The sequence below is a fragment of the Zingiber officinale genome, chromosome 1A (genome assembly GCF_018446385.1).
Source record: "Zingiber officinale cultivar Zhangliang chromosome 1A, Zo_v1.1, whole genome shotgun sequence".
NCBI lineage: Eukaryota > Viridiplantae > Streptophyta > Magnoliopsida > Zingiberales > Zingiberaceae > Zingiber > Zingiber officinale.
The window spans coordinates 60,416,381-60,488,469 of record NC_055987.1 but is presented as its reverse complement, the minus strand read 5'-3'; the positions used below and the strand labels follow the sequence as shown (position 1 = coordinate 60,488,469).

The window sequence follows — 72,089 nt, the reverse complement described above, 5'->3', positions numbered from 1 at the left end:
TGAGGTACTTGTTATTGAACTAATAAAGAGGTTTTTTCTCCCCAGAAAATAGATCAAACTGCAGTGCAACCCTAAGGAATCAAGAAGGGACCTTGATGGTGGGGGTAGGAGGAAAGTTGAAGCGGGTCGACGATGAGGAGGAACACCCGCATGACGTCCTTATCGCACTGGAAGAAGGAGGTTGGCCGGAGACGGATCTTGGGTTGGATCTTGAAAGAGGAGACGGAGGCAGGGAAGTTGAGTTCGATGAGGGCGAGCGGGAGCGACGCGAGGGAGAAAATGACGAAGAGGAAGATGATGTTGTGGTAAAATAGGAGGTAGTCGGGCATCCGTGCGGTGTAGCGGAACCAGATGTCCTCGCCGAAGGTTAGACTCCGCCCCAGCGCCACCTCCACCTCCCCAAGGTCGCGTACGGCAACATCGCCGACAGCGCAATAAGCGATCAGAACGAGAGCGATGATACCGTCGGCAATGGGGATGTGGATCCAAATCGCCGGAAAAGGCTGACGCGTCTAGTGCTCCGTTGCTGGTGGCACCGTGATGGCCGTAGTGGAGGAGCAGAGAAAGGCGGAGAGAGTGGGAGGGGACAAATGCGATCGCTCTTCCCGGTTGTTGCTGCTCCTACGCGGCTCTAGTGAGTGAGAGATTGTAAGAAAAGAGGAACGAAAATGCTTAGGGATAGAGAAGGTAAGGGGGGAATGCGGCGGTAAAAAAATTTTAGGGAGAGGGAAAGAAAAAAAACGGCGGTAAAAAATGGCGAAGGGGAAAAACGGCGAAGAAAAGAAAACACCGGTATTCAACATCACTTAATAAACAACGATTTTCAAAAACCGTTATCATAACTCCAAAAAAGAGCACATAGACAACAGTTTTCAAAAACGGTTGTCGTAGCCTTTAAAAATCATTGTCGTAGCCCCAAAAAAACATAAATAGACAACAATTTTTAAAAAACGTTGTCGTAGGCCAAAAAAACTGCTAAAAGACAACAGTTTTTGTTAAAACCGTTGTTAAAAGGCAAAACAACAACGATTTGGCATAAAACTGTTGTCGTTTCAGTGTTGTTGAATGAGGATTTTGTTATAGTGACCATGTTATCTACAATATAAATTAATTGAACAACTACACTTAGTATATAAATATAGACATTTGACCAATGTGATTCTTTATTTCAAAATAAATGTTTACAAAAAGCTAGGCTTTTAGTATACACTCTAACAATAAGTGAGCTTGCTCTCACAACCAACGACCTCTTGGTCGGGATTCTAGCTAGACTCTTGCCCAAGCGCAAGTTATAAGTGAGCATGCTCTCACGCTTCCAAACTCTCACCCCAACGCGAGTTATAAGTGAGCATGCTCTCACAATTCCAGACTCTCGCCCTAGTGCGAGTTATAAGTGAGCTTGCTCTCACGACCAATGACCTCTTGGTCGGGATTCCAGACTCTCGCCCTAGCGTGAGTTATAAGTGAGCTTGCTCTCACGACCAACAATCCCTCGGGCAGGATTTCAAACTCTCGTCCTCGCATCTTAGCACACTACCACGCTTAGTAACTCGCGGGCCAGCCTTTTACACTCTTATTCTCGAGCAGGTTATCAACAAACAAAGAAGTACTAGGAAAAAGGAAAAAGGAAAAAGAAACAAAGACTGAGGTCCGACCAGATTTGCGTTTATTTAATGAAGTACAGGGGATACTATGGTGAAAGGAACACCATTTAAGGACGCTATGGTGGAATAAGTAAATCAGAGTCTGAGTCTTGTCAGTCAGACCTGAGCCTCCTTCGATTAGACTTAGGGGAGGCCTATGATACAGTGCATAATGGTGGGATCCGATAAGGTTGGTCAGTCAGAAGTCAAGGGGACGTGGCAGTCAGAAGTCAAGAGGATGTACTAGTCAGAAGCCAAGGGGACGTGACGGTCAGAAGTTAAGGGGATGGGGCAGTCAACAGGTATGGAAAGAGGAGATAGGATTGTGTGACGACGTCAGCAACATGATTCCCAGTTGGGTTCTCACAGACCGGAACTCCAGATCTAAGACACCTTGGTCTAAGACCTGGTAGGCAGTCAGGGTGATACCTGACCTGAATCTGACTAGTCGGTCTCTCATGGCTTGGTTATACCTAGGCCTAGTGCTCTCAGCAAGCTAAAAGCCCAGTCAACCAACTCCCGGTCGGCGCTTGGATGATCTCTCCACAGCTCCCAGCTTCCCACGGTTTAGGCCAGGTAGTATACTCGGTTGATCATCCCAAGTTTCCCTATTCATACCAAATCGGGATAGAAGGTGCTATGCAACAACAAAGTCAAGGAATCATAACTACCTGTCAGGGAATAACTGCGAAATATCAGGGAATATTCCAGTGGTCTGCAGTCACCTACGAATGGAACCTTCCTTCAATATACAAGAGGATGTCACTTGTCCTCCATCACCTAACAAGTCCTAACACCCGACATTCTCTAACATCAGTCAGACTCCAGAAGGTACACACTATCATATAAAAAGGAAGGTCCTCTTCCTTACGCAAGTACGCTCTCTCGCACATTCGCACTTGTCTTCAATTTTTCTTTCATACACTGTTCTTCTAGGAAAAAAGTACCTGACTTGAGCATCGGAGGGCCTGCTCCGGGGACTTTTTCCTTGGTTTCTGACCTCTAACGTCCGTGTGCTTGTTTGAGTGTGCGCAGAGCTCAGGTACCGCCAGCTCAGTCATCATTGTCCATCAGCACTACATGGGAGTCCCTTTTTGGAAGTGCATACGAGAAAGGTGTCTCAGTCACCCCTCCATCAACGCCAGCAACAGCTCACCCGATCGACCTTCATTTGACTCAGATTTCAGACAGGATCAGACATCAACAACTATGTCAAACTTTATGGATTAAGAATACTGCTGTAAAATAATCTGGTTTATTGATTACTTCATTAGTATAAGATTAAAGAGATCATAATTATTATAATATAATAGTAAGAAGCCCCAATAATAATCACAATACTAATGTTATTAATGATATAGATTAAGATATGGATGTGTACTGTGAAAATTATATAAAATGTGATATATACATGTTAATTTTCAATTGGTCCTCCTTATATCTCAAAAGAGTTATAATTATATTTGTAAACACTTTATGTTAAAATATAATAGCAAATCATGATCTAAACCTCATAATTTCAAAAGGAATACATCTCACATTTACAAGCATCATATGCTAAAAAAAATAGTAGAATAAAATACATATGAATATTTTACACTTAAATACATACAATAAAAAAAAATGTATGTGTTTATTAATATAGAGCATTAAAGACCAAATACAGACTCCCCACTAAATGGGCATTTCATCTGTCAGAAGGACCCCATATGGACCACATGTGATGAACCATTTTAGGTACTAAGCTTTTGATGAGTGGATTTATTAATATGAAATCTGTTCAGATATGCTCTATCATCACCTGAGGACTTTGAACTTTTTTTAACCGCCAGAAACTTGATGTTAATATACTTTGACTTTGATGAACTACTGTTATTCTTGAGATAAAATTCTGCTACTTTATTATCATAGTTGATTCTCAATGACCTACCAATTTCATTAACAATTTACAATGTTATCATGAAGTTTTGCAGCTAAATCTCGTGATTAGATGCTTCATAACAAACTATCAACTCTACCTTCATAGTAGAAGTGACTACTAGTATTTGTTTGATATTTTTCCCTGATATAGCTCATCTAGAAAACATGAAAATATAGCCTGAAATGGATTTTCTACTATCCAAACATCCAGCAAAGTCAGAATCTAAATATCCAATCACCTTTAGGTGTTAAACCATAGATACGTAAGCATGTGTTTCTTAGTTTTCTACAAATGTCTTATCATTCTCTTCACTACTTTCCAATGCACTAGTCTTGGATTACTTAAACACTACAACAAATTTGACTTCCGCAACGCTTCATCAATGACGCACAATTAGGTCACATCATTAATAATAGTTTTTATTGCGCGCCCAATCAAGTGCGCAATGGATTGTATTATATTTATACAAATGACAACGTATAAAAAAAATACACTGTTAATAAAAATTTTTACAATATGCAAAGTGCGCTATTAAAACTTAATATTAATGCCTTGCAGAGCACATTGTATATGTTATTGTACTTATATAAATAAGGACGTGCAAAAAATAAATGCTATTAATAAATATTATTTAAGGAGTGTAAAAATATGCACTATTATTGTCTTTAAAATTTTAAAATATTTTCAATCCCTAAACACTCTACAAATATTTTGCCGTATACTTTCCACCAAAACTATGTAAAATATCGAAAAATGGCGAATAATGATAAGGAAATTTTCCGGAATTTTTAGAAATTTTTCTGGAATTTTTCGGAGACCGTATGGACGAGTTTACGGGGATAAAAATGGGGCCCGGGGAAAGCATGTTTAGGCTACCCCATTTAAGTGAGGAAAAGTTGAATTTATTTATTCATTTTTCTATTTTCTTTTTCTTTCTCCCTACACGCTGTTTCCCTTTCCCCCCACAAACCTGCGCGTGCCCAGCTTCTTCTCTTTCCCTCACGCGAGCCCTAACCGGCGCCGCAAACCGCCGGTTCCTCCCTCTCCTCTGCCGACGCCGACGACGCCAGGGACCAGAGAGCCGCCTCTCCTCTTCGCTGGCCGACGCAGACCCGGACTCCTATCTTCTGCCTTAGCGACGGTCGCCGCCTTGAGACCTAGATCTGTCTCGGCCGTTGAGATTGTTAGTTAGAGCCCTAGAGACAATCATTTGATGATTGTATGGACTCATGTATATCATATTCTTGTATATATATTAAGGCATTTGGTTTTTGGTTATTATGCTTATTTGTATTAGTGCCAGATAAAATAAGTATAGTAACGTCCTTGAGTAGAAGGTTCTTACCTATATCAATCGATTGGTTGAATCGATAGTGAGATGATATAGGGAACACTACTCTAAATCATTCCTAGTCGAGTATTAACATTCAGGGACAATGTTAATACAATAAGACTAGCATGTAGGTCAGCTCGATGACTTGATCTCACAAGTCATGGATATAGAGATATCAAGCTGACACATGGGTATGCATTAGAGAATGTATACTGAATGACCCGCCATGAGAAAGTATCATCGATCGTTATATGAGTGTCATATACTTTCTCATGTGGCTATTAGTATGACTATTAGTCCTTTGACCTGAAGTCACCATGGATCCCTACATAAGGAGTTATGTACTTTGGTTTCGTCAAACGTCACCCGTAACAGGGTGGACTATAAAGGCGATTACTGGGTATGTAACAAATTATGCAAAGGAATGTGAGTGATGTAGATGGGATCTATCCCTCCCATATGACGGGAGCGACATCAATATTCTTGATAGAGTTAGACCACGAAGTGCATGGCCATGCCCAAGTGAGTCAACATGAGATGTTGAGCTCATTTGATTGAGTGAGTCTACTTGGTGTTCAAGATTTAGATTGATTAGAGGATGACACGGTCTATGCCTCACATTGATCAATCTAGATGTCTAGGATAGAAGGACAATGTCACATATTGTGAGGAGTCACAATTAGTAGTCACAAGGTGATGTTGGATCTCAACATTCTTGTAACTTGGGTAGTAATGATGTGTTGCTAGATACCGCTCATTACTTATGCTCCTAAATGAGTTTAGGGGCATTGCCAACATTACAAGAACCTATAGGGTCACACACTAAGGACAATTAGATGGAGATTTGGTTCATACGATGAACCAAGAGGATTAGATTCATTTGATGAATCAAATTGGATTAAGAGTAATCCAAATTGGGCTAATTGAGTTAGACTCAAGTTGATTCATGTATTTAATGAGTCTAATTTAGATTATGACTCATTAGATCAATTTAATTTAATGAATAAGAGCAACGTGCAAGGCTTATATGAGTTTAATTTTTGGTTTTATGAAAACTAAAGTTTCTGTAATTTTCTGTAAAATTATGATTTTTATAGTTTTTATGGGTAATTTCATAGGAGTTACACAACACCTCTTAATGGCTTCACATTAATTGTGATTAATGTGGAATGAGAGTTACACTCCATGGAGTGGCCGGCCACACAAAAGTGGCGAATGAAATTTGATTTTCATTCAAGGTCTTACTTCTTCTTCTTCTTCTTCCTTAAGAGAGCTCTCTCCCTCTCCTCCTCTTGTCGTGACCACACAAGGTGCTAGCACACCTTTGTGTGAGGTCTTCTCCACCTACGTGTCCGTGTGGATACTTCTAGAGGACCGACGCTTGACGGTCTAGAGATCCGACAACTCCTTGGACGAGCGGGAACGCGAAAGGGCACGCAACAAGGGTAAAGCTCTCAACACATAGATCTAGGAGTAGATCTGAAAGTTTTTTTTTGAAACTTGTACTTGTATTTCGTTCGGTTTTCCTTGCACGGATCTACGGCTTTGGGTGATTCGGGGTTTTCGCGACGCGAAAAGCGGTTTTCGCGGCCCGAAAAACCCAACAGTGGTATCAGACTCACGTGCAAGGCTTGTACGAGTTTAATTTTTGGTTTTATGAAAACTAAAGTTTCTGTAATTTTCTGTAAAATTATGATTTTTATAGTTTTTATGGGTAATTTTTCCGTAGAAGCGAAGCACAAGTGTCTCGGCACTTGTAGGCTTCGGCTACCGGAAAGATTTTTCCAAAACGGCTTCGTTTTGCCCCAAATACGTTTGGGACAGCGGGCTTGGGTGCCATTAGATCGCAAAGGAGCAACTCACGATGGTTAGATCGTGGGTAGGGGTACTGACCCTAACCCCGCAAGGGGATTTGCTCCGCGATTGCACCCGAAATCGCTAAAAACGAACCTGCCGGGAAGATTTTTCCAAAACGGCAATGTCTCGACCCAAATCGTTTTGGGACAGAGAGTTTGGGCACTGTTGGATCGCAAAGGAACCCTCGCGATGGTTAGATCGCGGGTAGGGGCGCTGCCCCTGACCCCGCAAGGGGATCAGTTCCGCGATTGCGCCCGAAACCGCTAAACGGGACCGCCGGGAAATTTTACTCGTAAAAATTGTAAAAATTATTTTTAAAATTACAGAAAATTATGAAAATATATAATTTTGAATTATATATTAATTTTGTGATAGTCATGGCCCAAAAACCCAATATGATTGGATTGTGTTGTAATTCATAATACGGCCTGCGTGCCGTTATGTGTTTGCGCGTGTTGTATATTTTTATTTTTCCGCGACCTGCATGTCGTGCCTTTCTCTTATATTCTTGTTCTAAATTAGATTTAGACTCGAATGTAACTCGAGTTTCAAATTGTAATGTACAAATTGGTGCGGTGGAGGGTCCACACGAGACGGAGTTCCGAGACGGGCACGAGCAACACAAGGTGGTCAAAGGGAGGAGCTTGGAGAAGCTGTTGACCCTAGGTTGACCATTCGATCTTCTCATTGGCTTGAGAAGATCGTAGTAGGGCCATGACTAAATTACAAATAGATTAATTAGTTAATTGCTTATGTATATGATGCATGTTTAATAAGTAATTAATTAATTAGTGCCTTACGATTAGATTAGATCTAAGTTGTGCACATGATGCACCCTTGCGATTAGATTAGATCTAAGTCGTGCACAAGATGCATCCTTTTCGATTAGATTAGATCTTGATCGAACCAACTCTAAATGCCTAACCGTGCCGTGATACCTATCACTACCTCGATCACATGTATTGTTGAATCTGCCAAAGCAGAGCAATACATATTATCTTGGTAGGGTACGGAGGGACAATCTTGGTCCCGCCTATCAACGTATGGGTGAATACAAACTCAATTAGATTGAGTATTCCTAGTTACTCGGTTGGATCGAGTCAACTATAGACATTCTTCCAATAGTTGGAAAGGTAGGACAAAATCACGTTTATATTAACTCTCGGGCGTATTAGCCAAAGCTAACTAGAGTTTTAATATAAATATGGATCTTGATCCTATAAACAAGAGTTGCATAGAGATGTAATTGGTAATCGTTACCTACCGATCATACTAAGCCTTGGGCGTATTAGCCAAAGCTAACTCAAGGGTTAGTATGATGTGGATCTTGTCCCACATGAATTATAGTATTCAGTGGGAGCATCATTTAATTAAAGGCCTAATTCAATGATTTTAAAAGAATATGATACTTATTTCTTCTTTTATTTCTGTTGTAGAATAACCATGACGTCGAACACGAATTCCTTCTCCCTGCGATCTGTCCTTGAGAAGGACAAGCTCAACGGAGCGAATTTCCTGGACTGGTACAGGAACTTGAGAATAGTTCTCACCCAGGAACATAAACTGTACGTTCTGGAGCAGCCCATTCCGGAGGCTCCTCCTGCCAATGCCCCGCGAGTAGACAAAGATGCTTACAAGAAGCATCAAGATGACGCATTAGATGTGTCCTGTCTAATGCTCGCGACCATGAACTCTGAGCTTCAGAAGACACGAGTTGATGGGCGCTTACGATATGGTTGAGCATCTTCGCCAACTATATCAGGGACAAGCGAGGCATGAGAGATTTGAGATCTCTAAGGCACTGTTTCAGTGCAAGATGTTAGACGGGGCTCCTGTAGGTCCTTATGTACTCAAGATGATTGGGTACATAGAGAACCTACAAAGACTGGGGTTCCCACTTGGCCAAGAGCTGGCCACTGACTTGATCTTGCAGTCCTTGCCAGATAGCTATAGTCAATTCGTTCTCAACTATAACATGAACGAGATTGACAAGCTTGCCGCGACGCGAAAAAGCGGTTTTCGCGGCTCGAAGAACCCAACAGCAGAAGCACAAGGGCAAGGGCAAGCCCAAAGGTAAGGGAAAGTCCCAAACCAAGGGCAAAGGCAAGGCACTGAAGCCTAAAGGAGGGGTCACCAAGGATGCTACCTGCTTCCACTGCGGTCAGACCGGGCACTGGAAGAGGAACTGCAAGGTATACTTGGAGGATCTTAAGAAGAAGCGAAGTGAGACTTCCACTTCAGGTATATATGTTATAGAAGTCAATCTATCTATTTCTACATCATGGGTATTAGATACTGGATGTGCTTCTCACATTTGTACTGATGTGCAGGCGCTGAGAAATAGCAGAGCATTGGCAAAGGGCGAGGTGGACCTACGAGTAGGCAATGGAGCACGGGTTGCTACTGTTGCTGTAGGAACTTATCAGCTATCTCTGCCCTCTGGGCTTGTACTAGATTTAGATGATTGTTGTTATGTGCCTGCTCTTACTAAGAACATAGGTTCAGTTTCTTGTTTAGACAAGAAAGGATACTCTTTTATAATAAAAGACAAATGTTGTTCTATTTATTTAAAAGATATGTTCTATTGTAGTGCACCACTAATAAACGGACTCTATATTCTAGACCTTGAGAGCCCTATCTATAACATTAGTACCAAAAGATTCAAGTCAAATGACTTGAACCAAACCTATCTCTGGCACTGTCGCTTAAGTCATATAAATGACAAGCGCTTATCCCAGCTCCATAAGGATGGTTTGCTGGACTCATTTGATTTTGAATCATATGAGATATGCGAGTCATGCCTACGAGGCAAGATGACCAAGACTCCCTTTAGTGGGCACAGCGAGAGAGCGACTGATTTGTTAGGACTCATACATAGTGATGTATGTGGCCCTTTCAATGTCGCTGCTAGAGGCGGTTATAGATACTTCATCACATTTACTGATGACTTCAGTAGATATGGTTATGTGTACTTGATGACACATAAGTCTGAATCCTTTGAAAAGTTCAAAGAATTCAAGAATGAAGTACAGAACCAGCTTGGCAAGAGTATTAAGATACTTCGATCAGATCGAGGTGGTAAATACTTAAGCCATGAGTTTCGTGACTATTTAGCTGAGTGTGGGATTCTATCCCAACTCACTCCTCCTGGAACACCACAGTGGAATGGTGTATCCGAAAGGAGGAATCGTACCTTATTAGATATGGTACGATCTATGATGAGTCACACAGATCTTCCGACATACCTTTGGGGCTATGCTCTAGACACGGCAGCTTTCATTCTCAACCGAGTTCCATCCAAGGCCGTGATAAAGACACCATATAGGATATGGACTGGGAGAGATGCCCAGGTGTCTTTCATGAGGATTTGGGGCTGTGAGGCTTACGTACGACGTCAAGTCTCAGACAAATTAGGACCCAAATCCGACAAGTGCTATTTCATCGGATATCCCAAGGAAACTAAGGGATATTACTTCTACATTCTCAGTCACCACAAGGTAGTTGTGGCAAAGACTGGGTCTTTCTAGAAAGGGACTTTGTTTCTAGAAAGACTAGTGGGAGCACGTTCGATCTTGGAGAAGTTCAAGATGCGAATACTAGCACTGAAGCCTCGATGGAAATTGAACTGGAACCACAAAGTGTTGCGGATGATGTTGTTCTACAAGGAGTTGAGGAATAACAACCAGTTCAAGTAGACATACCTCTTCGCAAGTCGTCAGCCTGAGAGATACTCATTTCTCTTGTCTGACCATGATGACATTGTGCTCATAGAGGATGAGCCTACCACCTATCAGGAAGCTGTGATGAGACCAGATTCCGAGAAATGGCTAGAGGCCATAAGATCCGAGATGGAATCCATGTACACCAACCAAGTATGGACTTTGGTTGATCCACCTGAAGGGGTAAAACCCATTGGTGTAAGTGGGTATTTAAGAGAAAGACTGACATGGATGGACTTATCTATGAGGGTTTTGTAGATCCACAGCATACTAGCAGAGTATGCAAGTTGCATAGGTCCATTTATGGACTAAAGCAAGCTTCTCGGAGCTGGAATCTTCGATTCGATGATGCAATCAAACAGTTTGGTTTCATCAAAAACAAAGATGAGCCTTGTGTCTACAAGAAGGTTGTAGGGGATATAGTTGTCTTCCTCATATTGTATGTGGATGACATACTACTCATTGGGAAGGACATCCCTATGCTTCAATCTGTCAAGACCTGGCTAGGGAGTTGCTTCTCAATGAAGGACTTAGGTGAGGCATCCCGCATTCTTGGGATACAGATCTATAGAGATAGATCTAAGAGATTGCTTGGCCTAAGTCAGAGTACATACATTGACAAGGTACTCCTACGGTTTGCCATGCAAAACTCCAAGAAGGGATTTTTGCTGATGTCACATGGCGTGAGTCTTTCGAAGACTCAAGGTCCCTCTTCTAGAGAGGAGAGAGACCGCATGGATCAGATCCCTTATGCCTCATCCATAGGTTCGATCATGTACGCCATGATATGTACTCGACCTGATGTCTCGTATGCTTTGAGCATGACGAGCAGATACCAGTCAGATCCAGGTGAAAGTCACTAGATAGCGGTCCAAAATATTCTTAAGTACTTATGAAGGACTAAAGAATATTTCTTGATATATGGAGGCAATGATGAGCTAACTGTAAAGGGTTACAGTGATGCCAGCTTCCAGACCGATCAGGATGATTAAAGATCACAGTCGAGGTTCGTGTTTTGCTTGAATGGTAGTGCTATGAGCTAGCAGAGTTCACAGCAATTCTACAACGTTTCCATCTCATTCGAGAGATTATCGATAGAGGAGATGTGGAGATTTGCATAGTACCTACAGAGGCTAACATCGCAGATCCCTTGACCAAGGCTTTAGCACAGAGAAAGCATGATGGTCACACTAGGTCATTAGGCCTTAGAGCCTATACTGATTGGCACTAGTGCTAGTGGGAGATTGTTAGTTAAAGCCCTAGAGCCAATCATTTGATGATTGTATGGACTCATGTATATCATATTCTTGTACATATATTAAGGCATTTGGTTTTTGGTTATTATGCTTATTTGTATTAGTGCCAGATAAAATAAGTATAGTAACGTCCTTGAGTAGAAGGTTCTTACCTATATCAATCGATTGGTTGAATCGATAGTGAGATGATATAGGGAACACTACTCTAAATCATTCCTAGTCGAGTATTAACATTCAGGGACAATGTTAATACAATAAGACTAACATGTAGGTCAGCTCGATGACTTGATCTCACAAGTCATGGATATAGAGATATCAAGCTGACATATGGGTATGCATTAGAGAATGTATACTGAATGACCCGCCATGAGAAAGTATCATGGATCGTTATATGAGTGTCATATACTTTCTCATGTGGCTATTAGTATGACTATTATTCCTTTGACCTGAAGTCACCATGGATCCCTACATAAGGAGTTATGTACTTTGGTTTCGTCAAACGTCACCCGTAACAGGGTGGACTATAAAGGCGATTACTGGGTATGTAACAAATTATGCAGAGGGATGTGAGTGATGTAGATGGGATCTATCCCTCCCATATGACAGGAGCGACATCAATATTCTTGATAGAGTTAGACCACGAAGTGCATGACCATGCCCAAGTGAGTCAACATGAGATGTTGAGCTCATTTAATTGAGTGAGTCTACTTGGTGTTCAAGATTTAGATTGATTAGAGGATGACACGGTCTATGCCTCACATTGATCAATCTAGATGTCTAGGATAGAAGGACAATGTCACATATTGTGAGGAGTCACAAGGTGATGTTGGATCTCAACATTCTTGTAACTTGGGTAGTAATGATGTGTTGCTAGATACCGCTCATTACTTATACTCCTAAATGAGTTTAGGGGAATTGCCAACGTTACAAGAACCTATAGGGTCACACACTAAGGACAATTAGATGGAGATTTGGTTCATACGATGAACCAAGAGGATTAGATTCATTTGATGAATCAAATTGGATTAAGAGTAATCCAAATTGGGCTAATTGAGTTAGACTCAAGTTGATTCATGTATTTAATGAGTCTAATTTAGATTATGACTCATTAGATCAATTTAATTTAATGAATTAGTTTCATTATATTAAGTTGGCTTGAATCAAATGGTTAGATTAGATCAACCATGAGAGAGATTGAGTCAAGTTTGACTTGACTAGAGAGGAAGAGGAAGAGTCAAGTTTGACTTGACTCTTTACCACATCATGAGTGAGGTGGCAAGATGTGGACCAATAGTGTTGTTCCACATCATCTTGCTTTGCCACCTTATGGAGGTTACAAGCCTCCATTGCATTTAATGTGGGTTGACCACATTAAATAAGTGGAGGTTACTCATTTGCCACATCATTGTGAGGTAGCAAGATGTGGACCAATGGTAATGGTCCACATCATAGGAGTTACACAACACCTCTTAATGGCTTCACATTAATTGTGATTAATGTGGAATGGGAGTTACACTCCATGGAGTGGCCGGCCACACAAAAGTGGTGAATGAAATTTGATTTTCATTCAAGGCATTACTTCTTCTTCTTCTTCCTCAAGAGAGCTCTCTCCCTCTCCTCCTCTTGTCGTGACCACACAAGGTGCTAGCACACCTTTGTGTGAGGTCTTCTCCACCTACGTGCCCGTGTGGATACTTCTAGAGGACTGACACTTGACGGTCTAGAGATCCGACAACTCCTTCGACGAGCGGGAACGCGAAAGGGCACGCAACAAGGGTAAAGCTCTCAACACATAGATCTAGGAGTAGATCTAAAAGTTTTTTTTTGAAACTCGTACTTGTATTTCGTTCAATTTTCCTTGCACATATCTACGGCTTTGGATGATTCGGGGTTTCCGCGACGCGAAAAGCGGTTTTCGCGGCCCGAAAAATCCAACAGAGATCAGGACGCGCCGTCGCCTTCTCGCGTCGCCCCGGTCGCTATAGTCGACGCCGACTCCTGCCGCCCTCCCGAGCCTTTCCTTCGATCGCCAAGCAGAGTCCTTTACCTTTGCCTTAGCATCGTCTGGCATTCTCCCATCTCTGCCGACGACGCCACTCCCGCTGAGCAGCGCCGATTGCCGCTGTCTGTGAGCCCTAGCCTGTGTCCAGGCACGACCATCTCGCGGCCACTACAGCCTGTCCTCGTGCGCTGCCCTGTTGATCACCGCCGACTCCTTGTTCTTGAGCCGTGCCCTAGACCCGAGCCAACAAGGTGAGATTGTGCTCGAAGGATTTGGATTGGTGGAGCACCCGATTGTTTGATCTCAGGCTATGGTGTTGTTTCTTGTTTCCAGCAGGACCTCTAGCTTGTTCCGGCAGCCAACATCTTCGACTTTGGATCAACAGTGATACATTCAAATTGAGATAAGGTTCGGGTATCAGAAGTTTTCTTGTTGTAATTCAGTTGTTTGGACTGATTCTAAGAGGAATGGATGTTTTATTGTTCCTTAGGTGGTTGTCGATAGAAGCTTTAGGGCAGTGAGGTGGATTTCCAGCGGCCCACCTTGTTTATGGCTGTGAGTTTGAGGTATGTTGTAGGAATTTGGCTACGTGTTGTAGTGGATAATGGATTGATTTAGGTATGATCTAATTACATGATTATGTGTAGGTTTGAATTGGAGGTTGTAATTAGTTGTCGAGTGTGAATTAGGTTTATATTTATGTGTTAACTAGGGTTTTTGCCATAATTCAGTGTTAGAGATTTTATTTAGCTACTTATTTGAATTTAGCTAAATAAAATATACACATTGATTGATACAGGACTTTGATTCGAGACGAGACGTTGGATTTGACTGGATTGGACCTGCTATTTGAGGCGAGTACCTTGACTTATATTTTTGATATGTCTAGTAGGTTATAGCCTTTAGTAATAATTATGTTTATCCTTATTTCGGTACGTCACTACCGGATACTCGTTACATGCTTGTTTGCTCACCTGTTATGCATTTTATGCTAGTATCCATATGATTATATATATGCTCAGTGAGGTAGTGACATACCATGCTTGTTTTGTTCAGAACTTAGGTTTTTGATATCCTATCTGACCTGTATACTTTAGTTCTTCGTATTTGACCATCGATACTACGATACTCATGTTATATATATGGATATGGTTATGCTGATCAGTTTATTGCTATGCTAAGTGTCATGCATCATGATTGCATGCTGCGCGTTTGTCGGCTCCACTATGGTTGAGCACATCGCTAGTTACATGTACTGCACACACTACCACTCATGGGTTAGTGGTATATCAGACAGGTGTGTGGCGGTTCTGCTGTTTGGCTCTGTTGGTTTGAGGACTCAACGTGGTAGCCGGCAGATAGTTCCGCTCTGTTTGGCTCCGCTGGCATTTAGTGTAGCAGCGTGGTAGCCGGCAGACGGTGGACTCTGTTTGGCTCCGTTGGTCAGGTGACTCAGCGTGGTAGCCGGCAAAGATACCTCCCCGTCATCGTGTACCGGGAGATGAGAGCATTGAGCTCCCCCATTTATGATTTGGGGTCAGAGGACAGGAGTACTCCGACAGCATCCCGTCCACTTAGTCACTCATCAGGTATGGTGATGGTAGAGTGCACGGTTGTCATAGCCCTACCCACTCGGTCTCACCATTGTGTGTGTGATGACTAACTGGCGTCAGGGGTGACCAGGACGCATCATTGGCATCATACACATTTATGCATTTACTGCTTGTGTTTGCTGCACTTATATGCTGCATTTGGATGGATGCATATGTTTGACATGCATACAGGATTTATGACACTTCCGGTCTGACGATCTGATTATTCTGATAGGTGGCCCTGGTGAGTACAGTACTCTTCAGCCTTTTCTATTATGCATTTACCTTCTTTTGTTCAGGAGACTGTACTCCATAGTTATTACTATTTGTTATAGTTTACTATACATGTCAACTAGGTATCTGCTGAGTTGTTGAACTCACCCCGTGGACACTATCTTTTTCAGGTACTAGGTTATTTATGGAGACGCTTGGAGTATTCTGGCTGCCGATCCCCACGTCACATCAGAAGACCTGTCTCTGCCTTTGTTTATTATTATTTTTGGTATATGTATTTGTGTACTTAGCTTTGTGTTCCGGTTTTGTGTTCGGAGTGTTGTTTTGGTTGTGTGGTATAAGCCTAGCCGGCTAGCAGTGTTTTATTTGGTTTTGTATGGGCTTGTATTTTATGTTTATCCGCTGTATTGGTTTTGTTTCCGCCGTATAGGCTGATGATATATATATAACTGCGTGGTTGTGTGTATATTCCAACCGTCTGTGGCTGATGTATATTATGCCTGTAGAAATGCTTCAGATTGTCACCCGTACAGGGGAGGTGTTGTCGAAATTTCTTCGGACAGGGACTACTCTGGGGCGTGACAATTTAGTGGTATCAGAGCAGGTATACGATACTTGCTATGTGTTTTAGATTTTTCTAGATTTATCTGATACCAATTTATTTGGTATCAGAGCTCGGTTTACGAGTCTTATTTCTCGTGTTTCGGATTTCGTGTTTTGGTCTTCTCGATGTGACTTTTCGAGTTTTGGGATCTGGCAGAATCAGGGCATCTCCAAGCTATAGGAGGTATGTTGGTATATGTTATTCTACCTTTTTGGTTAGTATATGCACTGTTGACTATTATAGTCATGACATGTATTATCGTCTTTTATTTAGTACCTGTCTGGTTGTTGTAGCACCTATTGCATGTGTTAGGTAAACCCTGATTGTGGTAGACCTTAATAGAGATCAAGGATTATAGTCTTCGATGATTTTTCATACCATACACCAGTAGTTTTTAGCTTCTAGTACTACTTGTAGGAGATGGAGGCACATACCTGCCTCTGCTATTATTAGCTGTGTAGTGGATAGTATCTACCTATCTATGTTGACCTAGCCAGTAGTATACCATGTTATCTTAGTTAATTTCATCAGTAAATATTGATTTACGTTTGTTGACTTGGGTAGTCATAGATTGATATACCTTAGTTGCATGTGAAGGATTAAGGTATTCTTGATTAGTTAGTAGATGACTGATTTAGTTATATTGGTCCGAATCAGTAGAGGGTTGTCATATTCTATTCTTAGAGGTTCGAATCTTTAGATTGTTTGTGCTTAGATAGGTATCTAGAGCACATCTGAGTACATGACTCGTACTGACGTGGAAAAGGCTGAATTAGTCATATACCGTTATCGGTTTGGTCGGTCTATAGAGGATCGATGTATCCTACTCCATGTGGACTTTTATTTTAGACTGGATGTACCTAGTTGGATAACATAGAAAGTAACATATGGAATATCGGGTTGATTGGATTAAATATGCTAATTCTGCATATCTATGTGGTGCATATATAATTATTATGTGTTGTAGGAGTGTTATGATGGACGGTCTAATTGTATGTAGTGGGTGTATACTTTTCCAGCTATGATTGTTGTGGGTTTCTAGTAAATTATACCCTAGTGGTCTGATTGTTTTATTGGAGGTATTTTGTCGATTTAGTCTGAGTTGTGATGTGAACATATGTGTTCGGTGTAAGATTCGAGGTATCTTGTGGATTATATTTGATTTATAGGTACACTTGTGTCTATTAGAGTTTATTGGAAGTATTAAGTGAGTATACTAATTAGGTATGTGTTGTGAGTATTATTGGAGGTGTATTGTTGATTATATCCATGTTGATATATGCACACGAGTTCGGTATACATTGTAGGAGGTATCACGGTGATTTATACTTATGATGTGAGTATATTTGGTGTGTACTAATTGGAGGATTATGTCGATCATACATATGTTGTGTGTGCACGTGTGTCAGATGTATGGTTGGTAGAATCATGATGATTCTACCTATGTTGAATGTAGAATGTTGAATGTCTACATTATGACATTTGTGGTATTACCCTGTTAACTAATTTTCCTATTAGTGGGTGATCGACTCACTAGGATGATGATAGAGTTGACTATGGATTTGATTTACGTACTGGGTTGTTATACCCTAGGCTACCCACAGTGATCTGTGGTAGAGAGATCTCGTGCAATCTCTAGCTGGATAGTTAGGTGTCTTGGGCAATTATGTATTGGTTGTGGTGGAGCGTTGCTCCCACACATGTTATGGATCGTTTGTGGTGGAGCGTAGCTCCCACATATTATTGTTTGTTGTGGTGGAGCGTTGCTCCCACGTATTTCGGATTTCTTGTAGAGGAGCATTGCTCCCATATTTATTGTAGATTCATATTTCGGATTATTTGTGGTGGAGCGTTGCTCCCACATATGGAGGATTTCTTGTGGTGGAGCGTTGCTCCCACATATGTGGTATTTTGTGTGATGGAGCGTTGCTCTCACACTAGAGGATCTATTCTTTGGTGATTTATATCGTTGGTGATCAGATCTATTTATTGTTGAGGATCTTATGGTTAGGAATGTTTGTGATACGGACATTACGTGTCTTGATTTTACCGTTAGGGCTTGGGAAGCCTTAGATGTTTTTAGGGACGCGATGATTTTGGTATATCTAGGATGTTTGGATCGGTTTCCATTGTCTTTGTTGACGATGTTGTGATTTATTACGGATCCGAGGTGAGTCACGCACACCACTTTGCATAGTTCTAGAGATGTTTCGACGAGAACATCTATATATGAAGATCAGTAGTGCGTATTTTGGTTGTCTTCTGTGAGATGTATGAGACACACGGTCACCAGTAGGAGTATACCGTGGTTTCACAGGAGATAGAGGTTGTTACCGTTGGAAGTAGACGAAGTCTATAGAGGAGGCTTGCAACTTCCTTTGTTTGGCTCGATATTTCCGGAGATACGTTGAGGGTTTCTCTCGGATAGCTATGTCACTGACACGCCTGACCAGCTATGTCACTGACATGCCTGACCAGGAAAGGCATGAAGTTCATGTGGTCCGAGGACTACGAGACCAGCTTCCAGGAGCTGAAGCGGAGATTAGTGTTAGCTTCAGTTTTGGTTTTACCTTCTGGAGAGGACAGATATGTCCTCTACACCGACGCATCTATTCAGGATTTGAGCGCTGTTCTGATGCAGCACGATAGAGTAGTCTCCTATGCTTCTCGTCGGTTGAAGGAGCACGAGAAGAACTACCCTGTACATGATTTGAAGCTAGTCGCCATTATTTTTGCCATAAAGATTTGGCGACATTATTTTTATGACGTTACATTTGAGATTCTCACTAACCAAAAGAGTCTTAAATTTCTGTTTTACTTAGAAGGAACCTAATCTCCGACAGAAGAGATGGATGGAATTTCTGAAGGATTTTAATTGTACCATTAGCTATCACCCAGGGAGAGCTAATGTGGTTGCCGATGCACTTAGCAGGAAGTCCAGAGGGACTTTAGCTTGCCACCGAGTTGTGGTCACAGACTTGATTCAAGGTTTCTCCGAGTTGGGCCTTGAGGGATAAGGACAGACAGAGCAGGGTATTCTTGTTACCATGGTTGCTCAGTCGTCGATCAGGAAGAGGATCCGAGAGCCCTAGGTTGCTGATCAGTATTTGCAATTTATTTGCAGCCAGATAGCTTCCGGGCAGCAGACCGAGTTCACACGAGACGAGGAGGGTGTTATACACTTCCAAGGCAGATTATGCGTACTTCAGTTTCATCCGGTCTTATAGGAGTTACTTCCGGAGGCTCATCGCTCATGAATTGCTGTCCACCCAGGCGGTACCCGTATGTACCAAGATTTGAGGTGTTTCTTATTGGTGGAGCGACATGAAGAAAGACATCATGGATTTCGTAGCTAGATGTCTTGTCTGTCAACAGGTGAATGCTAAGCACCAGAGACCTGCCAGATTACTTCAGCAGATTCCTATTCCTGAGTGGAAATGAGAACACATTACTATGGACTTTGTGGTGAGTTTGCCGAGGACACGACGAGGCCATGACGCGATTTGGGTAATCGTTGATCGATTAACCCGATCCGCGCACTCGTTAGCGATTCGGAAGACTGATTTCCTGGATCGATTGGTAGATCTATTTTGCCGGGAGATCATCAGATCACGTGATGTCCCATTGACTATTATTTCGGATAGAGACCCCCGATTCACGTCTCGTTTTTGACAGAGTCTGCAGCAGGCTTTGGGCACGTAGCTCTGTTTCAGTACAGCTTTCCATCCTCAGACAGATGGACAGTCAAAGCGGATCATACAGACTCTAGAGGACTTGCTGAGGTCTTGGGTATTGAATTTTGGAGGCAGTTGGGAGGACCATTTGCCATTGGTAGAGAGTTCGCCAACAACAATGGTTTGCATTTGGCTATCAAGATGGCATCGTTTGAAGCGTTGTATGGTAGGCCTTGTCAGACACCCACCCTCTGGGATGAGGTTGGGGAGGCCCAGTTATTGGGACTTCATAGAGCTCAGCGTGAGGCAGAGTTGGTCCGTGCTATTAAACGGAGAGTGTTAGAGGCACAGGACTGCCAGAAGAGTTATGCTAACCGGAGTCGGAGACTCTTAGAGTTCTCTATTTGCGACCATGTATTTCTGCGAGTTTCACCCACGAAAGGGGTGAAGAGATTTGGCTTCAGAGGTAAGCTAGCTCCACGATACATTGGACCTCTAGATCTCGGAAAGGATTGGAGCGGTAGCTTACCAGTTGGCACTACCACCGTCCTTGGCAGGAGTGCACGATGTATTCCACGTATCTATGCTGAGGAGATATGTACCCGACCCGACACATGTGCTGACAGATATCTCAGTTTCAGTACAGCCTGACGTCATTTATGAGGAGATTCCCGTACGGATTTTAGACTGAAAGGAGAGTCAGTTGTGGAACAAGACTATCCGGCTTGTTAAAGTCGGATGGTAGTACCATACGGACGAGGAGGCTTCTTGGGAGTTCGAGGATACGATCTGAGCTCGATATCCCCATCTTTTCATTTGAGGTATATGGATTAATTTACCGTTCAGCATTTAATACTTTCTATCTGTTGTTAGTACTTGCTGATGGTAGATAACGAAATTTGGGGACCAAATTTTTATTAGTGGGGGAGAATGTAAAATATCGAAAAATGACGAATAATGATAAGGGAATTTTCCGGAATTTTTCTGAAATTTTTCGGAGTCCGTATGGACGAGTTTACGGGGATAAAAATGGGGCCCGGGGAAAACCTGTTTAGGCTACCCCATTTGAGGAAAAGTTGAATTTATTTATTTATTTTTCTATTTTCTTTTACTTTCTCCCTACACGCCGTTTCCCTTTCCCCCCACAATCCTGCGCGTGCCCAGCTTCTTCTCTTTCCCTCACGCGAGCCCTAACCGGCGCCGCAAACCGCCGGTTCCTCCCTCTCCTCTGCCAACGTAGACCCGGACTCCTATCTTCTGCCTTAGCGACGGTCGCCGCCTTGAGACCTAGATCTGTCTCGGCTGTTGAGATCAGGACGCGCCGCCGCCTTCTCGCGTCGCCCCGATCGCTATAGTCGACGCCAACTCCTGCCGCCCTCCCGAGCCTTTCCTTCGATCGCCGAGCAGAGTCCTTTACCTCTGCCTTAGCATCGTCTGGCATTCTCCCATCTCTGCCCCTAGCCTGTGTCCAGGCACGACCATCCCGCGGCCACTACAGCCCGTCCTCGTGCGCTGCCCTGTTGATCACCGCCGACTCCTTGTTCTTGAGCCGTGCCCTAGACCCGAGCCAACAAGGTGAGATTGTGCCCGAAGGATTTGGATTGGTGGAGCACCCGATTGTTTGATTTCAGGCTGTGGTGTTGTTTCTTGTTTCCAGCAGGACCTCTAGCTTGTTCCGGCAGCCAACATCTTCGACTTTGGATCAACAGTGATACATTCAAATTGAGGTAAGGTTCGGGTATCAGAAGTTTTCTTGTTGTAATTCAGTTGTTTGGACTGATTCTAAGAGGAATGGATGTTTTATTGTTCCTTAGGTGGTTGTCGATAGAAGCTTTAGGGCAGTGAGGTGGATTTCCAGCGTTCCACCTTGTTTATGGCTGTGAGTTTGAGGTATGTTGTAGGAATTTGGCTACGTGTTGTAGTGGATAATGGATTGATTTAGGTATGATCTAATTACATAATTATGTGTAGGTTTGAATTGGAGGTTGTAATTAGTTATCGAGTGTGAATTAGGTTTATATTTATGTGTTGACTAGGGTTTTTGCCCTAATTCAGTGTTAGAGATTTTATTTAGCTACTTATTTGAATTTAGGTAAATAAAATATACACATTAATTGATACAGGACTTTGATTCGAGACGAGACGTTGGATTTGACTGGATTGGACCTGCTATTTGAGGCGGGTACCTTGACTTATTTTTTTGATATGTCTAGTAGGTTATAGCCTTTAGTAATAATTATGTTTATCCTTATTTCGGTACGTCACTACCGGATACTTGTTACATGCTTGTTTGCTCACCTGTTATGCATTTTATGCTAGTATCCATATGATTATATATATGCTCAGTGAGGTAGTGACATACCATGCTTGTTTTGTTCAGGACTTAGGTTTTTGATATCCTATCTGACCTGTGTACTTTAGTTCTTCGTATTTGACCATCGATACTACGATACTCATGTTATATATATGGATATGGTTATGCTGATCAGTTTATTGCTATGCTTAGTGTCATGCATCATGATTGCATGCTGCGCGTTTGTCGGCTCCACTATGGTTGAGCACATCGCCAGTTACATGTACTGCACACACCACCACTCATGGGTTAGTGGTATATCAGACAGGTGTGTGGCGGTTCTGCTGTTTGGCTTTGTTGGTCTGAGGACTCAGCGTGGTAGCCGGCAGACAGTTCCGCTCTATTTGGCTCCATTGGTTTAGCGTGGTAGCCGGCAGACGGTGGACTCTGTTTGGCTCCGTTGGTCGGGTGACTCCGTGGTAGCCGGCAGAGATACCTCCCGTCATCGTCTCGGGAGATGAGAGCATTGAGCTCCCCATTTATGATTTGGGGTCGAGGACAGGAGTACTCCGATCAGTCACTCATCAGGTATGGTGATGGTAGAGTGCACTTGTCATAGCCCTACCCACTCGGTCTCACCATTGTGTGAGATGACTGCCGGGGTGACCAGGGCGCATCATTGGCATCATACACATTTATGCATTTATTGCTTGTGCTTATATGCTGCATTTGGATTGATGCATATGTTTGACATGCATACAGGATTTATGACACTTCCGGTCTGACGATCTGATTATTCTGATAGGTGGCCCTGGTGAGTACAGTACTCTTCAGCCTTTTCTATTATGCATTTACCTTCTTTTGTTCAGGAGACTGTACTCCATAGTTATTATTATTTGTTATAGTTTACTATACATGTCAACTAGGTATCTGCTGAGTTGTTGAACTCACCTCGTGGACACTATCTTTTTCAGGTACTAGGTTATTTATGGAGACGCTTGGAGTATTCTGGCTGTCGGTCCCCATGTCACATCAGAAGACCTGTCTCTGCCTTTGTTTATTATTATTTTTGGTATATGTATTTGTGTACTTAGCTTTGTGTTCCGGTTTTGTGTTCGGAGTGTTGTTTTGGTTGTGTGGTGTAAGCCTAGCCGGCTAGCAGTGTTTTATTTGGTTTTGTATGGGCTTGTATTTTATGTTTATCCGCTGTATTGGTTTTGTTTCAGCCGTGTAGGCTGATGATATATATATAACTGCGTAGTTGTGTGTATATTCCAGCCGCTTGTGGCTGATGTATATTATGCCTGTAGAAATGCTTCAGATTGTCACCCGTACAAGGGAGGTGTTGCCGAAATTTCTTCGGACAGGGACTCCTCTGGGGCGTGACAAACTATCTCCCCGAATGCCATGACCCTCGGTGAACCTCTCACAAACCCTAAGCTCTCTCTACGTTAATGCCCAAGCCCTTTCTGACAAACCCCTCTCCATGAACTTCTCCACTGGGGATGACATTGACGTTATGGGTCGGATCTAAATCCGTTGACCGGATTTAGAAGTGAATTCGGGGTCAGTTATGAGTTTCAATACATTCGTCCCGAATATACCCCATGTATATATATATATATAATAATAATAATAATTATTATTTATTGTTGAATTGTATTTTTCTTTTTTTAAAGTTGAGAAGGTTCGTGGAGCGGAGTCGGACAAGTTGAAAAAAACTAGGCGGATTCTTTTTTGCTCTGGCGGGACGGATCTCAGGATTAGCCAAACCCCAAACTGGGTCCTATTTCCACCGAATCCATGTTCGCCGAAGCCCTCTCTCGAATCCATCTTTGCCGAATCCATCTCTGCCGAAGCTACCACGCACGGGACCAACATGTGGCAACGGCCACGACTAGGCAAACTGACGGCTACTACGCGCGATGACTCCGGAGAAACAGTAAAGACACAGCCGGACACAAGTAATAGAGGAAGCTTTATCACAACTCGCAATTGATGGCGGCGATGCCTGCTTTGTGCGTTTTCGAGCAAAAATGAAAAATGCCGCGTGCAGCGGGGAGGGGGGCTACCACTGGTCGTTGTCGGAGCCTCCTTGTTGTCTTGAGAGAAAGAAACACTTTTTTTCTGAAAATAGAAATTTTGATCTTTTGGCATGGGAATTTTACTTGTTAACCATTTTTTTGTTCAATTTTCTCCTCTTCTTGTCATGCTGGTTATCACAAAAGAGTCCCTCCTAGTAGATCAGGTAAACTTATTTTGCTCACAGCCACCTAGATCAGTGTGGAGTATATTTGATTTTTTTTTTTTTTTCCATGACTATTGTTTAGGGATCGCGCTGTTGGTGCTTAAAGAACAACATACAAGGACCCTTCTTATTCATTACATCTGGGAAGTTGAGAGGATCTTTGAACTGCTCGATCAAAAGGGGAAGAACCGATTGTTTTTGAAAGTGGGAGTCAATGTTGTGGAGAACAATGGCTTTTCCACTATAGCAAATCCAATCACCTATAATGTTTGTTTTGATACCATTCCTACATATGCAATCACTAAGATGGACTGTGGGCATATTTTCTACAATGATTGTAAGTTTGCTAGCCTCCAGATTTCTTGCAAAATTTTTTGATGAACATCACACTGCCTACTTCCGAAATGATTTTGATGAACATCACACAACCAGTAACATTTTCCAATGTGGCCATGTGAAACTTGTTCTTTATAATTACACTGTCATCCTCATCCACATAATTCTGTCACTCTTTACTATGACTCATTGTGCTTCATGAATAGTTTGAACAATCTAGAGCTAACCACTATTGCTAACTTGTGATCATGATGTTATTATCAATCATGTTGTGTATTTAATTGTAGTTTTCTAGGTTTTTCTCACAATCCTTCAGCAAACAACAATTTCAAGTCAGTAATTGAGGGTGCTGATAAAGATGATCGTCTAGAAAAATTAAGCAAACAAGTTGAACAAGTGCTCAAACTTTCAGAGTCTCCTGAGAAAACCAAACAAAATCTGGCCAATATAATTTACACAAAAGTTTATCTTGGGATAGTGCCTTTTTACAAGTGAAGGTATGGCCATCTTATTCCAAATGTTATTGATATTTGAATGAATTCAGTAAGCAAATCTGATTTTATTTCTTGTTTTCAGGGGTTCTGGATCATGAAGAGCTGGCCATTGTGAATAGCACATTCAATAAAACATTGAGGCAGATTTGTTTAATAATGTAAAAGTCTCCATCCAAAAATCTCTTGGTAGTGGTTATAAAGTTTCAAGATCAATAAAACCCAACAAGAAAATTACTTCAAGTAATTGTAACTCAGGTGCTTGGTTCCTTTTTAGTGTTATAGTTGGTATTTCCTATAAGCATGTTACCCTTAGCAACTATGCTCAACTTTGATTATAGCATAGTCTCATTGTTTGTGTTGTTGTGGTATTTGTTAGTATCACGGGATAGTTTTGATGTGGTCAACTAAGTTCAGTTAGGTCCTGTTATATTTGATCCTTGTGTTTAAGTGTGCAGGAGATTAGGAACACAAGAAGTTGAGCGGAAGATGCAGTTAGCGAGAAGGATGTCACGGGAAGGAAATCAACAGGCTCGGTGCATCCGAAAGACGAGATGCTGTGGAAGAGTACACAGGTAGACAAGAAGGACGTGCGCGGCGTTTGAGGGACGAAAAGTCAAGAAGGAAGTCTGCTCGAGGAGAAGGTCGGAGTTGGGTTTAGGTAAGCTCAACTCCGGTTGACCGGAGAATTACCTACGCGAAGAACTACGCGAAGAGATCAGCTTTGAGCTGAGTTGCCCTATGGAAGGCACCTTCCATGGTTGGAAGGCGCCTTCGATGAATAGTACAAAGGTGCCTTCCAGCCTTTGAAGGTGCCTTCCGATAGTCGTTAGTCACGGATAGAGTTTTATCCGTAACGAATAAAACTTATATGATGGAAGGCTCCTTGGATCACCTTTGAGGCACCTTTAAGCTGCGGATAAAATTTTTCAGGGGTTATAAAAGATCCCTGGACCTAGAAAATAATTATCAACTATTGTATTCATTTCCTAGTAATTTTATGAGCATTTAACGAATGTAAAAAGCTTCTCTGCCTTCAACGAAGAAGACTTTTTAGTGTTTTTATTTGTCTTGGATTAACAATTACCTACGTTGTAACCAAGTAATTAATTTGCCTCTTCGTTTTAGTTGTTAATTTAATTTAGTATAGTTACTCTACTAATTAGAGTTGAAAAATTAAGAAAGATCTATTTTATTTGTGTAGGTAATTTACCTATCCGGCTGCACCAACAGTATTAAGTATTGCTCCAACCATATTCTTTTGTAGCATCGGTGAAAATTGAAACCTCATCTAATATCAAGGTATATTTCTACCATTTTTCCACGTATATGGTTTTATGCTGAACTTCTTAGGTTGGACTAAGCATTTTATAGTGAAGATAAATGATGGTCAAAGCCGATGCATTTGATGCATGCCCCCAAATGCAATGTTGTATGTGATAAGGCAGTAGGAATTTAGTCAACGCAAGGTGTCCAGATAGTGTATCAACTTGGGGGTCGAATTGCGCAGATACTTATCATGTATCAATAAGTTTTTAAAGAGTAGATTTCTTTTCTATTATTTCTAATATTGCAATAGCTTTGGATGTAAAAAATTTATTATTAGTGTTTCATTTGTAAAATTGACTCAAATTTATATTAGATAAATAAAAATTATGTATTGTCATTTTAATTGTATTTTAAATTATTTTTATTTCTATTTTAAGTGATGAATAAATTGTTATGATGTCTAAATTTTAAATTTGAATCATATATTTTAAATAAAAATTAATGATAATTATATGATGTTGATAATTATATGAAATTACGGGGCATGGTGTGGATTGCAAATGCTTTTACCGCAGCATGCACCATGAGTTGTGAATGCCCTTATCCACAACGTGAATCGTGCGCTGTGAATGCTCTTAACCACAGTGCGCACTACGCGTTGCGAATGCTCTTAACTACAGTGCGTGATGCACACTGTCGATGTCTTATGACTTTTAATAGCTTGCAGTTGTGCAGTGTGTAGATGCACGTTGCGAATAGGATAATTGACACTACGAAAAGTCATATTTATTATAGCATTACATAAATATTTGTCTAATATCCCTATTATATATGATATATCCGAATGCATACAAATTTGTGAAGAGCTAGCGACTTGCACAAGTTAGTTTCAAGCACTTTAGTATCACTGTCAAAATTGTCAACTGTACCTTTCAGTTGCTTAAAGTCCTCACTCATCTGGGATTACATGGCCATGAAACTTTCATCTTCTCCATTCTAGTTAGCTGGGATGTTATTTGAGCATCCGTTGCTTGCCTGAAATTTCTCTACCTTCCTTGATCTGCATTATTTCGGTATAAGAAGTTGGGATGGTTCCTCCAATTAGGATTGTATGCCCCTAACTAAAGCTTGTTTTTCCTCAGGTTGAAGTTATTGACAGCGTCCGCTTGTTCGGTTTGAGCTAGTTGTGTTGTGATAGCACCAAGTTGACATTTATTTGTCACATGCCTTGCATCGCCACATATTTCACAAGATGCATTAGTAAGGTTCACATAATTTAGGTTAAATGTATCAAACCTTTTTGTTAGTGCATCCATCTTTGCGGAAATCAAGTCAAGTATGTTCACATCATACTTATCGGCGATTTTTACAAGGTTACCTTGTTTAATTATTACAAAAGGTGAATACGTTCGCCCCCAGTGCCCCCGCCAACCTGTCCCAAAGCCAACACGGAGGAGGTAAATCACGGGCGAGGATTACCTTGTTCAAACGCCTATTGATGGTTGTTAATGTTAGTACAGTTGACACTAATAGTTGAACTTAAGTTTTAATGAATGACAAATAGTTAAAGTTTGATTCTGTGTGATCTGATACTTTTACCGAGTATATAAGGAATTAATGGGTTTAGAGAACCTGGCACAAAGCTGAAGCCCAGTTAGATTTGAGGACCTGATAACTGGACTTCAGCCAACTGTCAAGTCATCCCTTGATCTATCTGGACTTCGTGTCAGTTATCAGGTTCTCAAACCTAATTGAGCTTCAGCCTGATATCAGGTCATCTAGATCCGTCAATTCCTATACATTCGGTAAAAATATCAGATCACACAAAATCTTACTTTAACCATTTATCATTCAACAAAACTAAAGTTCAACTATTAGTGCCAACTGTACTAACAATCTCCCCCTTTTTGATGTAATGACAACTTGGGTTAAAGTTAGAAAAAATATGTAAAACAATAATAGCATAATTAAGAGAAAAATTAATAGTAATGATGTTCATTCTCTTAATCTTTGGATTCTTAACATTTTCTAAGTTTTACCCCTACTATCCTCCCTCTTTGTCATTCATTAAAAGCATAACAGATAATAATCACAAACTTATAGATAAGTTACAAGTTAGGTGTGAGGGAGAATTTTCCAAGGTATTTTTTCAAATGGTTTTCAATAAGTTTAAGAGAATACTCTTAAAGTTTTCAAGTAATTTTTAAAGTATTTTTTAAAATAATTTTTAAAGTATTTTTTAAAAATAATTTTTAAAGTATTTTTTAAAAATAACTTTTAAAGTAATGTTCAAAGTATTTTTCAGAATATTTTTAAAGTATTTTTTCAAAACATTTTTTTTTTAAAAGAAAGTTTCAAAGTAATGTTCAAAGTATCTTTCAAAACATTTTTTTAAAGTAATTTTTAAAGTATTTTTCAGAATATTTTTAAAGTAATTTTTCAAAATAGTTTTAAAGCAATTCCTCCCCTTTAACCTGATGAAGCATGCAAGGTATTTTTGAAAACTTAATTTTTAAACTAATCATCTAAAAATTAGTCCTTAAATGTCTAACCTTTAGTTACTAACTAACTACTAAAAGATAATAGTTTTCACTTGATTAGTCAAGTTAAGTACATTTATCAAGCTAGTTATTCACTAAGAAGGATTACTTAACTTGATAATATATTATGGTATTTTCACCTAGATTTATGGTGATGCACAATTATAAGCATCTAAAATATTAGGCAAAACTCTATGCATCTCACACCATTCTAAGTTTTTGAATACACAAGCAAAGTAATTATAGTGTGCTTGTGAGATGTTAGTTACTAAAACTATAGGTGCATGCTTTCTAGGGGAAGCCTAGGCTAAGTTCATAAAAGTTTAGGTTTAAAAGCATAGCTTTAATCAAAAATAGGTTTTATAAAATGTATGCATTGAAACATAAAAAATTATATTGAAAATAGAACAAGTTCAACTCTATCATGCACATTACTAATTTTCTTCATAAATTACTAAACTCATATTCTGCCATAATGGTTTAGTGAAAATATAAGTCAGATTTGACTTAAAGTTAACATAGTTGAGTTCAATGTTTCCTTTAGCGACGTTGTAGTGATGCTTAATTTTAATATATTTTGTTTTTGAATGATGCACTAGATTTTTGGTCAAGTTAATTAAATTTATATTATCAATAAAGATTTTTTACATTTTTATGTTCTAAGTTAAATTCTTTTAATGTGTGCATCATCCACAACAATTTTGCTATACACTCATTCATTGTTATATATTCTACTTTAGTAGTAGATAAAGTAATACAATATTATTTTCTATTAAACCAGCTGACAAGTGATGGTCAAAGGAGTAGGCATTGACCAATTATACTTTTTTGATCTAATTTATAGCTGGCATAATTTGAGTCAGAATAACCTTTAAGTTCAAAACTAGGTGTTCTAGGGTACTAAATTCCTACATTGGGTGTGCTTTTTAAATATCTAAAGATTTTTTTTATATTAGTTAGATGAAATTCCTTAGCACAGGTTTGGTATCTAGCACACATACTAACTATAAATAAAATATCAGGTCAACTTAAAATTAAGTATAATAGACTACCTATGACACTTTTATAATATTTTAGATCTACTGATTTTCTATTTGGAACACTATCTAAAGTTATATTAGTTATCATTGGTATTTTTATTTCTTTAGTATTTTCTATTCCAAATTTTTTAAGTAATTCTTTTGTGTATTTTTGTTGTCATTTATTTGTTTAATTTGTAAACCTAAGAAATAGGTTAATTTACCTAATAAGCTCATTTCAAATTCTTATTTCATTAAGTTGATAAATTCTTATATAAATTCTGAATTTGTTGATCCAAAAATTATATTATCTACATATACTTGGGCTATAAAAATATCTTGCTTAAGGGGATTTCACAAAAAAAAGTTGGATCAACTGGACCTTAATTGAATCCTTTAGACATTAGATAATAGGTTAACCTTTTATACCAATTTCTAGGTACTTGTTTAAAATCATATAATGTTTTCTTGAGTTTACATAGTCAGGATGCTCTTCAAATCCAAGTGATTGACCTATATAGAGTTCTTCCTTGATTAACTCATTTAAGAAAACAAATTTAACATGGATGCTCGACGCATTAGGATATTTACTACGATATGATTCTCTTACTAGGATATAATTGTACCAACAAAAATAAACAAAGTGTGAATTGAAACTACCAGATGAATTTTTTTAGGTGTTATTATTCACTCCTTTTTACTAGAAGCTTCTCTAATTCCCTCCATGGCTGAGGCTCTATTTATGAGTCTCGGGATTATTCCAACCAGGAGACAGATAACAATACTGCGATTTAAAAAAAAAAACAAAATATAGTTAGCACAACTATTCAATTTTCAATATAAATTGGTAACAGATGGTCGATTTTCAGAACTATATATTAAAAAAATCTATCTATTTAAAACTACGACCCAATCTTAAGATGTCTCAAAAATTAAAAAGGTCCGACGTTACCCCACCGTAGGCCCGAGACTGTCAGCGATAGCACGCCAGGAAGTTAATGGGACACACGTTGGGCTCCTATTGCATGACCCGGACACATGCGGCCATCCATGTCAGGTGCTAAGACAACCGCCGAGACAAATTTAGAAATTATCTAGCCCCTTAACATGAAAGACAGTACGAAAAGGTTGCAGCATTCTTCATCCTCTTGAAGAAATGCAAACTTTGGCTAGTGCTAACAATCAACACCCAACACAGGCTCCACTTTATTGGGCATAACTTGTACAATCACAAATCACCAAAGGAACTTACTAAGAAAAATTAAAAGAAAGCTGAATCTACAACTGCAGTGCTTGCAGCCTTGGAAGCACATTTGATGAGCTATCTGATTGTGCCCGCTCATCGCGAAGGAGAAGTATGTTTAATGTGCTAGATTCCCTCAACCAAGCAGCTAAGGTAGCACCTGCAGACACGAAGCGCCCAATGTTGAACTTTTCCAGGTGGAAAGGGGCACCGATTGAATTTAGCAGCGCCTTGATGACATGGCGAAGGGTGCTGGCACCAGGTACCTTGCTGTGCTTTCCCCATCCAGTCAAAATGCTGTGACAAACTTGCAGAGTTAGCTGAATAGGGATTAACCAAAAGTTTATGGTACGGTTATGAATGTGAAATTTTTAATACATTAGTTATCTAAATTTTTCTTCTTCAACAACAACAAAAAGAAAGAGATTAAAAGAAGAGCAAGATAGCCTGTTTCCTAAAAACAAAAAAAAAAATGCAACAAAACCAGAACGGCAGTAAGATACCCAACACAATTGTCAGACAATGAAGTAAAGGAAAACCCATTTTGCCCAAGATACTTTTACTAATGAGGATAAATCTTGAAGTTGTCAAAACAAAAACTATAAACCTTCCTTCTTAGGAGAATATAACAAGGTTTTCCTCTGTAACTAAGATCGTGCAGGTAACTAATCAATCAAATGAAGAAAAGCATCAGACTTAGTCAAAACTTGTGTAATAACAGCAACAATACAATAAACCTATTACTTTATAGCTGTTACATGAGAGCATAATTTGAATGATGAGAGCACCAGAATTTAGAGGCTGAAGTTTTCTGGACAATTTGCGCATGCTTACATGTAATGATGGAGCATTTCACTCTATACATATGATCAAATAAAGTAGTAGTTGGTCCACTCATATGTTATGAATGACACATTTCTTGAGCAAGGAACAACCAGACTAGCAAAACATTTGGCATAATTGAAATGAATAATACCTTAAAATTTCGGGCAGCTTGCGACCTTCAAAAACAATGGCCTGTGTCGTCAGGAGCCATGCATGAACCATTGCTTGGGCAGCACCAACAGACATGAGGTGCAAATCTAAACTATCTTCAGTCCATGTGTTCTCCCAAACATGGCGTCGTACACCTTCAGTCACAACATGCTGCGCTCCTCGTCTCTGGAAACACGAGGGAAGCAGTTTTTATTAAAGAAAAAGAAAAATTGAATTACGTAAATACAGGGACAGATCTAGAAATTAGAGGTGGGCTGAGTTTTTGGTGTGGAAGGGGTGGGCCAAGCACTAAAACAAAATGAACAAAGAGAAAAAGAAAGAACAGATCAACTCTCCTTGGTGCCAAATTGTAGATTATAAAATACCTATGTAAGTTTTTTTAGGGTTGGCCTAGAGCCAAACTTAGGGTTGGCCTAGAGCCCAGGGCAACCCTATCTTAGATCTATCTCCAGCTAAATACATCTAAGCAGAGAGAAAGACCAGAAGACTCCATATTAGATTTACAGGGTTTATAGCTCCTACAATATACTAATGTTGACATTTGATTCAATTTAGTGTAGAGACATCAAAGCGAAACTTGTTTGGCATAAGAAAGTACAAGTTGACATACTTTTAAGTAAAAAAAAAAAAAGGCAGCCCAGTGCACGAAGCTCTTGCAATGCGGGGTCCCGAGAAAGGATCCATTGTACGCAGTCTTACCCTGTTTTTTGCAAGAGACTGTTTCCAGGATTCGAACCCGTGACCTTTTGCTCACATGGCAACAACTTTACCATTGCGCCAAGACTCCCCTTCACTTTTAAGTAGATAGCACAAATTTAGAAATCATCATTTTGATAGTCACCAAGAACATATAAGTTAATCTAAAAACATATCAACTCATGTACGTTGCTCCTATGAAACCACCAATGTGCTTTGTTTAAATCAATCAGGATAATAATGCCATTGAGAAGTAATCTAAATAGTAGAGTTTCATAGAGAAAAAGGCAAAATCTCACAAGGAAAATAGAAAAACTGAATCCAGTCATTTAATCATCTTTACTAGTAATTTCTAAATGAACCAGGATAATAAAAAGGGCGATAAGAAATAAAAATCTAGTTGATATGTCTGGTCAAAATTACCTGCCCAAAATGCCAAAGCATATCAGTCAAGGCATTATAGAAGGCAGAGGATGTTGCAGGATCCATCTGCCTCAATTCATCAAAAAGTGACTGAGCATGAACCCAGACCTCTTTAGAGCCCATGAGAAGTCCATGTGCAACACCATACGTAAAGTTATCAAATAATCGCAGCTGATCCAGTAACAAGGATGCATCTTCAAATGAGTTACAACGGCTGCAAACCAATTGCATGGTAAGAATAGGACAAAATTGAATGTTTTCGTAACTAAACCAAATATTTAATGGCTGATTAAAACCATAGAAATCCTCTAAAAGATGATTTGCTTGATAAAATAATGAAACAATTCTATGATTTTAACAGTATTTAGCTTCACAAAAGTTTATAGAAGCCAATTTCTCACATAGTAATATCATAAACTTGGCCATTGCATCAAAAAGCAAATCCTGTTGGTTTCCACCAATGTTGCAAATGTACAAGTAGCCCAACAGTTCTGGCTAATAGCCAAAATTATTTAAATTTTCTGGTTAACTTCTAATTTTAACTATTGAGATTGTTAGCTACCAGTTTCCAATTTCAGATACATTTCAGCTACAGAAAAAACATGATTTGACAATTTTTCTCTTCTCCATCAAAATTCCCTTACTATTAACTTGAAAACATTTCTCTCTTTCCTGTGTCTATTGATGATGATGATGAAAGATATTTTTCTCCTCTCAAAATTCTCTTAATTTTAACTTGACAAAATTTCTCCCTTTCCAGTTTCTATTTCTGTCTACCTCTCCAAACCAAGTTGCCAAACAATCACTAGCTTTGCAAGTTTACTATTCAAGACTATTTGCAAAATTAAGGTTTGATTGAACTACAAATTCACTAATAGAATAATGAAATATCACTAATAGAATAATGAAATATGGTCCTAAAACTGTTTCTTATGTAAAAGATAAAGAATTAGATCCATGATAGGGCAGATAGAGGTTGCCTGCATGCATTGAGTATGGCAGAGAATGTCACCACATTCGGCCTGACTCCCTGCTGGACCATTTTCTGAAACAAACCTAGAATACATAGCAGCTCCTCGGATCTCCTAGACTCTTCAACTGCAGGAGGACCTATTCCCCTTGTTACATGACAAAAAGCACCAACAATTTGGCTTCCAGCTCCCCCACCTTCCAACTCATTTCCAACACCATCCCCCTCATGCACAATTCTAGACTTACCAAAGGCATCAATTATAGTGTTGTAAGTAACTACATTTGGCTCAATTCCCGTTCTCATCATCTCATCAAGCAACCACACAGAACAGTCTACCAATCCATTTTTAGCTAAAATATCAATGAAGGAACTATACAAGACAACATCTGCCTTCAACCCTGATTCCTTGAATCCAAAGAACACATTTGCTGCATCCCCATACATTCCAGCTTTTGAATAAACATCTATCAGAGTCGAATAGGTGAGTATGGTGGGTGTAACACCCCGTTCTCTCATGTCCTGAACCAAATGAGCAACAATATCAAACCTGCCTTGCTTTCCGTACCCATTGATTAAACAGTTATAAGAGACTATGTCTTTGTCAACACCTGTAGTTTCCATCTCCTCACAAACTTTGGCAATCTCTGCATACTTTCCAGTCTTTGCATAGATTGAAAGCAATGTATTGTAACAGATCCTATCTAATCCAATCTTTAAAGCTTTCATTTTTTCATAGAGACTCAATGCATCATCAAACTGCTCAAGTTTTGAGTAACCATCCATCAAAGTACTATAGGTGACAATATTTGGTTCTACATTGTTTATGGGCATATCGAACATAACCTGTAGTGCAAGATCCATATTACCACATTTGCAAATGGCATCAATGAAGGTGTTGTATGTGTAGATATCCTGGCCAATTCCCAAGTGTAGCATCTCATCAAACACCATCCTTGCATCTTCCAAATGGCCAGCACGGCTACAGGCAGCAAGAAGGGAGTTGAAAGTCTTTCTATCAGGGTAAAGCCCACTATGAAGCATCTCACGGAAGAATCCAAGCGTGAGTTTGAGATCAACACCACCCTTTCCACAGGCATCAATCAAGGCGTTATAGGATATGGTGGTGGGTTTCAGGCCAGCTGTTTTCATCATCTCAAGAATGTCCACTGCTTCAGCTGCAAGTCCACTTCGAGCATATGCTGAGATGAGAGCGGAGTGTGCAAAAACTGTGTTTGCGTACCCCAATGTGATACCGACATCAAATATCTGCCTTGCAAGATCAGGGCGGCCCATTCTGCCAAGAGCACCAATAGCGGCAGTCAGCAGCTTCCCCTGCTCAGTAGGGTTTCTCATAGAGGAAATGGAAGAATAAAAGAACCCAAGAGCCTTTGAGGGGCACCTATCTTGATTTCCAAGCTCGTGTAGAATGTAACAGTAATCCTCCGGGATGCCGAGATCAGGTCCAAAACCCATCAATATATTGCCTAAGGCACGGTCGCTGGGGCCAGACCTAAGGATTTGGGTGAGGCATCGGGCCGCGGCTGGAGACCCTGTGCGAGGATAACCATGAGAGGACTTCGGCGAGCTGAGGTTCCTCTTGGAGATGACTTTCGTGGTACGACTCTGCCGGAAATCACGGGTCAGACCTGCTTCTGGCTGCGAGTAGTAATGCAGAAATTCAGGGTTCCGCCCCAAGATCCCATTTTTATGGGGCGATGGGCCAGGACCAGAGCCGCTTCTTACCGAAGCAGTAGACGCAATAGGGGTGCTGGTGGCGGCGGCGACGTTGGTGACGGCGTTGCTACTGGTGGCAGAAGAACCGAGGGAAGCGGAGGATTGGATCCTGTGGGAGCTCCTACGGCGACTTTGCTGATGTTTCTGAAGAGTGCTATGGGGGGTCGGGTGGGCGCTGTGTTGCGGCTTGGCCGCGGTGATGGAGTAGTGGGGAGGCGTCGAGGAGGCCATGAAGAATTCGATGCGACTACTACTTCAAGCACTTGAGGAACGCTGCCAAAACCAGGGAGCTCCGCTTTCCAAACCAAAGCATCACAGGAAGACAAATAAGGCTTCTGGGAGACCCAGGAGCAATCAGATATCAATCGACGGCATGGAGAGAGGCAAAAATTGGATTGGGGGGCACAGAGGAGAGCTCAGGTTGGTGGACTTGGAGGGAAAAGTGGGCAGGAGGAGTAGTGATTGGTATGCATAGGGACGGAGGAGGAAGGCGAAAGGGGGAGGAAGCAGGGATTGAGATAAGAGTTGAATAACTCGAGATAGCTTGTGGCCGTAGCAGACTCGAGCTTCACGGGCTAAAAGTAAATCTGGGTAAAAGCTTAAAACTAGCATAAACGATATCTCTAACATATTAATCAATATCTTTGCATATACCTTCTTTTATATTCATTATAATAAAAGATGAATACACTCTCAACATCCCATCAATCCATTCCAAGATCAATACGAAGAAGGTAAATCACGGGCAACTACTAACCTTTAGAATAGTAACTAGCACATAAGGAAAATATTTACCTCAATTTTACCGAGATTCAAACCCCAGACCTCATTATGACAACACCTCATGCGCTAACAACTAGACCCATCCGAGGGGACACCTCCCTTTATATTCATGATCGATACTAGAAGTGACCCCGCGGGTCAATATGACGGGTGTTGTCACAATGAGGTCGCAGGATCGATCCTCGGGACAGTTGAGGAATAAATTCTCTATCCCCATATTACACCCTGCCCATCACATGCTCACTCAGATGCTGTGATTTACCTCCCTCATGATGAATATGAGTCAGATACGATGGGGACACTGAGGTCCGGGGGCGAACGTTTTGCCTTTTTGATAATGATCGATATTAGAAGAATCATTAATGTAATAAATCTACATGTAAAAGGACGCCACTTTCTTTAAAAAAATTAGCTCTATATTGATTTATTATAAAAAATTTTTTTTATGACCCAACTATCCTTCCTTATAAAATTTTATTTTCATTATTATTAGCTCTCTTGTAGACGTTCTTTCTTGGCCTAAACTGACACGACGTAACAACTATAAATCCATAAATATTAAATCTCAAATTTTAAAAAATCATAACTTTTAACTCGAATTAAATCATAAAACATAAAATATATCAAATCAAAATTCGTTAAAATATCTACAACTTATTATTGGATAATACCAATAACGATCATATTTCAAGTTAAAAAACATCATTTAAATCTTTTTTAGAGCCTCTGAACAATTTTAATTTTAATTTTTTTTCCATGCTATAGCAACTACAAACTTATATTTACTACAATTGAATTGTCACACAATTGTAACAGTTACATTTCCGTAGTTATTATAACGAGCTAATTTAAATAAAAAACCATAGAAGAGAGAATAATATAAATAAATTATTATTTTATCCTGGAAGACCGTCTATGTCATTTTATAAGAGAATGAGAAACTTTTTTAATAATAAACTAAAGTAGGACTCCTTATAGGATTGTAGAAGATGACACGAAGAGAGAAGTGAATCTCATTCATTTAAAATTAAAATTTTCTTTCCTTTACATAAAACTCGAATCAAAGTAACAATAAAATAAATGAAAAAATAGACATACAAAAACACAAGTCATTTTTTGTTGATTCATAATTCAACGACTATTACTCGATATCCTTGACCTAGCAAGACTTATTCAAAGAGCCTCTAAATAGGGTTGTAAACAAGTCGAGCCGAGCCGAGCCGAGCTTTGGGGCGTTCAAGCTTGTTTGATAAGATAACCGAGCCAAGCCGAGCCGAGCTTAAAATGAACCAAACTTTTGAAATGAGTGTTCAAGCTTGGCTTGGTTTATTTTTTATGAGCTTGAGCTTGTTTGAAGCTTGGCTTGAGCTTGGTTCGTTTAGATGTTATCAAGCTCTCAATTCGAGCTTGGCTTGAGCTTGGTTCGAGCTTGGCTTGAGCTTGGTTTGAACTTGGTTTGAGCTTGATTCATTTAGATGTTATCAAGCTCTCAATTCAAGCTTGGCTTGAGCTTGGTTCGAGCTTGGCTTGAGCTTGGTTTGAGCTTGGTTCGCTTAGATGTTATCAAGCTCTCAATCCAAGCTTGTTTAATTGTTTGAAACTTTTAATTGTTTGATTGGTTATTAAGATTGATAATTTAAATTTATTTATTTATTTTATTTTATTTTATTGTTTATTTAGCATATTGAAAAGAATTTTATTAATAAATATTGTTCGTGAACATTGTTCACGAACGTTGTTCACGAACGTTAACGAACTGAACACATATGTGTTCAAGCTTGTTTGTTTAGCTTAACGAGCTGTTCAAGCTTGTTTGTTTAATTAATCTAATATATATTGAACGAACATAAACAAGCTCTTACCAAGCCGAACACCAAGCTTGTTCACGAACGCTTGGTTCATTTACAGCCCTACCTCCAAAACACCCTACATAGAAATAATTGATGATTAATTAGTTCATCATCCTATATAGAAAAAAAAATAGATGATCAATTAATTCACCACAAAAACAAAAATAACAAATTTATCGTAATAGAGAAAGAACACTTTTGGTATATAACAATTTCCCAATAGAAAATGAAATTATCTCATATTTTAGAAAAGGGTAAGCACTAAACATTCTTATATGGTGCATTGTTGCCTTCACCTAGGCTAGCTTTGCAACTTTTTTTCATAACCAAGACAAATTCAAGAACCATGTAGTTAATTTCTTCTCAGCAACTTTCCTGATTTAATAAATTTACATAATCCATGGGATATTAAAATTCCCAAAGCCCAAGAGAGAGGTTTCAACTTTTATAAAATCAAATTCACTTGGATAGCACATTTCAATAGTATGAAATAATCATCAATTATTTATTCCGATAGGAACAGCCTGAAAGACACTCTGAAGTTTTGGGAGGACAGATAGCACATTGGTCTAAACGAAGGTGATTGAAATAAAAATCAACCAATTCCCTATTGAGCATACACAATAAAGTGGCACAGGGTGACCGAGAGCAAAGAGAAAAATCCTACATAAAAGAAAAAGATGTAATACAGATACTTGGATCAATAAGAGAAAAAACACAAACCATGACACTTAGAAAATCATTAGCTAAAGAATATGTGTCAGTAATCATCAATAATTTACATATGAAATAAAACAACACTTACTCCACATCGTAATTGATGGAGTGTTGAACACTCCGATTCCGATACATCGTTTATAATGGGGTTCTGTTAAGCTAAGTGTCTCCATAAGTGCTTGAAGTTGTTGCTTCAGTAAATCAGTTAAGAAGCGGAAGTTGCAAAACCAAAAAACTCAGCTCAGCAAATTCAAACGACATTTAAATGAATAAACAAGGAAGTCCAGATAAACAATCAAAACTAAGATGCCACATTGCCTATCTAAAAATGATTTCTTCTTAAACAGAGGAAATACTTCAAGGGGTTATTTGGCAAAAAATACTATCCCAACTATTGTAAGTCATGTAAATAGTGACATAATACCACAACAAAATAAAAAGGCGGATCTATATTATGACTACTTTGGTTCACACTATAAACATGTTTTTGAAACTTTAATAAAACAAATTGTAAGAGATAATATAAAACTAATATAGTTGTTATATACGATCTAAATGCAATCTGAATGACTTGCATAAGATACTAGTAGTGACAGTCTATATGATAATACTTCATGTAGCCCACCCCAGATAGTTTAAATATTGTTCTAGAAGTAATGGTGGTGGTTGTCCTCCAAATCCAAAGATAAAAGCTATATTAGACAAAGCTACTATATTAGGACAAAATGAATATAAAAGTCCACAATAAATTCATTGAAAGCAAGAAACTCATAAAATCACCATAGACTAGGAATAGCATCCTAGGCTGGAATAGATGCAAGTAAGTTGAAGACGGCCAACTTCCATGTCAAGACAATAAATAGGCAAATCCTGTGAAAATCCACAACCATTCATTGTAGTATGCCCTTTTCTAATTTTTTATTTGATTTCAAATCATTAAACAATCACATTAACTTAGGCTTAAGTTGCATTTATAATGCTTATGCCAACATTCATTACCAATTCCAATAATGAATGTGCAAAAAATTGTTCCCAACAGAGGAATACTACATGTAATCAACATGTGACAGAAAATGCCCAACTCAACCTATGGACGTGCAATCAAAAATGAGCAATTACTATTATGTGGCACGTGACACATACATGTGGCATGTAAATCATATCAATTAAAACATAAAACTTGCTACAATGGACAAGGGTCGATCCTCAGCAAAGTCGAACGAAACAACCCTCTCCCACAGTGGCAAACTATAGTTTCTCGATTTACCTCCTCACATATGGTCATGGGGCCGACCGTGTGGAGCCATTGGGGTGGCGGATTCCACTTGTTGTTACAAAGCTACAACATATCAATTAAAACATTACAAGAAGGAAAGGAGCATCTTTATTTTACTGTCATGATGTGCTAAAGTAAACTTTATATAACTCACTTCCTAATCATAAGAAATTCATGTTAGCAAATAAAAAAAATTAAATTAAAGAATATATATCAAGTACACCTTGAATCTTGAGGCCAAAGATGAAAATTTGTATGATGATCTTGAAGACTCCTCTGATAGTGAAGCAAAGAGTCCAGAAACAAATGAGCATCTTGAAGAAGATAAAAGATTGCAATGTTCAACAACAATATAATCCCGATTCTTATCCAGAAAGAATTCTGTTTGATATGTCACCTGTAAGAATAAAAGAAAACACCACAAAATTTCATTAGGGTACAACAAATCTATTAGGTCGCACATTGTTCCATGAATCAAACAATTTGTGGAGTCAACCTTTCCAGCATAATGCGATATGATCAAATCCAATTCAGCAAATTTTTCCTTTCCCAATCTGGAATGTGATCCAAGATTCTGAAACAGTTAAGGCAGAAAATGTTTGATGTGTTGACCTTGGGAACATGCTGATAAGAGTAGCCACAATTTTAGTCTTTTGAACTCCTGTAAATTGTCAAAGAAATTAATACATTATATGTCCAAAGAAGATTATCCACTTACCAAGCCTTATCCAATAGCGAAATAATCCCAATAGGTTTCTACAAAAAATGAAAATGTTAATCCTTTCCTTGTAGATTGAGAAAATAGAAAACAGGTGAACAAATGTCAATGATCAACAAAGATTGTGAAACATCAGTTGCACCTCTAGAAAAGAAATGGCTCGTTGATAACTTTACAAAGCCTTTAGGAGTGTTTAATTTCACAAACCCATGTAATAAGAAGGAATTTCTAATATCAAAGTTCAATATTGAGAATTGTTCACTAAATTTAACTTTATCTTTACTATATAAGTTACTAAATAAATTTAAAATACAAAAACATAAAAAAAAAAAAATCTTATAAGCAACTAAGTGTAGCTCCAATAAATGATAAAATGAGAAAAAATAGACTAAGATGTTTGAATGGACATGTTCAAAGGCAACAAATGTATTTTGTAATTAAAGAGTTACATCAATTAGAGTGAAAAGTGTAAGTGGTGAGGAACAAAGAAAGTAGTAATCGATATGATAAAAAATAATATCAATAATTTGAATAAATATAGCCTTATATACGACTCAAGGAGGAATAAGATTATTATAATCGATCCCAAATAGTAAAAACAAACCCAATTATTTTTCGTTCCTTATTTAGTAATGGATTATTCAAATGGAGCTAGTGTCTTCCTACTAGGTTTCATCCAATAGTCTCCCACTCAATTTCATTTCATAGACAGTACATAAATAAATGGAAATTATAAACAACATGAAATTGAATAGAAATCATAGACGCCAGCTAGATGGGATCGTGGAGTCAATATATAGGATGGCTCAAACACTAATAACTAAAGGAGGAGAAACAATTTAAGGGAAGGGTGAAATGGGAGGGAGGAGAGGAGAGGAGAGTGAGAGAGATAGAAATGTTTAAATAAGATGATGGAGGAAAAATAGAAATGAATCAAGGAAAAATGTGTACATCTATAGCTATAACAAACCATGGCTTAAGTAGAAAATGTGTACATCACAATTTAACCATTGTTACTATCTATCTAATGCAAATTCCATTCCGGCGGAATAAATATGAACCTTCTGGTATCAAAGGTACATGGTATGCAAATTCATCATTTGTGGTATTTGGTGATCATCCATTTGCATTTCAATGCATTACAAATAGCTTTTAGATAAACAAATGCAACAATCAAATTAATGAGTTTCCTTTCAACTTGTCTTGATTACTCTCCTATATGCTGGGAACCATGTTCCTATTCATGCATTACAACTTCAAACTGTAATGGAACTTTAAGAGGATTGCAATGGGATTAACATTTTCACAAGAATAAAATTTCTTTTATATATATATTAATGGTAATTTTATCTCCTCTTCTTTTCCAACTTATTGGTATACAAAAATCTTCATCGTTTAAACACCTGGCCAAATACTAATATGATTTGAGTAAATGAAACAAATAGTGCATTACATTACCAATTAGTAACATGTTCTTCACAACAAAATCAATAGAATAATTCCCAAATGGACAAGATTTGGTCCAATATTACAACATGATTCATGAGTTTCAGTTACTCATCTCCACAAAAGATTGTAGATCATCTATTGGCCTACAATCTCCCATACTCTATAACAGAATATGACATACTTCTCAAATTCAAGGTTCCTAGCATCAAACAACATATAATGTCATGACATACCATTTGTTCAAAACTAAAATTGTTGTCCATCGTCATAATTCTACAAAACAAATGATCATAGGAAATGAATAGTTCTTCCATATGTCAGTAAAACAAACATGATTTATTTATGATGTAAGAAATGCTACACAAAGGCGAATAAGTTTCTTCAAGTACTAAGAATGAAAAAAAGGTACACGAAGAGTAGTTGGATAAGTGCCCGAGTTTTTCAAGGAAGAGTTGTAAAAACCTTCTCAATCAAATCTAGAACATCTTGATTTCAATATAGCTCCAATTAATTTTCTCATTCCTGTCTTCTTCCGACTCCATCTTAAAAACATGTTGCACCATCACAAAATAGATATAATATCTCATCCCTAACCGTTAACAGAAAGCTAAGCATATAAACACAAACAAATTTGCTACCAATAAAATATAACTTCACACCTCATTAAAATGTTGTCGAAGCTTTTCATTTGCAAAATTGATGCAGAATTGCTTAAAACTAAACAGAAATAAGTACAATGAGCATGGCCTATCCAATAAACAGGAATACAACAAAGGAATAGTAGTAGAAAGTAAAAGGTTTCCGTTATAATCAAGGTTTAAAATTTTGACCCGTGCCGAGGTTTCGGTCCTGGATTGGAACAATACGGTTTCGGTACCGTATCGTGCCATGCAGATATAGTTTCGATATTTTTTAAATATAAAATATATTAATTAAAAACTAAAATATTTAACATAAATATTTAAAAAATAAACAAGATAAAAAAATAATCTTTTAAAAAAGGAAAAGATATGAAAATAGATAAATAAATAAATAAAAAATTTATTATAATTTTTAAATTAAAATAAATGAAATATAAAATTAATTAAATAATTTTATTAGGGTTTAATAAAGTCTCTTTATATTATCTCCATCATAGCTAGGAGTTAATTAAAATATTAACCTAAGTTTAATTTAAAAATATTTGAAATCCGACACCACTCGCGAGCCCGCATGACTTCGGCCCTGTCGTAGGGTTGCGCGACCAGCCATGGTCACGGGGATTGAGTGACTCCTTCGGTGCGACGACGTTGGCCGTGCGACCCCTCTACAGTGATCACAGGGTCGCACGATGCCTCCGCGGCGGCAACGGAAGGGTTATGCGACCCCTCCGCTACTATTGCAGGGTCGAGCGACCCCTCCGCTGTGACCATGGGATCGTGCAACACGTCGCACTTGTCGTGGGTCTGGTGCTGAGGTCATGCCGGTGCCGGTCGCCGAGCGGAACGAGACATTTCACCCTTTTCGACCGTTTCGGCATGACACTTTAAACCATGATTATAATAACGATCCTTTAAAATTCAACAAATAAATATATCCATAAGTGATGGTGCCAAAGTTGAAAAAAAAAAAACGGCAATTGATATATGTTTGCTCATCACCAAATTAAAGTGAAACAATAGCCAGGTGCATATGATCGACAATAGCAATGACAACATGGCAGCACAAGAAGAATCCATAGACTTCAATTGGTGATCTACAGTTTGGTAAAACAGCAATCACATGAGGAGATAATATGAATAGAACATGCATTCTGTAAAATAGCCACTTCTAGTAAGTCACTTCTTACTAGATCCACAAAGCTCACCCATCGAAGTCAACCTCCCTCTCCTCCCTCAACCTTTGATTTCTCAATCTCTGAGAGCAAACCATAACCTCCTACCATCAGCGAGCTCACTGTCGTCGCTGCACTATTCGTCCCCTCTACCACAAGAGAGGAATTTACTTCCCCTGCAATGTTGTGTTCAATAGCTATTGCCACACACCTTATCGCCAACCACCCACATGCATCACCTATTGTGTACGTTCTTGCATCCCTAATGTCATTGCCCATGTTCCACAACAATTTGATGGTGCCAAGGGGAGAACCTTCCTACTAATCTACTTTGCCTCCTTTTATCACAGCAACACCTCCTTTCTTCAGTGTCCCAACTCTTCTCAACACTTACTCACAAGAGAGGAATTTACTTCCCCTGCAATGTTGTGTTCAATAGCTATTGCCACACACCCAATTATTATCGCCAACCACCCACATGCATCACCTATTGTGTACGTTCTTGCATCCCTAATGTCATTGCCCATGTTCCACAACAATTTGATGGTGCCAAGGGGAGAACCTTCCTACTAATCTACTTTGCCTCCTTTTATCACTGCAACACCTCCTTTCTTCAGTGTCCCAACTCTTCTCAACACTTACTCTGAAGGAAATCAGATTATTCAAAAATAGTACCTACTTCAAAGCTAACGCCTAATATCTCTATTTCACTTAAATTGACAAATTCTAATTGAAGAATGTGATTTATCTACAATGGTAGAATACGATGATTTTGTCCCTTCTAACTATAAGATCACCACCCTTGGTTTACAATTTGATGAGTTAAAAAAAACTACAAAAATATGAGGAAACAAAAGCTGAGTTCAGATATACCTGCACTGGTTTACATAGGCATGGCCATATTTTTTAGCCTTAAAAAAATCAAATTGGAGGCTCTAGTATCTCGTTTAACCCCATAAGTCGTAGCTTTCATATAAACATAATAATAAATAAGACCATAATGTGGTTGCAATAGTAGAAGTTTATTTTTTATTGTCATGATTGATAACAAGCTAAAGTTGTACGGTTGAGAATGATACCTCATGTTCAGATCAAATAGAGAAATACCATTAGCATCTTTTCTGGGTCGTTTATGAGAAGCCCCACCCACTTTCATCTGAACTCGTGAACCCACGAAATTTGCATATGGCAAGTGCATTACTAAGGATAATACTTAAGACACTTAAATACATGGAGCAACGAGGAAATAGTGTTGTCGAGCTTCAATATAGGGCATTGTATAGTATCAATCAAAAATATTTCATCTTACTATTTTATTAAAAATCTTCCCCCTTTACTAACTAACTTTGGTGAAGCCTAAAATGCATTTACGTTAATGTCCTTTTTTCTATTTACACTAAAAATAATTCCAAGATTTATTAGTAATTCCACAAGCGAAACAATCAGTGATTTAGAGTTCGAGACTCAGCTACAGCGTATTATTATGAATTTTTCTCATCATTAATTTTCTCTGGTTGTTTTATATAAAAAAAATATAGTTCTCTTTAGTCCCATATCTTAGAATTGACAACACTATGATCAAAGAAGCTTCTATAAATATTTTAGGCCGACGATGTTAAAAAATATACTTTTCTTAGTTTTTTTACTAAGAAGTATAATATTAAATTAAAATAATATTTTTGCATAGGAACCCCGTTACAGTAGTTTGCTGCTGGGATTCTCTAGCGTCACTATTGCATGATGAATCTTATCTAAATAATTACCCAAATAATTAATTCTTGGTTTATAAGGGTGACACTAGAAAATCCAAACAATTTAGATTTTCAAAGACCCAAATAATTTATATATTATTATATTACACACGCAACGCGTGTGCACGATCACACTAGTGTCTAATACGAATAAAGGATGTACTAGTTCTATTGGGAGTTCAATCTGTTTGTGCATCATGAATGGATGTCATATCAAGTTATAGATTTGTCCCCTCGGGGCAATGCGATGGTTAAGCCATGGGGTGTTGCCACATGAGGTCTTGGGGTAGAAATTCGACGCGTCCAAGCATGCCTTCTCCCTTGCCTTGGCCACCTGCACTAATAGCTAGTAGTCACCCATGATTTACCTCCTCCGTGTTGACCTAGGGACGGGTTGGCAGGGGCATTGGGGGCGAGCGAATCGCCTTTTGCCACACAAGAGACTAACAATGAGAAGAATGTTTGAAACATCAAAAGTTCAAATAGCGATGGGACGATACGAGTGAACAACTATAAAATTATTTGTTTTTTTATACCTCTGATCTTTCTCTTTGCTCTGTAAGTTTCAAAATGCACTTGACGCCTTCATCTTTCTCATCAGCATGACAATTTGCTTCAATTGGTCCCAACTTATTATTGTATGGATAAATGATTGGTAACTTGGTGTAAAATAAGTAAAAAATAATTTTCACTTCACCATTAATTTATTGACCAATATGAATTCCTTCTTTCATTTAGGTAATAACTTACATGTACAACACTCTTAAAAAAATGGTTAACCATCCAAATTATGTGATTGTGTGAATACAGAGGAAGTAAACTTGTTATTCACTGAACCAATTATACTTACCTTAAACATTGGACCAAAACCATCTTCTCCCAATATGTTGGTAGGATTGAAGTCTTCGGTTGCAGACCTCAGTTCAGCATAACTAAAGGGGTAAGATTTCACATCTAGTCCTTTTAATACTGCAAAACATTTTGCCAAGAGATTTAAAATGTTAATTAAGCTATGATAATATGAGTAACTAGTATGCTGACAAGTACCTTTAGATGGTTCATTTATCCTTTTTTGTCATTGAATTAACATAAAGGTTGCACATATTGCTAACAACACTACAACAGCAACACCAGCAAAAAAAAACAACAATTAAAGGCTTATGCTTATGGTCATTTTCAGGGCTTGCAGTAAGTGGTTTATTTGATACGACAGGTATAAAATCTGCGATCATTCTAAATGATATGGTGATAAAGATGGGCCCCCCAAAAGTGGGTCAAAGTAGTGAAGACCGGCTAACGTGGAGGTCAAAGTCAAACGGTCAAATTCGCAAAGTCGGATGGACCACGAGACTGCGGATCAGGCAAGGTTGGCTGAGCAGACTTTAAGCACCGGTCGAACGTGAAAGGCCGACTGGATCGTTCAAACAGTCGTCCATTCGCAACTTGCAGCTATGGTTAAGAGCCAAATACTAAGTTACCCGGCCCACCTACCTTGCCGATAGAACCTTAGGTTCGATCGGACACAATACTCCTCTCTGACAATATGAAAGCCAAGTGAAGAACATATCAGTAGCTTTACTCTGTGTGGTCGAGCGGTGACATACCGGCCGAGTGGCGGCCGGTCGGCCTATAGCGGGACCCACCTACATGTCATATCATATTTTTTTGGAAGTTTATGCCGAAAAGGACAAAGAATATCCCGCCGGCAAATCATCCTTTAGAAGTTTCCAGCCTATCAACTTACAACGATTTGTGAGCTCATATGACCTATCATTTCTTAGGAAAGCTCTGAGAAACGTGTTAATGCTTTGAGATGCATGGACAACGCAACAATCACACTATAAAAGGGGTCTCCATCTATAGGTGGAGGTATGTGATGCTTTTTATTTGCACGCGTCATTCGCTACAGTTCATTACTTTCTTCTCTAAGACCGAGTGTGGATTGTTTGACAACACTAGGTGTAAAATCTGCAGTCATTCTAAATATTAGAGTTGGCCATCTCAAATAAGAAAGTGAAATTCTGCTTTGCATGACTACATGCAGCAAGTACCTTTCCAACCCAAAAGAAATGGATTTCAAGAAAATTGTTTGTTACTGGAGATATGTATTCCTTAACAACAGCTCTAAAAGATCTCCTACCAGCCTCCTTTCTTATATCAAGTCCTTTTCTTAACTTTCCCTCATTCCGCACCCTACCAAAGCGCAGGTCTGACTCGATAGGAGCACTGGGCACATAAGCCCGTATCTTCGGCTGGTGCCTGGTTCTTCACTTTCCGTCCGGAATCCTGCAGTCATTTCGTCCATATCAGTGTCTGTGATATATCTCTGACCTACCACACACAACTGCATCCAAGTTTGCTATCTTTTTGGAATCACATACGCTGATTTCTTATTCAGACGGGTGGACATACAAGCCCTTACCCTCTTCCTTCACCAGATCTCTTAGTAGTTCTCACAACAGCAAAAGTCATGCATCGCGAAACACGGCAGAACAGGAGGGAGCCAAGGTTTAGTTAGGTTTAATAAAATAACTTAGACTAATAACTTTAATCAACTTCTAGTTATGATTGAAATAATTTAGATAGACTTAATTTAAGCTTAAAAAAATTATCCCATTATATATATATATATATAATATTTTATTATTTATTTTTAAATATTAAATTAAATTTTTTATTTTTAATTAATATATTTTATATTTAAAAAATATCGAAACAATATCAGCACGACACGATATGATATCGAAACTATATCAATCCGATCTAGGATTGAAACCTCAACAAAGGTCAAGATTTTAAACCATGTTGTAAACTGATATTTGACTTTTATGAAGTCTCCTAGGAAAAAAGTTAAATTAAAAAATTATACGCATTATACAAGATCAATACAAAATTGTTGCAGCCTTGGAGATAATTTTGATGTAGACATGTGATGCGTTATTTGTTTTCCACTTGAGTACTTTATCCACTTGATGTAGATTGTTACAAATTCAATTTCAAAAGTCATACCTGAATATAGATATCGAAAACCCTTCTACCCAACTATTGGTTCAAGGATGATATACTCAGAGAATTGAACCTTTATGGAGTAATTTCCATTCTGAAGACCGAAACCATAATATATTAGTGAAGATGTCGACATTCTTGCATTGTGAAATAGACATAGGTTTAGAGTATTCTCGAATTCAGATCCGAGGATATATAGCCTAATACCCCAATTTAACTGGTTTGTTACATAATATGATGCACTTAGAGACTCGCATTACACAGTGCCATCAGAAGTTGTAATTGGACTACTACCTCCACATAATATACTAAAGGAATAAATTAGAATTATTTAAAAAATAATGCTGAAATAATAAGAATATTTGAATAAGTTTCTATCAAGAAGAATTAACACATAATTATCAATGACCAAAATTGCATTTTCTCACAGTTTGGGAAATCACAATAGCATGGGATATCACGCTAAAAACATTTTAAACCCAAAATCAATTTGCTACTTATATCACCAAACATAAGATAAATGATTTTAAAACAAAAAAACATTATACAGAAAAAAGCAAACACTTGGGACAATTTTTTTTGTTTTGTTTTTTGTATTACGAAAGTACTTGTTGGAAGCACCAATAACAAAGTTGTTTGCCACCAAGTTTCTAGATAAAATTTTCCCGAGGTTAAGAGAAAAAAGGGTGAAGAAACACAAAGAAGCTAACTAAACTATTATGATGAAAATGTTTTAGTCCCTGACTAAGCCTTAAGAGTACTTGGAAGACAATGAGAGTTAACGCAGACGCTCTAATTGATAATATTTTCTAAAACAATGCTAGAATTAATTGATTTTTACAAGATCAAAGAAGATTCTGATGTTCTACTTGCATTTGTAGATTATGTTGATTAACACAAGAAGGAAAGCTTCATGATAAATAATTGTATGATAGGTCACACTGCAAAGAAACACATAAGTCTACCAAATGAATTCATATAAGGAAATTAAACTAGATTGAAATTTAAACCGAGGCTTGAAGCTATAAGCAACAAGAAACATACATACATGCTCATTAGTGAATAACTCTTTTGCGCTAGGGATAGGCTGCTGTTACAAAGGAATCTAATTGAAGAGTACAACAACAACAACAACAACAACAACAACCAAGCCTTTTCCCACTAGGTGGGGTCGGTTGTATGAATCCTTTTACGTCATTAAGCTCTATCTCCTATTATATCATCATCTATATTTAAATAAATTTTATCCTGTTTTATTGTTGCTAACCAAGTCTTTTTTGGTCTTCCTCTTCCTCGTTTGATATGCATGTTTATCATAGTTTCACATTGCCTAACTGGAGCATTTATTGGTCGTCTAAGTACATGTTCGTACCATCTTAAACGTGTATCTCGGAATTTTTCCTCAATAGATGCAACTCCGACTTTCTCTCTAATGCTCTCATTTCTTATTTTGTCCATCTTTGTATGTCCACACATCTACCTTAACATCCTCATCTCTGCAAATCTCATCTTCTGCTCATATACTCGAGTCATAGCCCAACATTCAGCTCTATATAACATAGCAGGTCTAACTGCGGTTTTATAGAACTTACCTTTAAATTTAAAAGGTACTTTACGAACACATAAAATACTCGACGCTCCCCTCCATTTCACCCATCTTGCTTGTATTCTATGTAAGACATCTCTCTCAATCCCTCCATCATTTTGTAAAAATGATCCTAAATATTTAAATCTCTCCCGCAACTCGTCCTCTCCTATTTTAACAATTGTTTCATTACTTCTAATATATAAACTTAAATTCCATATATTCTGACTTTTATCTACTAAGTTTAAAAAGTGTTTTCTCTAAGATTCTAGCTTAAGATTTACTCTCACGTGTCTCATCTACAAAATAATATCATACGCAAACAACATGCACCACTATCACGTGTCTCGAATGTGTCCAATGAGTTCATTTATGATTATTATAAAAAATGATCCTTCACATAACCTTGACTTTATAAAAAAACACTGTTGTTAATCTTTTTATAGTCTTTACTGTTGTCATTAGATTCTCATACATATTCTTAATTGTTTAAATATACTTTACGCTAACACCGTTCTTTTCTAAAGATCTCCACATAATTTTTCTCAAAACTTTATCTAAGCTATTTCTAGGTCGATGAATCATGTGCAAGTCTTTCTTTTCGTGATATTTTTCAATTAATTGTCTAAGAAGATGTATAGCTTCTATTGTCGACCTTCCAGGCATGAATCCAAATTGATTTTCTGTCACCATGGTCTCCTTCCTTAATCTTTTTTCTATTACTTTTTTCCAAAGTTTTATAGTATGACTCATTAGTTTAATACCCCTATAGTTTGCACAATTTTGTACGTCTCCCTTATTCTTATATAAGGGAACTAGAGTACTTATCCTCCATTGATCAGGCATTTTTTTTCATTTTCAATATCATGTTAAATAATTTTATAAGTCATTCAATACCTTGTTTCCCTAAGCACTTCCATACCTCTATCGGAATATCATCTTGGTCCAACGGCTTTTCCATTGTGCATCTCATTTAAAGTTTGTTTTACTTCTAAAGTTTGAATTCTACGATAAAAATTAAAATTTCTATACTCATTTGACCTAATTAAATTACCTAAGTTAAGTTGGTCACCTAAACCTTCATTAAAAAGTTGATGGAAATACCGCTTCCACCGCTCTTTTATTTCTTCATCGTTTACTAATACCCTATTATATTCATCTTTAATACATTTTATTTGGCTAAGATCTCTTGTTGTTCTTTCTCTCAGTTTAGCTATTCTATAAATGTCTCTTTCTCCTTCTTTTGTATCCAATTTTTGATATAACCGTTCAAAAGTTTCATTTTTTTCTTTACTCACTACTTTCTTAGCTTCTTTCTTGGCTATTGTATATTTTTTTAAGTTTTCCTCGTTCTTACAAATATAAAATTCCTTATAAGCTATTCGTTTTTCCTTCACTTTCTCTTGTACTTTCTCATTCCATCACTAAGATTCTTTACTTAGTGGTGTATGTCCCTTTGACTCACCGAGTACACTCTTAGCTACTATGTTCAGCTTTGATACCATCTTATCCCATGTTGTATTAGAGTCATCGTATATTTCACCTAATGCTTGTACTTCTACTTTCTCCAGGGATGACTTTGCAATCTTTACAAATCTTTCTATCCTTTTTCCTAACCATAAGAAAGTCAATTTGAGATTTATTATTCCCATTTTTGAATGTGACTAAGTGTTCTTCTCTTTTCTTAAAAAAACGTATTAGCTAATATAAGGTCATATGCTATCGCAAAATCTAATATAGTTTTCTCTTCCTCATTCCTCGTTCCAAACCCATAACACCCATGTATTCTCTCATATACCTCATTTTTCACTCCGACATGCTCATTTAGATCACCTCCTATTAAAATCATTTCATTTGGAGGAATATTTTGTAATATTTCATCTAAGTCCTCCCAAAACCTTGATTTGGTAGCTTCATCTAATCCTACTTGTGGTGCATATACGTTAATTATGTTCATAGTTTCTTTCGCCACTATTATTTTAAGGGCTATAATTCTATCTCCTTTTCTAACTACTCCTACAACTTCATCCTTTAACAAACTATCACAATAATACCCACTTCATTTCTTGCTATACTCTTTCCAGTGTACCATAACTTAAAACCCGAGTTCTCTATCATTTTTGCCTTCTCACTTGTCCATTTTATCTCTTGTACACACAAAATACTAATTTTTCTCCTAATAATCATATCTACTACCTCCATTGATTTATAGAGTTCCTATGTTCCATGTTCCAAATCTTAGATTATTAATTTTCCTATCATATTTGTTCTTATCCAACCTATGGTGAGAGAACTCTTGCCTATTTAACACTACATCCAAGTTCTCATAGAGATGTAGCGGTCCTTACTGAGACGTTACAGTCGGACCCTGTAACGCGAACTCTTGCATATTTATTACTACACCCGAGTTCAATTGAAGAGTAGAGTAAAAATTTTAAGTTTAAAAAGTAATCAATCCAAACCAAAAGAATATGTTAAATTAAGTGTGAAGGAAAAATTAAGCAATTCTCACAAGTAGCAAATGTGAACTTAAACTGAAGGGCTCAGGAACTTGGCCTGTTAGATTGTTTAAACTCAAATCTAAGCAAAAAGTTAAGAATGATGAAATCATTGGCCAGCTAGACATTAAATAAAATGACAAGATCGACTAATAGAACATCAGCGAACATTACATAGATTGACAGCTCATATAAAGACATAAGAAGCTTACAGTGCCTTTAAACTTTAGCATCTTGAGAAGTCTTGTGGAATAGTATTAGAAATCTTGCAATTCCTTAACACTGTACAAAAATAGTTATGATGTCATATGGGACAAAGTCGCTAAAAGATATCAAGTTACTAATAAACTCCAAAGAAAGCTCCCATTTATTAGCTCTCCTATTCTTCTGCATAAGGTTTTTTGATGCTACTAATGCCCAAGGGCAGACTTCTATGCTTAGTTAGGTAATCCAATTTTTTAAAGTGCAGTATAATAACAGTTACACTTTCCAAGGCCATCTGAAACCAAGAAGCAACACATGGAAGAACTAAGGAGGGTTCCACTCACGATAACACTGAAATTGCACCCACAACAGAATCAGCAAGGGATTCTTTCACGATCTATTAGTTTCATTATCACTTAAACAAACAATGACCTTTCCGACTTTCCCAAGAAAAAGGGAAAAAGGTAAGGGATTTACTTTGGCCTGAGTTACTGAGCAGAAACACTTTTGATTAGAGCTAATGTTTCTAGAAGGCAATCTAATATAATTTTCTTTATTTATATGAATATCATACAGTTGCTCAAGTTGGACTGTTGGAGATAGTTCTGAAAATTAATTACCAAGTATCGAAGAGAATAATTTGCCAAGAGCAGAATGATAGTATCTAGAATGATTAATTTACTAAGTATCATCGACCTCCATTTGAAGGATGATAGTATCTAGAATATCAAAGAATCTATCAGCAGCAGAATGATAAAACAGAAGAATTAGAAAAATAAAACCAGAACATTGGATAACATAGACAATACTGTTCTAGAAGATTTGCCAAGAGCTCTCAAAGTGCTCTCATGCTGAGCTACTTGGCCTCAAGAGATATACCAGCAGTGATAATATGTGTATTGATAAGATAGAGTTCACTATTAAAGGATTAAAGTAGAAAGATTTCTGCATGTGAATGTCTGCTCAGCCCAGTATGTCTGCTCAGCCCAACCCAGTGAATGTAAGATATAGTACACAGGTATGGACAGAACAGCTGTTTAGAAATAAAGAATTAATATAACTTAAAAAAAAACTTAATGGACAGAAAATAAAACATTGCGACCATGGCAAAGAATGAAAGTTTCAAAAACTCATTATGTGGTTGGAGTGTTGACAAGCCAACTCTTCTAAAAGAAAATGTTATTTCCTATTGATGGATAAGATGCAGCACACTCACCCAAGATCTCACACCCTTCAACCAAGTTGGCATGCTTCCGAATGTGTTATAATATTAGGCATAAGAGTCCAAAGGAGGCAAAAAAAGGTAGTCGCAATCACGAGTTAAATTGCTTTGCATGATTTTTTTTGTCGAAAGACATTTATTTAGAGAGATGGAAACTAAGATCGGCGTCAGTGATGACAAAGAAGTAGGTGTAAGGTAGGGCATGGGGATCAAGTTCAACTCATTATGTCAATTGATGTAGCAAGGAACTACATCTCACATAGAGGAGAAATCCTCACTTAGAGAAGATAAAGTGGAATACTTAGTAATTTAAGCTCGCCATTATAAAGGGACATTGCTACCCATTTTAGACTTAGTACTATAAAAACTAGCAGAGAAATAATCGATTTAAATCACTCAACAATCCTTATTAATTGCCTATCCAAATTAAAGATAGCAAATAAAGCAAATAAATTAGCATAGCCAATTATTAAACAATTCGAAATTCAAATTCAAATATTGTTTCCCAACCAACATTTCTTACATTCATTAAATTTCCCAAAAGGAGACCATACATCAAGCCCAATTCTAAAGATAGATAAGCATTAAATGAGTTTATATTTCTTCCTAACACTATTATGCTTTAGTACCTCAACTTCATGGAGCTTTTCATAGCCAACAAAAAATAGCTTTTGTGAATTGGAATATATTGTTTCAAAGTTGTTAACTCAAAAATAAAAGTAAAGTGCATGAAAAAGATCTCCATATATAATCCCATAACAAAATAAAGCATGAGACATTGAGAAATAACAAAGAAAATTTTACACATTAATAAAAACACATGCAAACTCTACTTAAGTTGAAGGTGTGGCATGTCTATTTGTCATATTCTAATAATTTCCTACTACATTAAAAGTTAAGAACTTATATTTCTCTCAGTTTGTTCAATGGACATAATTTTCAATGATTCATATTAGCTACCCTAAATGATAACATTAATAAGTAAAATGATTAGATAATAATATAGATTGTCTGATCAAGGCTAAGCTTTTTATTTCTTTCTTTTTCATTGTACTGACTAGGATAGCATGGTATTGACGTCATAATCAAAGTGTTAACTCATCCTTATATTGCTTATTTGGTTGGAAACTATAAGTGCTAACAATTGTAAGTTTTAAAGTGAGGAAGTAAAATGAAAAAAATGGGTCATTTATATAACTAAATACCCAAAGTTGTAGTTATCGACAAGGTAGATAGGAGGACTTTGGTAGGATTTCAAAATAATTGGAGGAAAGAAACTAAATAATTTCTTGTGTTTGTACATAAGACACTCTTAAGAATGATAATAAGCATCAGTGAATAGAAGCGGTGACAATATTACAATTTGTACAAATGTTGTACAAATAAAATTAAGATCTAGCAAATAAAATTAGGATTTTTTGGCAAATTTAGATAAAAAGGAGATATATCAGTTCTTGATTTCAGTACTACAGTCCAAGCATCAATATTACCTCTTGAATCAAATAATAATTAACTAGGATAGTAATATAATAAAAATGAAAGTCAAGAGAGTGCACCCCATATCACGAGTGAAACCAGATGTGGAGTTGTGGGCAACTTTATGGAAATCTAGTATAGTTTCAATAGCTCCTTTTAAGAGATCCACATATTCTTCTCCCTTCTAAGATTTTGGATCCTTTTGATGCCTAGATAAAAACCAATGCAGCTTCATAATTCAGTAACATTTGAAGCTGACTCCAGTCACTAGAACACTAAAAAACCTGCCTTTATTCACAAATAACAAATTACAGACACTAAAAATAAGACTCATCAACAATGTTACAAATTGCAGAGAACACAAATCCAGAAATCAGTGTAACAAAATTCACATCTAAACATGGAATCCTAATTTCAGAGATAGCCCGCAAGTTTTCAAAAAACAAACACTGAGGTTTCAGGAGCAGAAAATCAAAATAGAAAGTCTTTCAGATAAAGAAAACTCAACTCCAAAACCATAAATATAGCAGGCTGAGTTCTTTGCCGGTAAACCAATATTTTAACTTCAAATAGAAGGAAAATCTAGTGCAGATCCAAAAAAACCAAAACATCACATATATCAGGCAAATTATTAACTGCAACAACTATAGAAAATCTTAGCTTCCAAGAAAAGCAAGCTTCCAAATCACAAAAGAGCAGTAGTCCTCATGCCAGCAAGTAATGAGTGAGAGTTTAAACCTCCCAATGCAACAAGAAAATAGCTCCGTGAATGCATCCACTGCACGATTGCAATCACAAGAGTATCACAATCAGTACACCAAATAAGCACAATACTAACACAGATTTGTTTCTCAATCAAATCTACATAGAAATACTCAACTAAGAAATTATTCCACTAAGCGGAGTAAAAAATGCATTCAGTAATTCAAATTTAAAGTTAAATGGATCAATATCTAAAAATTCTTCTAAGATCTCTAAAAAGTTGAGATGTAATAATTAATCAAAGAATATTAATTGGCCGTCAAAAGGAAAAGGATCAAAGAGTTGAGATCATTATTTTTGTGGAATATGGTATGAAGAAATATTCTGAATGTATTCACAAGTTTTTATATCAAAGATTATTAAAGGATTAACTAGCTTAACAAATTAATAATATAACTTCTCCATATAATGCTAATTTTACTATCTTACTAGAACAAGAGACCTCTAAACCAATGTAGTGCATAAAACAAACTGGTCGAAAAATGTATGATTTAATTACCAATCCAACCTACATCGACAAAATAGAGAGAGTGCAACCAAAATAAATTTGAGTTTGAACATCATCATAGTGAATAAAATCTTCAAAAGAACAAAGAGTGCAACTAACTAGTGAGATGAACTCAACTGACTATCAAAACAAATAACTCAACTCCAACTAGAGGACCCAACATCCTAATGCAATTAATAGACTAATAAAAGAGGCCCGTGTTAGTATTAGCCCTTAAAACCAATTATGAGATGATTGACAAGAGAACTTTTGTATCATATTTCATTAATAAAAGACAAAATTTATGGTTATTATATGTATTTCAGACCTGTGCCAGATGAATAAGTATAATAATATCCTAGGGTAGGAGGTTCTAGTCTATAGCATATCAATTGGTTGAATTAATAGTGGGTGGCTGTAAATATACATAGAACACTACTCTTAACTATTTCTAGTCAAACATTAATATACAAGGATAATATTAATACATTGAGACTAGCATGAAGATCAACTGATGACTTAATCTCACAAGTCATGGATACATGATATCAAGTTGACACATGTGTATATATTAAAGAATATGTACTAAATAATATGAGTGTCATCAACTTTCTCATAATGATTATTGGTATGAATAGTCCTTAGACCAGAAGTCACTATGGTTCCCTATATAGGAGTTGTACACTTTGGTATTGGCAAACGCCACCTGTAACAAGGTGGACTATAAACTGATCACTGGGTATACAATAAGTTATGCAGAGGTATGTAAGTGATGTAGATGGGATCAATCCATTCCATATGACGGAAGAGATATCTATGAGCCCCTTGATTAAATAAGACTAATAAAATGCATAGTCGTGCTCAAATAAGTAAATATGAGATATTGAGCTCATTTGGTTAAATGAGTCTACTTGGAGATCAAAAAACACAAAGATTGATAAAAAGATGGCACAGTCTATGCCTTATTGATCAATCTAAATATCATGGATAGAAGGACCAAGTTATAAAAAATAATAGACATAAAAAGGTTAGGTCGGATCTTGACATTCTCGTCATTAGATAACAATGATACATTGTTAGATGTCACTTATTGCTTATGTATCTAACATGCTATTTTAGAGACATTGCCAACATTACGAGAACCTATTGAGTCGCACACAGAACATGTTAATTTGGAGATGAGTTTATTTTAGTTTGACTAAAATATGATGGACCCTAAGATTATAGGGTTAAGTCTAATCCAAATGTAACTCATTAAGTTAGACTCGAATGAATTTGGATTAGACTGCTTATTAGGTTAATAGCTTATTGGGTTAATGGTTAATTTAATATATTAACATCCAACCCACTAAAGAAGATTAATGTCCATTAATAGAGATTAATGGAGTATTCATGAAAAAGGGAAACCAAAAGGTCTAAACCATTTGTATTCATTGGATTGAGTACAAAAGCCATTTGTAAAAGTAACTTTTAGGTGAAAAAATATTTTTGGTAAAGTAACCTTTTTGTGAAGTATCCTTATATAGGTGAAGTAACATTGTGAGTTATGGTCATCCATTTGTTGCTTCTTCTTCCTCTTCTTCTCTTGGCCAAAAAAACAACCTTAGGTAATCGCTAGCACGACGAAGGTTGTGTTGGAATCCCAAGATTATTTTGATGTACTCAACCAAGTTAGGTTAGGTCCTGTGGTGTTTTTAACATTGTGTCTAAGTGTGCATGAGCTTCAGAGCACAGGAAGTCAAGCAAAAAACACAGCTAGCGAGAAGGACAGCATGAAAGAGAGCCGACGGGCTCGGTGTGTCCGAGGGACAAGGTGCTGCGGAAGAGTACGCGGGCGGACGAAAAGGAAGCGCGCAGCGTTTTCGATAGACGAGAAGCCGGAGCGAAAGGTTGCTCGAGAAGACCGATATTGGGTTCGGGTGAGCCTTATTTCGGTTGGCCGAAATCACCCAAGCGAGCAGAGCCGGAGCGGAAGACCTGGACCGAGGCGAGCAGCACCGGAGCAGAGGGCCCGGATCGAAAGTCAACTATGTTGACTTTAGTGGTCCGGGCGCACGGACCTAATCGGGCGCTCGGACCAGTTCGTGCCCGGAGCGATTCCGGCCGCTCAGAACCCGACTTTGACCGGATCGCTTTTGACCGCGATCCGTTGCGAAGCGAATAAAACTTTATCCCCCTCCAAGCGCCTAGAACACTTCCAGGCGCTCCGACCAAGTCTATAAATACAGCCTTGTTCTAGAAGCTTTTCAATTCATCAAGAAAACACTGTAACAACACTTGTGCGGTCTTCTTTTAGTTTAGCTTCTCATTTCTGTGCTTACACTATTATAAAAGAGGCTTCTCCGCCTGAAGGAGAATTTAGTGCGATCATCTTCCTTGGATTAACAACCTCCCCGGTTGTAACCAAGTCAAATCCTGGTGTCTCTTTTCTTTTAAGTTCAGTCTTTAATTATTTATGCAAGTGTTATCTTAAAAAGTCCAAGAAGGGTATCTCTTTTATTTGTGTAGGGCTATTCAACCCCTCCGACAGCCGGCCACCAACGGTCCCCCAGCCAGGACGCTTCAGGAGGACTAACCGCCGATCGAAGCAAAGACGATGACCGGACCTAGCATATACCCGTCAAAATTCGATGGGGAGTTCGCTAGCTGGAAAAAGCGAATGCAGGTATTTTTTAAAACTAATTTCGATTTACTTCTAATAATGGAATTCGATTTTATAGCACCGGAAGGTAAGGAAAAATGTCAGTGGACGAAAAAGGAGCAGGCCGACTACGTGGCAAACGACAAAGCAGAGTTCCATCTGCTGAACATCCTTCCGTCACAAGAAGTCAACCAGATCGGCAACTACGATTCAGCGAAGGAACTTTGGGAGAAGTTCCTTGAGCTATACGAAGAGACGTCCGAAGCCAAGCTCGAGAGACGGGACTTACTTCGCAACCAGTTGACCAACCTACGGCTTGAAGAAGATTAGACAATTGCGCATCTTCACTCGAGAATTAAGGAGTCCATCACTGGACTATCGAATCTCGGAGAAAAGGTAAGTAATCGAGATTCGCTAAGGTACGCGTTAAATGCATTCCCTAGGAATACGAAATGGACTTCACTAGTAGATGCTTTTTATATCTCTAAGGACTTAGAAAATATTACTTTAGAAGAATTATTTTCTACGTTTGAAGTGCATGAATCGAGATGTGCAAGTACGAAGGAGCCGAAGCACAACATCGCCCTCAAGGCAGCGAGAGACGAGCATGAGTCAGAATCTTCTCTCGATGACGAGTAAATGGTAATGATGGTAAGGCGCTTTAAAAAGTTGTTTAATTCATGTAAAACTAACCATCCTCAGGGTAGAAAGAAATGGACGATCAGATGCTACCACTACAACGAACAAGGGCATGTCAAAGACAACTGTCCCAAGCTAAGGAATAAAGACAAGGACAAAGGAAAGAAGTCTGTCCAAACAAAAAAGTTCAAGACACTAAAAGCGACGTGGGACGATACGTCGTCCGAATCGGAAGTCGAGGCTTTCTCCGGACTTGCATTAATGGCAAGTCATCAAGACGATGACTACGATTCAAGCTCGTCCGAAATGAGCATCGAGAGAATCGATGCTCATCAGGAGCTACGTCGGAAGAGCAACAATTCAGGGGGAGCCACGGATAACGAGATCGACAAGGTAAGTCAGGTACGATCTCTTCCTCCCAATAAATTATTTAAGTTTGTTAAAATATTAACTAAAGATTGCTGCAAATTAGAAAAAGAAATTAAAAACTTAAAATTAATTCTAGTTAAATCTTGCCCGTTAGAAGACTTTGACAAAGTAAAATTAGAAAATGATAATTTGCAAAAAGAAATAAATAACTTAAAAAATCTTGCATGCTCATCTAATACAAGTCTTAGAAAATTCAATAATCTAAATTAGTATTTTAGATATCACAAAGGACAAATTAGAAATATTTCAAAAAAATATGCCCATAAGAAATACCTAATTAATCCAGTTGGCCTGAATCTATATTGGGTTCCGAAATCTTGTCTAACTTAAACTTTAATTAGACTTAGCGCTTTCAGTGAGAAAATTAAATATTTAATTTCTTTATGAGACTTTGTCTAGAAAGTGGTTGTTGCTCCAATAACCAAGAAGGTCTAGTGCCTCACCACTGCCTGGAAGCCAAGTATTGAAATAAAATATTTAATTGACTAACTGATAAAACATTAAATTGAAATGAGATAATGCTTTAAAAGGGTTACTCAATTTTTTAAATTTGCCAAAAATATTTTTTCTTTTGCAAAAACTTAGAAAAATATCTCAAAAATATTTTTGCAAAGTGTCTAACTTAGATTTTTTTTTTGGAAAAGTTTTTTTGCTTGAATTTGTTTTCTCTTAGAAAATTCTCAAAAAAAAAAAAATTTAGTTGGTCAAAAATATTTTTTCGTGAAATTTTTTACTTAAATTTTTTTTTAAAGGTTTCTAGAATTATTGCAAATTTTTGGTGATAACAAAATAATTTTCAAAGTTTTTTTTAGTACCCTTAGATTTTTCTTGATACCCCATTTTTTATGTGATCAAAGGGGGAGAAGGAAAAGATTAAGTCTAGTGGGAGGTAGATTACAATCTTTTATTTTTGGACTTTATTGCAGAATTTATTATTTTAATTTTATGTTTTTTAACCTTAGCTTAACTTGGGTTGCTCACATTAAAAAGAGGGAGATTGTTGAAACCCCAAGGTTGTTTTAATGTGATCAACCAAGTTAGGCTAGGTCCTGTGGTATTTTTAACCTTGTGTCTAAGTGTGCAGGAGCTTAGAAGCACAGGAAGTCGAGCAAAAGACGCAGCTACAGCCTCTTTCCTCGCCCAAACAACCCACTACAGCCTCCCTCACCAAAACAACCCTAAATCAACAACCCTCTTCCTCCCTCACCAGACCAACATCCTTCCTTCCTCACGAAATTTGCCCAGCGCAGCCCCTTCCTACTACCTCATGAAATCTACCCAACACAGCCCCCGAAATCTGCCCAGCACAGCCCCCGAAATCTACCCAGTATCTCTAACTCCTCACAAAATCTGTCCAACATCCCTAGCCCCCTTCTTCCTTCACGAAATATGTTCAATATCTCCAGCCCTTCACAAAACCTGCCTAGCATCCCCACCCCGCTTCTTCCCTCACGAAATCTGCCCAACATCTCTAGCCGCCAATCTTCCTCCTCCCTGCTCTTCGACCAACCCTCTTCCATCGAAAATTCCAGCGTCCCAATTTCCCATCAAGAAGTTAATAAAAACATTATCAAAGCATGGAATCAAATCCATGAACTATCAAATCCGGAAATCAACTTCAACTCTACATGTTAGGATCCTTATGATGGAGTAAATAACAAAAACAAAACCTTATTAAAACGTGCAAGATACATCAAAATATCATCATAAAATCCATAGGGTGCAATAAATTCAAAATTAACAAAAGAGAACTTGCCTTGGTGTTTTACGTATGGGAAATCACCCGCGAGACATAAACATCCATATCAGCACGAGTAGTGGTGGTGGCAGGTGGTTCAGAAATGAGTTGCTCTAGGACGGAGAGTTTTCTTGCTTGCTTAAGGACAATACTTAAGTTTATGTACCAGTCCAAGAAATTAACTCCATTGAGCTTGTCCTTCTTATTAAAGGACAAATCGCAGATAGTATTCGACATATTTAATGGCATGGTGATCTACAATATGAAATGCCGAAATAAGTATCATATCTAAATGACCTTTAGTTAAATGATTCTCCCACTGAATTGTAAAGCTTGGTAGTCATGCATGTGGGCAACCGTAGTTTACGCACACTTCTAGCTCCATACCCAAAAACAATGGCATTCAAGTGGTACAAAATTCATATTATACGTCATCTTGAGTTAGATTTAGCTAATCGCCCAAGACTTGTATAATTTAGGTAGGCAACCTTTACCGATTACATCATATGCAACTCTTGTACAGTTAGGTGAACAAGACTATTTGTTCGTTTGCCCATCTTTAAGGAGTTGTGTATTTTGGTATCAGCAAACGTCACATGTAACAAAATGGACTAGAAAGTCGATCACTAAGTATGCAATAAGTTATACAGAAGGATGTGAGTAATGTAGATAGGATCTATCCCTTCCATATGACAGAAGTGATATTTATGAACCCTTTGATTAAGTAGGACACAAATACATGGTCATGCTCAAATTAGTCAATATGAGATATTGAGCTTATTTAATTTAGTGTGTCTACATAGGAATCAAGAAACACAGATTGATAAAAGGATAACACGGTCTATGCCTCACCGATATTGAAGATAGAAGAACTGAGTTATACAAAATAATAGATACGGATAAGTTAGGTCGGATCTCGACATTCTCGTTATTAGGGTAGCAATGATGCAATACTAGATGTCACTCATTGTTTATATATCTAAAGTGGTTTTAGATATATTGTCAATGTTACGAGAGTCTATTGGGTCACACATAAAGAACATGTTGGTTTGAAGATGAGTTTATTTAAGTTTGACTAAAATAGTAAGGATCTTAAGAATAATGGATTATAATCCAAAGTGTTGGTGTCATCTTTGTAGTGATTAGCACTAGTGCTAGTGGGAATTATGAGATGATTAAGCTTATTAGGTTAATGGATATGGATTGGCTTATTAGGTTAATGGTTAATCTAATATGCCAAAATCCAACTCATTAAAGATAATTAATAGAGATTAATTATGCATTGAAGAGGAAAGGTAAAAACCCTTAGTATTCATTGGATGAATATAAAAAGTCTCTTTTGAATGAAATTGTCATGGGTGACTCTTGATCTTCTTCTTCCTCCTCTTCCTGCTCTTGACCCAATCACTTGTGTGCCTAGCACCACGAAGGTGGTTCTTCTCCGAAGGCTAAGTTCGTGTGACGAACGAAGGACGTATTCGTGTGGATACCGTAGAGATGCGGACATTCTGATCGCGTTGAGATTAGCATTTGAATCCAAGTTACTGTCATAGATGCGGACATTCTGATCGCGTTGAGATTAGCATTTGAATCCAAGTTACTGTCAGGAGTACCGGTCACACATCAAAGGTAACTATTCTATCTAACAAAGTAGGAAAACATGGTATATAATATTCACAAGGATATGGAGGGATCATTTTTCCACTGTGTTATGTATTGTTTTATACATAAAATGTAGGGAAAGACGACCTTTAAGTGTTTAGACGAGGTTCTTCCTCTATCTCTTCTAAAGTTACTAGGGTTTGGATGGGGATATAGGAAGGCCAACGGCTTCAAGGGTGAGAGGAGGGGAAAAATAAAACTTGCATTTAAAAGGGTAAGCCGGGTCGGGTTGTTAACAAATAGGATCATATTCATTAACCTATTAATACATTAATTACTTAAACCCTTTAGTATTAAACCATAACATAAATTTTGATTTGTACTGATTTTTTTTTTTTAAATGCTATAATCCCCCCTCCCCCCCCAATGAATTTCATCCTCAAAATTTTAAAAACTTACCGAACAACTCTAGGTAACGGTTCCTCATGTCTGACTCGATCTCTAAAGCAGTCTCCTTGTCAGAGTGATTCAACTATTTTACTTTGATCATATTGATCGTCCTCCGTAGCTTCATCTCCTGTTTGTCTAAAATCTGCACCGACTTCTCCTCGTAAGCCAGATCTAGTGCAAGTTGCAACGGCTCATAGTTCAGGATGTACACAGGATTTGACCATGTACTTCCTTAGCATCGATACGTGGAACACATTGTGCACCCCAGTAATCTTCGACGGTAAAGTCACTCTGTATGCCACTGTTCCCACTCTGTCTAGGATATCAAAAGGTCTAATGAATCTGGGACAGCTTACGGACCGCATAATGCCCTTCAGGGGTGTTATTTTCACGAAGACGTGGTCACCAACAGTGAACTCGAGATCTCTTCTTCTCTTGTCAACATACTTTTCTATCGGCTCTGCGCAGTTTTCATCTTGTCTCGGATTCTAACTACTAAATCTATAGTATGCCAAACAATTTCAAGTTGAATCTCAGTCCTTTCTTCGACTTCATCCCAATGAATAGGTGATTGACATTTCCTTCCCTAGAATATCTTATAAGAGTCATTCCTATAGACGACTGATAACTGTTGTTATAGGTAAACTCGACCAGAGGTAGCTTCTGTTCCCAACTTCTCGGGAAGTCAATCACACAAGCTCGCAATAAGTCCTATAAAATTTGTATCACCCGTTCTGCCTATCCATCTGTTTGAGGATGAAAAGTTATACTGAACGATAACTTGGTTCCCATAGCAGCATATGGACTCTTTCAGAAGGATGAAGTAAACCTCGGATCTACACTATAGAAATTGGGATTCCGTGCAGTCTGACTATCTCTTGAAGGTACAGCTCCACGTACTGTGTCATAGTGAAAGTTATTTTTACTAGTAGAAAGTGTACTGATTTAGTGAGATGATCAACGAGTACCCAAATAGCATTGAAGCCTCTTACTGTCCTTTGTAAACCCATAACGAAATCCATTGTAATGTTCTTCCACTTCCACTCGGGAATAGAAAGTGTATATCTCGGTACTCCCTGGGTGGAACACTTCAACTCTAAGAGAATCAACATTAGAAACCTAAAGTCGGCTTCTGTATCAGACAATACCATCCTCAACCAAGTACGACCTCCGACCCTTAGACTCATCCCTCTGTCTCCATTTATGTAACTGCTCATCTGTTGACTGCCATCACGTACTGTACTTCAGGATGGATAAGTTAGGAGCTTCGCCCTTAGCATACACCTCAAGGTCAAAGCATCTGTAACTACATTAGCTTTCCCATGGCAGTAGTTAATATTGTAATCGTAGTCCTTCACCAGCTTCAACCATCGTCTCGGCCTCATATTCATCTCCTTCTGAGTGAAGAAATACCTAAGACTCTTGTAACCGGTATAGATTTTGCACTTTTCGCCATATAAGTAGTGTTTCCAAATCTTCATGACAAAAACAACAACTGCTAGCTCGAGGTCATGAGTCAAATAATTCTTTTCATGCACCTTCAATTGCCTAGATGCATATGGAATAACTCGATCAAGTTGCATCAATACTGCACCCAAACCTAGATTCGAAGCATCAGTGTATACAACATATTCTTCCTGCCCTGATGGCATAGCGAAAACTGGTGTTGTAGTAAGTGTTGCTTCAATTGCTTAAAGCTAACCTAACAATCGGATCTCCATATAAACCTGGAATTCTTCTTCGTTAGGGACGTCAAGGGGCACTGCAATGGAGGAAAAACCCTTGATGAATTTGCGAAAATAGCCAGCTAAGCCTAAGAAACTGCATATCTCAATTGTATTTCTAGGCACTGACCATTCCTTGATGGCCTTGACCTTAGTCGGATCAACCTCTACTCCTTCCCTCAAAATGATGTGGCCTAAGAATGCCACCTTCTTCGACCAGAATTCACGCTTGCTGAACTTAGCAAACAATTTCCGATCCTGCAATATCTGTAGCGCCGTCCTCGAGTGTTGCATGTGCTCCTCCACGCTCTTCAAGTAGATCAGGATACCATCTATGAATACAACAATGAACTGGTCCAGATATGACTAAAATATCCGATTCATGAGGTCCATGAAGACCGTTGGGGCATCTGCACTCTGATGAATGGCATTACAAGAATTCATAATGTCCATAACGAGTCCTAAAAGTTATCTTATGCACATTTGCTTCCTACACCATCAACTGATGATATCTCGATCGAAGATCGATCTTCGAGAATACTGAAGTTCCTTGCAACTGATCAAATAAATTTTCGATCTTTGCCAATGGGTATTTATTCTTCACTGTTACTCTGTTCAACTATCAATAGTCGATATAGAGTCTCATGCTTCCGTCTTTCTTCTTCACAAAAAACACTGGGAGAAACTAGGGCGAATGAATCTCTTATCTAGCAAAGTCTGAAGTTGGTCTTTCAGTTCTTTCATTTCTACATGTGCTAGGCGATAGGGTGCCTTAGAGATCGACATTGATCCTGTTATCAACTCAATGGAAAACTCCACCTCTCTTTCAGGTGGAATGTCAGAAACATCATCAGAAAATACACTGGGAAAGTCTCTAACCACATCCGCTTCTTCAATTGATTGGCTAGCCCTATCCGGAACGGAAATGATGTTGGCTAGGAATCCCTAACAGCCTCTATGCAAAAGCTCCCTCGCACGAGTACAAGAGATCATGTGCGGCCTCTGCCCGTTCCAGGCTGCCTCAAAGATAAATAGTCCCTCGCTGGTGGTCAGATAGATACAAACCTCTGCCGGAAATCAATCGAAGCTCCCATATAGGGTTAACCAGTCCATGGCCAAAATAATGTTGAACTCCAGTATTGGCAACACAATAAGGGTTTGCTTGCATGATATTCTTCTGCAATTGGAGCTTCACATCTTTCACTAAACGAATAGATAACATCACTTCTCCCAAGGGCATCGTAACCCAAAATCCCAATTCTATACTCCCCGGTAAGATTCCCTACCGCTTCATAAGGAATTTGGATATAAACGAGTGTGTAGCTCCAGAATCTAGCAAGGCATAAGTGGTAACGCCCACTATAATTATCCTACCTTGACAACAATACCATCATATCCGGCATAAAAATTCTTAACCTACTACATAACATTTTTGAAAATCCTCCTTCAAATTGTGAGCCTAATTTAGTACATACAAATCAATAAAATTTGATACTAAGTCATCATAAGTTCCAAATCTTACTCCCTAATAATTCTAAAATTTTGGAATATACAACCTAACCACTCATCAATCCGAGTTTACCTTGATGATAATCCTTGCATTTGAACATAGCACTCCAAATAATATGGCAATATAAAGTGCTGAATTTAACTAAAATACCTGTGATAAGCGTATTGTCTGGCTCTGCCTGCTCGATATGCATCACAAAAACCTGACCAGTCGCAGGTTGCCTGGCACCCAGTAGCTTTGTGTCCGTCTTCCCCACATTTGAAGTACTTACTCGATCCCCACATGCACTTACCAAAATGATGACAGTTGCACGCCTTGCAAAGGGTTTGTCACCTGATTTCGGGGCATATCTGCCTTCAGAGGTTGTTGTTTCTGCTATCTTTAAGGCCTTTGTGATCCTGCAAACAGCTTCTTGTTCTGCTGTGGATGCTGCCTCTTTCTCTGCATCTTAAAATCGATATCCTAGTGCTTGCTCTGCCTAGAAGACCCTGGTAATAGCAACAGAGTACTCCCCGAGTCTGCCATCAGGAAGTCACGACGAATACTAGGTCGCAACCCGTCCAAGAAGTGTCTTAATTTTTCCTAAGCATCATTGGTGATTAAAGGCACAAAGTGACACCTCCTGTTGAACTTCTGAATGTACTCAACAACGGATATATCTCCCTGTCGGAGGCCCATGAACTCTCTCTTTACTCGCGCCCACACATCTGTTGTGACTCTCGTAGAATATCTTCTTGAACCCCTCCCAAATCAAGGTGTTTAGGTCGACTGACTTCTCTACTCCTTCCCACCACAAAGAGGTATCCTCCTTCAGCAAATAGGTAGTGCAACGCACCTTATCTGCATCTGTCATATCCATAAACTTGAATATTACTTCTAAAGATCTAATCCATCCCTCCACCACGAATGGGTCTGCCAGAGAAATTCTTGAAGTCCATCCACTTGAAGCGCTCATAAACCGCTTCCGATCAAACCCTGCGAGCAGCTTCAGCGTGCTGCTCTAATAATCGCGTCATATCTTCTAGCATACGAGTGCTAGCGTCTAGGGGTGGAGGGGGAGGTGTTTGAAGCCCTCAATCCCCAATGTCAAGCAATGGTGGTGCCTCTTCATGCCCCTGCTCTCCATTCCTCCTATTCCTCTTTACATAACGATCGGCGGCATCTCTATTCACGGTCGAAAACAAGCACATAATTTGCATATATTTATTTATGTATATTATTATTATTATTATTATTATTATTAAGGGCATATCAGTTAAAATCTTAAATTCCTCAATGTAAGCAATAAAATAAAAAAAAATAAAAAAATAAAAAAATATATAATTTTAAACTTACATACTTGGGCTTGCTTCACGAGTTTCTCACACCTGGCAGTAAACACATCCCTTACAAGAACGACCGCACTGATACTAAATGAAACCAGGGTATGAAATATCGTTCCGTGCCGCCTGGTACGAATGGTTTTTACTGTTCCGCCGAGCGGTCGAAACTGACACGGGAGGCGTCCCCGTCTCAGCGGCACCGGAGGAGACGCGGGACGCCTCCGTCGACGCAGGACGACTCCGGCGGCGTCCCACAACGCCTTCGACACCGAAGGTGTCGTGCACGACGCCTTCTACGGCACCGAAAGCGTTCGGCAGGTTCGTCGGACGCTTCCGGCGAACCTTCCGGTGCCGCCGGACGCCCCCCGCAGGATCGCCCGCGATGATCGTGGGCGATCTTACATACGCAGGTTTTTTCCTTTTTTAATAATTATTTATTTTATTTAATTAATTTAAACAATTTCTAAGGAGGATGTGTGATATTTCAAAGAGACTTTTATAAACCCTAATTAAATTATCCTAATAAAATATATAAAAAATATATTTAAAATTAAAATAAATTAAATAAATTTTATTAATTAATATTCTGAAAAAAATAATGTTTTAAATTTTATTTAAAAATTTTAAAAAATATATAATAATTCTTATTTATATTTTAATCTATTTTTTATTATTTTAATTTTTTTAAAAAATTCTAAAAAATTAAAAAAATTCTAATAAATTATATTTATATTCTGATATTTTTTTATTTTTTAAAATTTTTTTACTTGATTTTTTACTATTTAAAATATATATTATTTAATTAATAATTAATTAAATGAATAAATAGTTAACTTATATAATTATTATTAATATAAAGTAATATCTTGTATTAATTTATTATTATTATTATTATTATTATTATTATATTATTATAAATACTTTCATTTTAATTTGAATTATTGATATATCAATTCTATTTAAATAAAATTATTTTTAATTATTTTTTCTAACAATATTAAATTATTCAATAATTGAGAACTTATAATAAATCAATATATAACTTATTTTTATATACACAATAAACATATTTATCTTATAATTACTATAGATAAATAAAAAATACCGAAACTGTATCGGCATGACACGATACGATACCGAAACCGTATCGTTCCGGTCTGAGACCGAAACCTCGGCACGGGTCAAAATTTTAAACCTTGAATAAAACATCCTACACCTTTCTATATGTATTTCACAAACCTCATTATACTAACATTAAAGAGACTCAAATTAAATAAAACAACTCCAACTAATAATGCATTACAAACTGGTTAAACTTGAAACCAAAACAAATTTGAGTTTGAACATCATAATAGTGAATAAAATCTTCAAAAGAACGGAGAGTGCAACTAACTAATGAGATGATATCAAAACAGATAACTCAACTCCGACTAGAGGACCCAACTCCAAATGCAAGTAGAAAAGTAGACTAATCAAAGAAGCCCTCCGGTGTGCACTGTCAGGTACAAGAAGGCTCATCCGCCAAGTTCTTCTATCTCCTCATTACCTGCACCATATGGATCTAGTGAATCTAAAAACACAGCAAGTTCAACCGTTATATAAATAACATCTATTCGCTTTTAAGCGAAATATTTGATAAATTACCATGTTAAATATCAACGGAGAATAACTTCTAACTTCAGTTTCATGAACCTCCAAACTACCCTAAATTAACATTCAATTTTGAACCTTCGTTATCTTTTATTTTACTCGTAAGATTCGTAAATTACAATAATTCAGATCATCAAGTGTAGCTCCTTTATACCTTAACCTCTAATCGTTTATCCAAACATTTATCCTAGTACTAGGTTGGTATAGATTACCGGACCCTTCTTAGCCCGGATTCCCTAACCCCTCTGTTTTGGTAAGGTTCACCAGATCCTTTTTAAGCCGGATTTGTAAAATTCATTGGACCCTTCTTAAACCAGATTCCCTAACCCCTCTGGAAAGGTTCACCGAACCCTTCTTAAGCTGGATTCCCAAACCCATCACATAAATACATACAGATCACATTATTAAACAAAACATTTTCACTTTTCATGCATAGAAAGTTATTACAAAATGAATAAGATAGTTCACTTAACATGCTAAAACAACCAGTTAAACTTTTGTGCATCACACCTTGCTAATAGTTATGATAATAAAGTTCACGGTGCTAATACACGAAAAGTAAATAAAAACAAAAACAAAAACTATTATTTTAAGGACTCTGCTCCGTGCTCTCCCATTCATCCCTTTTCGGATGCTAAACCTCACCTCGTGACTCCCACTCTAACCCTTCCTTCCTCACCCAAACAGCCCG

The 72,089-nt window shown here is 38.0% G+C and overlaps 1 protein-coding gene and 2 long non-coding RNA genes across 9 annotated transcripts; 1 reads left to right on the top strand and 2 right to left on the bottom strand.

The window, feature by feature from the left end:
- Positions 1 to 23,838: 23,838 nt before the first annotated feature.
- On the top strand, positions 23,839 to 26,781 carry LOC122004411. Of its 5 annotated transcripts, none has more exons than XR_006118228.1 (5): positions 23,839 to 24,376; positions 24,459 to 24,713; positions 25,008 to 25,209; positions 25,289 to 25,364; positions 26,408 to 26,781. It is a non-coding gene; the product is annotated as an uncharacterized LOC122004411 (long non-coding RNA). The 5 variants fall into 5 exon arrangements; XR_006118226.1 differs by lacking the exon at positions 26,408 to 26,781 and adding an exon at positions 25,655 to 26,382; XR_006118229.1 differs by lacking the exon at positions 26,408 to 26,781 and adding an exon at positions 25,662 to 25,717.
- A 4,426-nt stretch (positions 26,782 to 31,207) lies between these two features.
- LOC122025565 (pentatricopeptide repeat-containing protein At2g31400, chloroplastic-like) lies at positions 31,208 to 36,917 on the bottom strand. Its single transcript, XM_042584397.1, has 4 exons — positions 34,370 to 36,917; positions 33,390 to 33,603; positions 32,251 to 32,435; positions 31,208 to 31,571 (listed from the first exon to the last, which is right to left on the bottom strand). Exons 1-4 carry the CDS (start codon positions 36,325 to 36,327, stop codon positions 31,310 to 31,312), a joined length of 2,619 nt encoding a protein of 872 aa, XP_042440331.1. The 5' UTR covers positions 36,328 to 36,917; the 3' UTR covers positions 31,208 to 31,309.
- Positions 36,918 to 39,456: 2,539 nt separating this feature from the next.
- LOC122025556 lies at positions 39,457 to 57,175 on the bottom strand. Of its 3 annotated transcripts, none has more exons than XR_006123754.1 (4): positions 56,525 to 57,175; positions 53,755 to 53,824; positions 41,219 to 41,383; positions 39,457 to 41,119 (listed from the first exon to the last, which is right to left on the bottom strand). It is a non-coding gene; the product is annotated as an uncharacterized LOC122025556 (long non-coding RNA). The 3 variants fall into 3 exon arrangements; XR_006123757.1 differs by lacking the exons at positions 53,755 to 53,824; positions 56,525 to 57,175 and adding exons at positions 41,441 to 43,431; positions 43,549 to 43,880 and having other exon boundaries at positions 41,219 to 41,346; XR_006123756.1 differs by lacking the exons at positions 53,755 to 53,824; positions 56,525 to 57,175 and adding an exon at positions 41,441 to 43,874 and having other exon boundaries at positions 41,219 to 41,346.
- Positions 57,176 to 72,089: the final 14,914 nt, after the last annotated feature.

Coding starts and splice junctions, on each gene's coding strand:
- LOC122025565 (XM_042584397.1), bottom strand. CDS start 36,327: ATGGCCTCCTCGACGCCTCCCCACTACTCCATCACCGCGGCCAAGCCG. Junction 33,604..34,369: donor GCCATACTCAATGCATGCAG/GCAACCTCTATC, acceptor ATTGGTTTGCAG/CCGTTGTAACTCATTTGAAG. Junction 31,572..32,250: donor AAGCTGCCCGAAATTTTAAG/GTATTATTCATT, acceptor AGTTTGTCACAG/CATTTTGACTGGATGGGGAA.